Here is a 72,089-nt window from a genome sequence, read left to right on the forward strand (position 1 = left end):
ACAAAACCCACAAATTGGGAAAATATCATGGTCAACTCTCAAAAGACTTCTATCTAAAGCATATGAATAATTAAAAAAAAATCATCAGGCCCCTATTTCTCAAGTTTTCAATCTAAAACTTGGCATGTGACATGAATATACATTCCGTGGCTGGAAACAAAAACAAATAAATACATAGAAAAATGTTCAACATCATTGGCCATTTGAGAAATACAAATTAAAACAACACTGAGATTCCATCTTACTCCAGAAAGGATGGCCAGGATCAAGAAAACAATGAAAACAAATACTGGGAAGGCTGTCAGAAAAAAGGAGCACCTCTGCACCATTGGTGGGAGTGTAAGATGGTGCAACCACTGAGGAAATCAGTGTGGGGGTTCCTCAAAAAGGTAGGAATGAAATCCGATTTGACCTATCTATTCTACTTCTGTGCATATTCCCAGAACAATTGAAAACCTCATACCACAGTGATATATGTACACCCATGTTTATAGTCGCACAATTTGTGATAGCTAGATCTTGGAAACAACCCAAAAATCCATCAATGGAGGAAAGGATGAAAATGATGTCATAATTTTTACAATGGAGTACTGCTCACCTATAAAGAAGGAAAACACTGATGCTTTTATATGTCATTGGGTGACTTTAGATCACTCTCATAAGTGAAATAAATCAAATTTACATGCATAAATACTGTACTGTGCCCTTGTGAGAGAAACTGAAAGAGTGAACAAGATCCAAAATCTTCAAATAATACATTGAAAGTATAAGAAACTGTCAAAAAGGAAACAAATAGGAAAAAGGAAAAAAAGAAAATGAAAAAATATATAAATTTGAAAATATACACTTAAGATAATTATAGTACTAATTATGTTAGTACTTGAAGCAAAATAATTAACACTTATATTATTAGATCAGGCCCCATCTATGACTGACTGAGGCTTTGAGAGGAAATCAAGACACTAACCACGGAATGTTTTCCATCATTTAATTTTTATTCTATGAATATTTTTGAGATATTACTGTAAATCATGACTTCCTTTAGGAGACTAGTTATGGTCATGTGGTGAAGAGGGACTTAGAGAGAAATCTCCCTCAAAGTTGGTTGTCATCCCCTGTAGCTATAAATTGTTTTTCTGACAGAGGCAAGCTATGTACTGTTCAGAGATTATGTCATCTTTTTCTTAAAGGATTCATAAAGTTCTGTCTTCTTTCAAGGTTGTCATAAATAGCTGTCTTCTTTCCATGCCATTGATTGCTCCCATCACATTCAACCAAATGTGTAAAACTGTGCCTTTCCTTTGTTCTGGTACTCAGTCATTTTGGACATCATAAGATCAAGCTGAGCTGGTGTGCATCTAAAACCCAAAAATTACTTCTTTTTCCAATTGGATCTCTCTCTTTGAATTCTACAGCAGTGGGATTCTGGCAATGAGAAAAACAGAGCAGTATAGTTTATGTTTGGTATATGTAGTTCAAAAATGGCAGTGAAGCAAATTACAACATTGCAATGTAAACATGAAAACTTTTATGTCAAAAAATAACATGTTGGGGCTGGGGATTTAGCTCAGTGGCATAAGCGCCTGCCTTGCAAGCAGGCAGTCGTGAGTTCGATCCCCAGAACTGATAAAAAGGAAAAAGACCAAAAAAAAAAAAATGTTATAGAAACGACAGTATTCCAAAAAGATTTGCAACATATGTACATGACACAATGTACAGAGCTGTTGGTATACAAGCGAGTATTGATCGTTTCATATGAAAGCCAAAATTCACTAATCCCCAAGTTGTGTGAAAACAATTCAACTCTGTATAAAATTCATGTTCACATGTCCTTGAAAATATGTATCAATATGAAGTATAGCATCAAATTAAACATACCTTTTGTTATACAGAATTAGAAAACACACACAAAAAGAAAAATAATGCAAAATTCTAATAGCACAAAATGACAAGATAAGATTATTAGTGATGTATGCCTCTTGAAATTTAAGATAAAAGAAAAGCAGCACAAACACTAACTGTACTTGAAAGTGAAAAAGAAATCTCAGTCAACCATGCTTAATTAAGACACGATGGACAATGCTCAGACCTCACATAAAAACATGTCATTTTATCAACTCAGATTTTTATGTTAAGCATTGCACATAAATAATGTACATAAGTCACTTAACAAAAATCCACAGAATGTACAGTTTCTGATACCTTCATCTGGAATCTTTTTCTCTGGTACATTTTTGAAGAAACATTGACATAAAACACTGTAAACTTCACTACATGAAACATCTTCACAGGGTTTTCAAAATAAGCTTACATACACTCTTTCTTCCAAGTGAATCTTCTAGATTTGACATAAAATACATATAATCACGTATTTGACAACATGTGTATACTGAAATCTCTTCCATATTGCTTAAGACATAGAGCTTCTCCCGAAGGACTTTCTTAATGTCTATATAGTGAAGAATAAATCCAATTCTGCATTGCTTGCATTCCTTAGGTTTTTATGTTGTAGTTTATTTAATGTATTTGACAATAATTAAGTGTGCCAAAAGCTTTTCCAAATAGCTCACAGGTATAGTTTTCCTCCAGTGTGAGTCCTTTCATATCTTTGATAATGACTGTTTCTGCTGAAAGCTTAACCACATTGAATACACACATGTTTACTCTGCAGTGTGATGTTTTCCATATCTTTGTTTTTTTTCTCCTTAAAGAGAAAAAATTTTTAAAAAAGGATAGAAATATACAGAATTTCAAAACAATAAACAGCAAAAAATCACTAGTTGATGGACTACATATTGTCATCTTAAAAATATTTGTTCAAGTTACAAAATTAAAACATGCAAAGTGGATGCGCAAATAGTGAAATTGCAAACAGTTCTTTTCAACAATCCAACAAAAACTTATATGGTTACCTATCTTACACACTTAAACATACATGCAGTTATATGCTTTAGAGCACTTTCTTTTCCTCTCTTTTTTATAATAACAATTACACATTTTGGGTTTTATTACTCCCTCAGTTATTACTTATTTTAAGAGAATAAAACCAAGTGTGACAAAACAAAACAGGGTCAGTCAAAACAAAAGGATGGACATAGTACATGATGTGAAAACAAAATACAATGTGATCAATAATGGTTGTTAGCATAATGCCTCTTGCTATCTTCAAAAGAATTGCCCATATCATCAGGTATCATGAAATGGAACAAAACAGTACAGAACAAAACCAATAAAGATGAAACACTGGAGACATTACAGGACTTCAATAGAAGTTAATAGCTAAAGCAGAATGGATAACATAGTGAACCTTATTGTCTTCAAAGTAGTTGCCTATATCCTCAGACTTGATACTAGCAAACAAAACAGAATAGAGTAAAATCAGTCAAAACAAGACAGTGAAAGCAATACAGGCCTTCCACATCAAGTTAATAGGAAATAAAAAATGGCTACTATAATATATCCTGCTATCTTTGGAATAGCTTCCATACCATCAAATCTAATTCAAGAAGACAGATTGGGACAGAATAAAACCAAACTAAACAAAACAATGAAAACAATATGGGTTTGAAATCATAATAAAATGATTTAATAATAAAACAATGGTCACTGCCTTCCCTTTTTAGACAATTGCTCCCCTTTCACTTTTTAAAAAAAATTAAAAAAAAATAATTTTATTTAAAGAAAGACTAACTAAAAGAGAAAATAGGTAGAAATAATAGATACGTTCAAAGCATAAATACGCAGTAATAAATCACTAGTTGATGTTTACATATTGTAATCTTACAAGTAATTGTTCAAGATAAAAAAAAGTGGAGCATATAAGTGGGAATTCAAACAGTGGGACTGCAAATAGTTTCTGTTCACCTACCCAATATAAACTTAGTAACACATGGTTGTCAATCCTATACATTTAAACATACATAAAGTTATCTATATCTTCATTTATGTTGAGATTAAACAAACTAAAGCCAGCTAAAATCACTCTGAACAAAGAATACTAGTACTGCTGGATTTCACACATCATGACACTCTAGGGTCATCACTGGGTACTGTACTGTCTCTTTTTCTTCAATGTATTTGCTCATTTCATCATGTGTCATAAGATCAGTTCTTGTAAACTGTTTATAGGTTCTATGCATACATGAGACTTAACATGTATTTCTATCCTTTCTGTATTAGAGAAACAAAAGAAAGCAGGGCAGAACAAAACATATTCCTATAGACACATAAAATGAAAGACATAAAACTGCTGTAAGAGTTCTAACATGATTACTGAGTTGTCTCTTGTTATCTTCAATAGAATTGGCTATATCATCAGGTATAATATAATCAAATATATCAGTACATAACAGTATTAATAGGAACACAACTTTTTAGATAATGTAAAACTACGAAAACAGGTAGTAGTCCAACCAAAATGGGTATCATAGTGAATCTTATCATTTTCAGTGTAGTTGTCTATACTCTGACTTGATACTACCAATCATAGCAGTTTTCAATAAAATCTGTCAATACCAAACAGCAATCCAACAAACCAGATTTAACTAAGATCAGTCATGATAGGAAGTTCAAGATGATTACTGTGCTTAGCCTGATATTTCTGGGAAAGCTGCCTGTGCCATCAGATCTACTACTTGTAGACAAACTGGGACCTAATAAGTTCTATCTAAGCAGAGCCATGCGAGTAATATGGGCATAATGCCTGATACACTATTACCATCTTTTTAAAGACTATTCCTCAGCTTTCACTTCCTCAGGGTGTATTGTGCATTTTTGGGTCTCACCTAGACCCTTGGTTTTAAATTGGAGGTGTAACCTGCTATTTATCTAAGTGGTTCTGAACCTTCTCCCTCCTGAACTTGATCTCTGGTTGTATTGCTTTACTTATTAAAGCCTTTTTTTCAACCTAACCACAAATACTGGTCTAATTGCCCCTATTACTCTCTGGTTCCCGGTCATAGAGCACTGTTTACTCATATTTGATTTTCTATCCATATACCCTTTATAGGTTAAATATATTTCCTATTAACAGCATCTTGGTGGACCCTACCTCCTGATCTACGCTGTCTGTGATAGTCTTTTTTTAAATTTAGTGTATCAAGGCTATCTACATTAGATTATAGCCAACCTTCTCTGCCTCATTTCTGTAGTGCTCTTTTTCTATCATTAGTTGCCTGTTTGTCTTCTTCACTTCACTTTCTGCTGCATTCATTGAGGCCTCTCCTGGAATTGAGGCCACTGTTCCTGGAATTCTGGTACTTTTCTTTGTCTTTAGGATGTCCTGCAGTATTCTCTGTAGAGTTGGATTGGTGGTTGTGAATTTCCCCCAGTTTCTCTTTGTCTTGGATGCATTTTGTTTCTTCATTAATTACTAGAGACAATTTTGCAGGGTACATCAGTCTGGGCTGAAGGTTATTTTCTCTCAGGGCTTGAAATACTTTGCTCCAAGCTCTTCTTGGTTTGATGCTGTGTTGAGAAGTCTGCAATGATTTCTACGGGCTTTCCCTTAACGTTTCATTTCTCTAGCAGTTTTATTCTCTTCTTATATTGGATTTCTGGAATCTTATTATATGCCTGGGTGTAGCTTTGTGTTGGTTGTAGGGGGCTAGATCTCTGTATCCCTCATACATCTGAATACTTCCTTTTCCAATGCTTGGGAAGTTTTCCTTAATTACTTCTGTGAATAGCCTTTGTAGTTCCTTTGTTTGTACCCCTGCTTCTTCATTCACATTCTTTATTCTCAAGTTATAGATCCTTTTGTCATCTTCTAGCCTTTGTATTGTTACTAATTATTTTCTTGATATTTTAAAGAAATTTTGTCTTTCATGATCCCACAAGGCAAACCTGTCCCCCATTTGGAAAATCTCCCTTAGTTTCTTTCAAGCAATTTTGCCAGCTTTCAATGGAGTTTTCAATTTCCTGGTAATCTCTTTGAACCTGCTTCATGTATTGTGTTTTCTTTGTATTTTTCATCAAAAGTTCTCCCCTTTTTAAATGTTCCTCCATGTTTCCATCTGTGTGTTCTTGAGGTGCTTAGCATTTCTTTTATTAATTTATATCTTGCTTTACTTGGTTAAATATTTCACTTTTGAGTTCATCTATGAGGTCCCAAAGATGTCTCTTTATGCCCGCTGGTGCTGTGTCTCATATTGCATGTCTCCTGTCCTCAATCTCCTTTGTATTTAACTTTCCTAGATCAATGTTCTCAAGATTGGGGGCTGGGGAATTTTTCTTGTTACTTCCTCTTCTATTTTTCATTTCTTCTATACAAGTATGTACAGGCTTCAGTTTCTTTCTTTGATGGTTACAGTTCTTCTAAAGCACCTATGCTGGTCCCTCTCCTCCAGGTCAGTCAACCTGCTGAGACCTTCAGTGCATTAGTGTGTATCACCTCCCCTCCGGCTCAGTCAACCTGCTGAGGCCTTCACTGTGTTAGTGTGTGCAATTTGTTTTGCATAGCTTATTTGATCTCAGCTAGAGGTATGACCCAAGTCAAGCACATGCCACCAACCTTGTCTGGGCATTGAGCAGCTGAATTAAGTCACCACTGCTCCTTGTTCTTGCCAGTCTGCCCGGCCCCAGAATGTCATTCATTTGAGCCCCTTTTTTTGTGGTTTGGTTTTATTCTTGGCAATCAACACAGGTAGATGCAGGTTCCCCACCAGCTCAGCTCTCTGAACCCTGACCTCAGGGTGACTGCATTTCCTGAGTTGAAGCAGTGGGAATTTGGACAGCTCAGTAAGTCATGGCCATGTGAGTTTGGCCACTGCAGCAGAAGGGCACAATCTTCAACTGTTCCAATAGTAGAACCAGGATTGTATGTTTGATTGGTTCCTGTCACCTTAATTTATTCCTGGGTTGAGATGATCCATCTCCCTCTGTTCCGGACTCCTCGTGCTATATTATTTTGGAATCTAAGTTGACTATCTCAGGGAGCCTCTGTAGGCTGCTATTATCTATAAGCCATCTTTACTGGAACTTTTTTCCCATGTCTTTGACACTGATGATCTCATCTAAAACTTGGCCACACGGCTTACATGTATAAGGTTTCTTGCCCGTGTGAATGCTTTCCTGTGTTTTATACCTGCTGGATCTGCTGAAACCTTTCTCACATTGTTTACATACATAGTGTTTGTCTCCTGTGTGAGTTCTTTGATATACATGACAATTACTGTTTCTGATGAAAGAGTATATGCATAGTGTGGATTTCTCCTCCAAGTGAATTCTTTCTGGTCTTCAACAAGTACTGTGTGCACTCAGTTTTACCACACTGCTTACATATATAAGGTTTCTAACCAGTGTGAGTTCTATTTATCTGATAAAGACTTTCTGGTGAAACCTTTTCCACATTGCTTACATACATATGCTTTTTCCCCAGTGTGAAGATGTTTATGTTCACGAATATCATTACTTCTCCTGAAAGATTTCCCTCATGGCATACTTACATATGGTTTTTCACCTGTGTGAATTCTTTGATGTCCTTGATAGTTACTGTTTCTGCTGAAACTTCTTCCACATTGCTTACATACATATGGTTTCTCATCAGTATGAATTCTTTCATGTATTTGACAATCACAGTTTCTGGTGAAATCTCTTCCACATGGCTTACATACACATGGTATTTCCCCAGTGTGAAGATACTTATGTTTTTGAATACCATCACTTGTCCTGAAAAGTTTCCCACATTGCATACACACATGCTTTCTCATCAGGGTGAATACCTTCAAGTATTTTACAATGACTCTGTGAGCTGAAACCTTTCTCACATTGCTTAGATACATATGGTTTCTCATTAGTTTGAATTCTTTCATGTCTTTGATAGTGACTGTTTATGCTGAAAACTTTCCCACATTGCTTACATAGGGTTTCTCTCCAGTGTGAGTCCTTTCATGTATTCTACAATAACCCTTGGAGCTGAAACCTTTCCCACATTCCTTACAGACATAGGGTTTTTCTCCAGTGTGGATTCTTTCATGTATTTTACAACAATTCTTTGATCTGAAACCTTTCCCACATTGCTCACATACATATGGTTTCTCACCTGTGTGAATTCTTTCATGTCTTTGATAGTGACTGTTCCTGCTGAAACCTTTCCCACATTGCTTACATATATAGGGTTTCTCTGCACTGTGTATCTTTTCATGTATTTTACAGTAACTCTTTGAGCTGAAACCTTTCCCACATTGCTTACATATATAAGGTTTCTCTCCATTGTGAATCCTTTCATGAATTTTACAACAACTCTGCGTGCTAAAAGCTTTCCCACATTGCTTACATGCATAAGGTTTCTCACCAGTGTGAATTCTTTCATGTATTTGAAAATCACTTTTTCGGGTGAAACCTTTCCCACATTGATTACATAAATATGGTTTGTTCCCAGTGTGGAGATGCTGATGTTCATGAATACCATAACTTGTCCTGAAAGCTTTACCACAATGCATACATAAATATGGTTTCTCACTAGTATGAATTCTTTTATGACTTTGATAGTGACTACTTCTGCTGAAACCTTTCCCACATTGCTTACATACATAGGGTTTCTCTCCAGTATGAATCTTTTCATGAATTTTACAACAACTCTTTGATCTGAAACCTTTCCCACACTGCTTACATAGATAGGGTTTCTCTCCAGTATGAATCCTTTCATGTATTTTACAAAGACTCTGAGAACTGAAACCTTTCCCACATTGCTTACATACATATGGTTTCTCACCAGTGTGAATTCTTTCATGTCTTTGATAGTGACTCTTTATGCTGAAAGCTTTTCCACATTGCTTACATACATAAGGTTTCTCTCCACTGTGAATCCTTTCATGTATTGTACAATAACTCTTTGATCTGAAACCTTTCCCACATTGCTTACATACATAGGGTTTCTCTCCATTGTGAATACTTTCATGTATTTTACAATGACTCTGAGAGTTGAAACTTTTCCCACATTGCTGACATACATACGGTTTCTCTCCACTGTGGATCCTTTCATGTTTTTTACAATAACTCTTTGAGCTGAAACCTTTCCCACATTGCGTACACAGATAGGCTTTCTCCCCAGTGTGAATCCTTTCATGTATTTTACAATTATTCCGTGAGCTGAAACCTTTCCCACATTGCTTACATACATATGGTTTTTCTCCAGTGTGAAGATACTGATGTTCATGAATACCATAACTTGTCCTGAAAGCTTTCCCACATTGCATACATACATATGGTTTCTCATCAGTGTGAATTCTTTCATGTCTTTGATAGTGACTGTTTTTGCTGAAACCTTTCCCACATTGCTTACATACATAGGGTTTCTCTCCAGTGTGAAGATTTTCATGATTTGTACAATCAGAACGATTCCTGAAAGCTTTGCCACACTGCTTACATACATAAGGTTTCTCTGCAGTGTGATTTCTTTCATGTCTTTTACAATACTTCTGTGTTGTAAAAGCTTTCCCACATAGCTTACATACATAAAGTTTCTCACCAGTGTGAATTCTTTTATGTATTTGACAATCACTCTTTCTGCTAAAACCTTTACCACATTGCTGACATACATATTCTTTCTCCTTCATCTGAATACTTTCTTGTCTTTGAAAAATACTATGTGTGCTGAAAGCATTCCCACATTGCTTGTGTTCAGAGGGTATACCCCGATTTTGATTTGTCTGGTAGATCTGAAAATCACTGTGTTTGCTAGAGGCATTCAAATTTTTCTGACATACAAAGGTCTTGTCTCTAAGATGAGTTCTTTCAGTAAGACCAGAGCAGGATTTCTCACACTGATCATATTCACAAGGCTTCTTGCCAGCCTCTGTACTTTCATGATTATCAATGAATTGGAAATTATCAAAGTTTCCAAAATTTTCATTACATTTTAAGAGCTTCTCTTTAGGTTCCAAGTACTTATCTGGCTTCAGTGCAGTGTGAGTGCTGATGGGCACATTTAGTGAAAAATGCCCAATCAGGGGTCTTCTACTAGCAAGACTTTCAGTTGGTTTTAAACCAGATATTTTCATATGGACATTAGCATCTTCAGTCCATAGGAAGCTTTCTCTATGCTGATTGCAACTTTTATATCGATGGCATTTCTCAACACATCCATTTCTATAAAAGAAAAACAAATCAAAATAAAATGACTCCCCATATTAATAAGCCCACAGAACACATTCTTTTGTGATGCCTGCTAAGAAATTTGATGATTAATTAAATCAATGAATAGGAGGATTCGTTAGAGACAGCTTTTCCCTAAAGAGTATTATACATTTGAGAGTTTCAAATCAGTAGATATTATACTGTTTTATTGCCCCATCTCTAACATATCACTTTTCTTTATCTATCACCTCTCATATACATCTATACACAATACCTAAATGCAATGTTATCCATATTCCTGATGTTGATGATAAAAGAACATTTTTTTATATTATATATCAGCAAGTGTCATTCGAGTGATATCTGGGCTAATTCAGTTTCCAATGTTTGAATAACTTTGTGTTTAGTTTTCAGAGTACACATACACAAGCTGCATATAGTTTTAGAGAGTATTTGTGAAATTAAATAAATTTGAAGATGGTGTCAGTTTTTGATTTTCATGTTTCCCCTTATGTGGTATCTTTAGGAGTATATCTTTTTCTTGAAAGTGCAAATTACCTTAGATTTCTGCAATAGTTATTATATTCTTCTTCCACTTTCTGGTTAACCAAGAGTCTTCCTGAATTATAGACAAAAAAGTATAAAGAGTCATTCCATTAGTACATAAAACATTAACAGGTGTCAATTAGATTCATGATATAATATAAGCAGGACAGAGATTGATGTCATAGTCTGTTTAATGAAACTGCACTGGAAAGAAACAATCAATATCCTCAGAGTGTATAAATAAGAAAGAGATGTCATCCTTACCTGTAGTCACCATGTGCCTAAAGGTTTCCCCCATCACATCTCTGTAGAGCTTCTTTTGGGATGGACTTAGCAAAGTCCATTCCTCAGAGGTGAAGTTCACAGCCACATCCTCAAAGGTCACTGACTCCTAAAGGATCATACACATATATCTTGAAGCAAAATGAAACTAATAGCCTGAACTCTATGAACTCCTCTAATAAAAAAGTGTATCTGAGAGTGAAGTGTGGTGGTACAAGTCTGTAATCCCACCACTCAGCAGTTGGTGGCAAGAGGATCATTATGAGTTCCAGACCACTGTGTGCTATACAGTGAGTTTGAGGTCCCATGATCTATCTAGTGAGACTTGATTGAAAAAAGGAAAACACAATTTAAAAAAAGATGTTTCATGTTGATTTCTGACAAAAAGGTGTGGACATATGTACAGCATGAAAAATTATCATAGTCTTACATTCATCACTCCAATAAAATTTAAATAAAACACAACTAATCTCAAATTCAGATATTTATCTATAGGAAGAAACCACCAATACAGGTTTCAAAATGGACCCTGCACATTGCCAATAGTAAAATGTGTAACATTTTTGACAAAAAAAAAAAATATATATATATATATATATATATATTATGCTGCATTTAATTGAGGACTATTATCATGGTACACTGAGATTCACAGCTGTGATTACATCATTCTGGGAGACTGTGACAGAAGTACAAGACCTTTGAGCTAAATAAGATCTATATACTGAGAATAAGTGTCAAAATTCCAAATAAGGACAACTGGAAATGTAAAAGGTGAGATTTTTCCCCAGAAGAAGGTCCTCAGGTGAATTCCCACCAAAAAATGTATCTTTTAATTTTTCCTATTCATGTGAAAAACAATCTCTGTTACAGAGAGATAATGCCCAATCAATTTTAAGCTAAAAACAAATAAAATTTAGAGTTCCCCTTAAAAATCATTAGGGAATATAATGGTAGGAAAAGTATTTTTCTACAATGACTTAAATTTCTATTTTCATTTCAGCCTGTATTTCTCAATCATCATCAAATTTAGCCAGAATAGAGCTCATAGTTCAGTTTCATACTAGGCAGTTATCAGAGGGAAATTTCTTGTTCAGGAGCTGATTTTGCCACCCACCAACATCCACTGCTTTCCCATATTGTATGCACTCCCTTGTGCTCCTCCTTAAACAAAATTCTATTTTACACCTGATTACTGAAATGTCTGCAGACTTACACTTGGCACTTTTCACTGCTGTAATACAGCTTGTACTCATTCTCCTACCTCATTCAGTATGTCAGCTTTTTGTTTTTGAGACATCTTCCCTTTAGGTAAGAATGGCCTTGAAGTTACTATGTAGCCCATGGTGAAACTGAACACCTAAGAATCCTCCTGCATCAGCCTCCTGAGTGTTAGGATTACAGTGATGTGATAACACAGCTAGCCATCATTTCATTTTTTAAAACATTGCCTGCAAACTACCCATAAACTGTGGCAGTTATGTGAGACAAGATGCTTTACTATCTTTCCATGCATACACAAAGCATATGTAGATGCCCTACTTCAAGGAGACTCAGTTTGTGTTTAACATTCAGTACTTTATGAAAGTTGTCCTTTACATATTCTTTTCATCCTTCTTATTTTCATTGATAAATTTGTTTCCATTATTTGTCACAATAAACCCCAATAACCTTATTATTTATTGCCTTGCTCTGGAGATAACAGGTGAAGCAAATGTGAATATGTCCCTAGTGAGCCTCATCACAGGCTTCTAATTTTTCTTCTAATTTTTATGCAACAAAATCCCCTAGAGTAACTTTCAAATTCTGTACAAGAGCTTGGATATTGTGGCATTGATTATCATCACCAGAAGGTACAGATTGCGTGGTACAACTTAGTGTTTGGGAAGCTGTGGGAGATCACAAGCATGCACTCCAAGAATTGAATCTCTGTGCTCTATCATCACAAGACTCTTACTTCAACATTATTTAGTGAGATATGCAAAATGGGTGATATAGAAGTGATATTCCCTTAATTGGTACAAAGACTGTGATCAAGTCCAATGGACTTGCCAATGTGTCTCAGGACAGCAAAGTAGCAGCACACATGTGGAATAGACAACATGCTGATGACTGCAATGGAGAGTCGTGCAAAATCCTGTGAGATTCAAGGGTGAAGACATGACATAACATCTCAGCTGATGATATGATACTCCAAAAGATTTATACTTTTGTGATGGTAAAAGTCCCAGCTTTTCCAACATCATTTATCTGTTGCAGCACTAACTGGGGAGCTGTATGCTTGGTACAAGACTTCCTTGTTCCTCTACTACAAGCCATGTCTATAAGGTTTCTCATTTATGCACTCTTCCAAAACCCATGCCTACTCCCCCAATTATTACTGATATAAGTCTTGGGCACTCTGACTCATGATCTTTTTCCAGTGGGGGCCACTGGTCATAACAGAGCCCTGGGAACTGCAGATCTTTCTATCACTGTTTCATCTTTGTGCTACATGCTGGGTGGGAGACAGAACATATTTCAAGGGTTTCATGAGGACCCTATATCTACATTTTTAACAAATTAAGCATACTAAAATAAAGTGCCATTGTTCCTATCCTTTTACTGAGACAAAATATCACATACTCTCAGAGGAATCTATACTGGGCTACAAGTAAAGAACCTTGTCTATTGGATCCAAGGATCAAGCAGGATAGCAAAAAAATTTCCATTCTGAAGGAAAAATTACTTAAGTCATGGTAGCATGGACATAGAGAAAGATGGTAGGATCTGCAAACAAGATCGTACTTTCCCAAGTTCTATCCTTAGTGATATGTGTCCAAAATGTCCCCACCACCTAACATCATAATCCAGAACTAAAATCATCAGAGAATGAAACCATTGAGGACAATAGGACCCATTCAAATTAATCAACATTCAAGCTCATGTGATATTTAGAAGATATTTTAGGTACAAAATACAATATCTGGTCGGCTTCTGGAAAAAAATCAGGGCACACAACACAGCAGTTTTACCTAAAGTGAATCTGCACGCACATGTCATGAGTCTTCTATCAATGCTTTAACTCACTTCATGGTGAGGAATGGGACTTTACATGTATATCCTGTGTTTATTATGCATCATTTGCTTGCACTGTCTGTCCCTTGTGAAAATATCACATGCATTTACTGTGTGTTTGAGACCCAACTAATCTTTTTTGCTCTGCAGAAACAAAGGGTAAGAGACTGATTGCCTAGAGCACACCAATCAGCAAGACTTAGTTTTATAAACTACATTACCTGAATGATTTTATCCCAAACCAATTTGGTAATCAGCCAAAGAACCTCTATCTTGGAAAGACAGCATTCTTCTTGCATTTGTCATACAATAAATAAATTTTGACTCTCATTATTTTAATCCTAATTTTCTGATTTTCTACAGATACACTGGTTTTTAGATAAAGGCAGTGGTTTTGCATCATTTCTTCATTTTGTCACAGTAGAGAGAACAAAGGACCCATAGAAAGGCACGTCATTTTGAGGAACATTACTGCCCTCAGAATACTCTATCACATGCAACATGTGGGTGGGTGCTCATAGAGAACTAAAGGAAAGGCCACTGAAGAGTTCCAGGAATGGTCAGTATATGCGGCCTAAACGGTAATGAGCAGAGATGGAACAAACTGCTTCCATACCCACCTTCCTGTGCCATAGCATGTCCAAAATTATTTCACATGGTGAAATGTCCATGGCTGGACCTTTTATCAGGCACTAGAGAATACTTTGCCCTTGTTGTGGGATAAGGAGTGCCAGTGCTGTCCATAAGAGAGGCATTGTAGGCTTTCACTAGTGTGCTCAGCATTGGCATGTGCACTTCTGGACTGAAACATCTGGTTTCTACAATTATTGCCTTGCTCACAAGTAATGGATACATCTGTTACGTTATACCTGGATACGTTAGGACCATGGACATTAGGAAGGAAGAAGAAATCAGGAATTCTGACTGTGAGAGTCGACCCCCCTGCTACAACCCCCTCCCCAGAGCGGAGAATGAAAGGGTTAACTCCCTAACTCCCCAGAGCGGGGAATGAAAGGGTTAACTCCCTAACTCCCCAGAGCGGGGAATGAAAGGGTTAACTCCCTAACTCCCCAGAGCAGGGAATGAAAGGGTTGACTCCCTAACTCCCCGGAGCTCTCAGAACAGAGCAGTAAAGAGTGCTTCACTCCCTAAACCTTTCCCAGGAGATAGTCAGAGCAGGGCCAAAAAGAATGTACTGTATAAACAGGACCAGGGAGCACCTGGCACTCTAAGGTCAACCCAAGACCCTCGGTCTCCATGGTTACTCAGCCCCAGACCCTCAAATCAGCATTAGCCAGGTCCTGCGCCGCTCAGAATTAACCAATGCGATTTGCTTCTGTAAACTTGCTTGCCTCCTGCGTGTATCTTTAAAAACCCTGCACAAATTCCCCTCGGGGCCCCTCTGCACTTGTTTGCCTGAGGGACCCCATGCGCATGGAAATAAACTTTTTTTCCTCACCAAGAGTTGAGTCCTTGGGGTCTCTTTCCCTGCGGCGTCGGCCCTAACATCTTGGAGGCCCCACCGAGATAGCACGTCTCACGGAAGGTGACCTCAACGGCTCTGCGGTGGGTGAGTACGACCGGTCGCTTCTTATTTTTACTCTGAGGATCAATCTACCGGTATTTTACGCCCCGAGCCAAACGGCTCCGGTCTAGGGGCAATTTTTGTTACCTGTTTTTGTTATCTGTTCTCTGTTCTTGGGTGATCGGGGGACGCCCCACACGGTTTTCCGTGACTCACCGTCTGCGATAGGATTTTCCTATCGGTTTGGGGCCCAATCTGTGGTCCGTCAGGGCCAATTCGGAGACACCCTCCGAGGTGACTCGTTTGGGGAATTTCATTCCCAATCTGTGGTCCGTCTGGGCCAATCTGGGGAATTTCATTCCCAATCTGTGGTCCGTCCGGGCCAATCTGGAGGCACCCCCTAAGGTGACTCGTTTGATGTGAAACTAATGCGTGAGAGTGAGGTGGCCGGCCTGTTTGTCCTGTGTGTTGTGACTGTTGTGATCGGTTATTTGTTGTGTCGCGCGTACGCTAACCACTCTTTGTCTTCAGAACACCATGGGACAAATGACATCGTCCCCATTGTCCCTCACCCTCGACCATTGGTCGGAGGTTCGAGAGAGGGCTCACAATCTCTCCTTTCAGGTTAAAAAAGTAAATGGCAGACTTTCTGCTCGTCTGAGTGGCCCACATTCTCCGTGGATTGGCCACCAGAGGGGACTTTCCACCTTCCCCTCATCTTAGCAGTTAAGAACATCATCTTCCGCCCTGGACGAGAGAGCCACCCCGACTGGGTCACCTACATCTTGGTATGGCAAGACCTCAGGGAGAAGCCCCCACCGTGGGTAAAACCCTTCCTTCCTCCGCCCTCTCCTTGGTTGCCTGTTTAAACTTGTTACTAACTTAGGGGCTTGTTGCCCATTTCTGTTGCAGGATCCATATGGCTTATTAGATTCAAGGTTCATGATAAGAAAAATTATTTCCTTTAGCTGACCAAACTATGCAAGAAGCTCCCTTTGTTTGTGTCTTTAATGTTGTGGCACCTTGTTTAATATGTAAGACTTCAATTGATTGCTTGCAACCTCGGCATGCCTTTTAAAAGGAGTATTTTTTCTCTCTGGTGAAAATGTAAACATGTACACATATATATGTATATCTATGGTTGTTAAGAGTCATGTCAACTTTGCCAAGTAAAAACCAGGCGGTACTATATTTGAGCCAGTTAAAAGGTTACAGTTTTGTTTTTAAAATACAACATTTTTATGTGGTAAAAAGACGTAAAATAAGTATGTTTTGGGCTACTAGAAGGTGACTTCAAGGGTTTTGTTGAGAGTTTTGATGTTGTCTGAGAAATGAGAAAAAAAGGTAATTGACTGGTAATAGTAAAAAGAGGGACAAAGAGAGTGGTCTTCAAGTAAAGGTGTCTGGCTATGCCAGAATGTAGAAAAAGATTAAAGCTTAGTTTGAGAGGTATTATTGTAAGTTGTAGAAGGCTCAAGAGGATGTGAATTTTATTTGTCTTGGTTTATAGTACTACAAATAACAGGTTTGACAAAAAGTAAATGTGTTCAGAATTTGACAGTATTAGATCAGTTTTGGTAAAAGTATACATAAGATTGTACTTTGCTGCAAAATGTTTTCATTAAAATGAGATTATAGGTGATATTAAAAATAAGATACAAGTTCTTACATGCGCTGTAAACATCTGGGAGATTATACAGCACAATTTTGTTACCTATGAAAAAGCCCTTTTTGTTAAAAATATAATTTTAATAAAATAATGGCCTGTCACGTGACACCCTTGGACAAAAAAACAGTGTGCCATCCAGATGAAGCCGGCTCTCTGATCCGGAATGCCAAAACCATGTTCTCCTTTTGTGCCACCCTGACTGGACATCCAGAGGTAAGGAGGTTTCCCAATATTGCCAGTTGTTCTCTTTGTAACTCAGTCGGCCCCACATGTTAGACAAAAATTACAAAGGTTTGAGAGGTTTAAGAAAATGCCCCTCAGCCAGTTAATAGAGATAGCACAAAAAGGTCTTTGAGAACTGAAAAATTTACAAAAAGATAGCCAAGATGTTAAAATTGCTCTATGAGAAAAACTTTTAAAAAACAGACGAGACTTTCTGGGGGCAGTTGGATACTGTAGGCTAAATTTTACTGAAAAGCTTGCCTCTATATGACTCCCATAAGGGAGAAACTCAAAATTCACTGAACTGGACTGATAAATGTAAACAGGCCTTCCAACAGCTCAAGCGGGCCTTGACAGAGGACCCAGCCCTGGGACTCCCTGACGTTACCAAGCCTTTCATCTTGTTCATAGATAAACTCAGGGACATTGCCAAAAGAGTCCTAACTCAGGACATTGGCCCTTAAAAGAGGCCTATAGCCTACCTCTCCAAAAGACTTGATCCAGTGACAGGAGTATGGCCCCCTGCCTTAGAATACTAGCTACTGTGACAATGTTACTCAAGGAGACAAAAAAAAACTCGCTTTGGGCAAGTGATTTCTGTGGTAACCTCTCACAGTTTAGAGACTCTTATCAAAACCCCCCCTAAAAAAAAAAAAAAAAAAAAAAAGGGCTCTCAAATGCCAGAATTCTACTGTCAAGCCCTGCTTCTAGACCCAGAGTTAATGATATTCAAGACTTCTTCAGCTTTAAACCCAGCCACCCTTATGCCTGATGATGATCCGGAGGAACAAAGGACACCTCTCCATGAGTGTGCTGACATCCTCGAACTGCAGCAGAACCTACAGGCTGATCTTACTGACCAGCTTTTGGGAAATGCCAACAACTGTTCGATGAAAACAGCTTCATCCAAAACGACAAACGAGTGGCCGGGGCAGCAGTGACCACCGAAAAGGAGGTACTCTGGGTTAAGCGGGTAGAGCCTGGCACTTCTGCCCAAAAGGCAGAGCTTGTTGCTTTGACTGAGAGGCTAAAACTAGCCACGGAAAAGAGGGTAAACATTTTTTTACTGAAGACATCCCTTTGCTACTGTACATATACGGGGAAGCCATCTAAAAATGCTCCACAGATTCTAGATTTGCTGGCAGCTGTCTGGCGGCCTCAATGGGTTGCTATTCCTTACAAGGCTCACCCAACCAGAGATAAAAAATAACAACCACATCAGAGGGGTCAACCAAGAAAGTAACTGCTCTGATACTAGTCCTCTGACCTTGTCAGAACTAGTCTACACAAAAAAAAAAAGACCTACAGTTGACATCTCAACTTGGAATAAAGTCTCCCACCCCAAGGGGCTAATACCAGTTACCTGATAAACAAGTACTGTTACTGGAGGCACTAAGATGGGAGCTGTTTCACCTTACAGAATTGTTCAGAACTCAGTATTTTATTCCAAAACTCTACAAACTGACCACCTCTTCGAGCTCCAGATGCCCACAGTGTTTGTTAGTCAACTCAGCCAAGAGCTCTGCGTTGGAGACCACCCGACATCAAAAAATTGTTCCAGGAGAACATTAGAAAATAAACTTCATGGACATGGTAAAACTTAATTTACAGGGACACTGCTATCTCTTGGTATTAATAAACATTTTTACTGGCTAGGTAGAGGCTTTCCCTACTAAGTCTGAGTCAGCCTTAGTGGTAGTTAAAAGGCTATTACATGAGATCATACCTTGATTTGGCCTCCCACTATCAATGGGGTCCGATAATGGCCTGGCTTTCATAGCCCGAGTCACCCAAAAGTTAGCCCAGACATTAAAGATTAATTAAAACTCCACTGTGCCTATCAGCCACATAGCTCAAGGCAAATAAAACGTATGAACCAAAGTCTCAAGGACATTTTAGCTAAGCTGTCTTCAAAAACTGGCAATAATTGGATGAGCCTTCTTCCCTTTGCACTGTTAAGAGCTAGATATACCCCATATGTTTCTAAAATTTCCCCCTTTAAAGCCATGTTTGGGAGGCCCCCGCCATTGGTTCCAAGATTGTCAGAAGACAAATTAGCTGAAATTACTAATCAAAATCTTAAGTCCCTACAGACACTCCAACCTGTGTTGGCCTGGATCCACCAGCTGTTTAGACAAAAACACTTGGACCTGCCTTCAGAGACCAAGGCCTCAAGGACTCCAGTCTTGGTTCGATGTCACCACCGTGACTCCCTTAAACCCCGCTGAGAAAGACCTTTCACCGTGGTGCTCAATACCCCCACTGCCATCAAGGTAGCAGGAAAAACTGCGCGGATTCACTACACTCATGTAAAGCCACTGGAAACAGCAGACAACGAGGGACATACTCAGTGGACTACACAACAGACTGGTAACCCTTAAAGTTAAAAATTGACTAACTGTTTTAGCTTGCTTGTTTTGATTTTAATAACATTAATGCCGACCTTACATGGCGGCTTTGGTCCCCCTGTAAGCAAAAAAAAAACCAATTGTTAAAGATCTTTTGTTTTAAAAAAAAAAAAAAAAGGGGGGGTCTCTGCGCCGCACTTAAAAAAAAAATGTTGTTTTTACACTGATCATACTGGGATTGTAAAAGATACAATAAAAAAGTTGAGAGAGAAAATCAGATCTCAAGAGCCCCCTTCAAATAAAGCCAAAGTGTTCTCTTTCCGAGAATCAATTCTGCCCTATATCCTCCCTTTATTGAGACCCCTGGCCGGATTCATTATAGTCATGGCTATAGCCCCTTGCCTCATTAACCGAGTAACCCGGTTTGTAAGGGCTCAGATCTCTCAGGTAAAAGTTATGGTGCTACGTCAACAATATGACCCCTTACCTATACAGGACTTTTAGGATTAAAAGTCATTGGAGAAATAAAAGGGGGGAATGTGAGAGTCGACCCCCCTGCTACAACCCCCTCCCCAGAGCGGAGAATGAAAGGGTTAACTCCCTAACTCCCCAGAGCGGGGAATGAAAGGGTTAACTCCCTAACTCCCCAGAGCGGGGAATGAAAGGGTTAACTCCCTAACTCCCCAGAGCAGGGAATGAAAGGGTTGACTCCCTAACTCCCCGGAGCTCTCAGAACAGAGCAGTAAAGAGTGCTTCACTCCCTAAACCTTTCCCAGGAGATAGTCAGAGCAGGGCCAAAAAGAATGTACTGTATAAACAGGACCAGGGAGCACCTGGCACTCTAAGGTCAACCCAAGACCCTCGGTCTCCATGGTTACTCAGCCCCAGACCCTCAAATCAGCATTAGCCAGGTCCTGCGCCGCTCAGAATTAACCAATGCGATTTGCTTCTGTAAACTTGCTTGCCTCCTGCGTGTATCTTTAAAAACCCTGCACAAATTCCCCTCGGGGCCCCTCTGCACTTGTTTGCCTGAGGGACCCCATGCGCATGGAAATAAACTTTTTTTCCTCACCAAGAGTTGAGTCCTTGGGGTCTCTTTCCCTGCGGCGTCGGCCCTAACATGACATATCTCTGGACAATATCTGTCCAGAAACATTCTTTTTTGATCCTTGAGACAGGGTCCTACTATATAGTTCTGGCTAGTGTTGGATATATTTTGTACCTCAGGCTGCCCTCAAACTCACAGTAATCCCAAGTCTCCTCCGGTATCTATGGCAAACTCTTTACTGTAACCCCCTGTATAAATGAAACAAGGTCAACATTTCTGAAATTCAAAGGTACAAGATAAACATTACTATTCCAAAAGTTACAAACAGCGGAATATAAAGCATCAGAAACAAAGCAAGTCCAACATCCTGCAGGACAAACATTAAGTCCTAAAGTTTCTTGCTCAGCATCTGAAGGAATCTGGTTGCAAGCTCCAAAAGGCTTGGATGATTTCATCCCACGGCACTTCCAGGGATATCACCTCCTACAGCTTTTATCTTAAACCCTCTCTGCTAACTTCTTGAAGATTTCCTAGAATGATGCACGTTCCTGGCTTTTCCAAAATTCTGGGGTCTCCACAGCACCTTTTCCTTCATCTTTACATCTTTACAGATTGGCCCTTTGGGGCACACTGCTGGGTCTCTGGCAATCATTGTAGAAGCCACCATCTTACTCTCAGAATTTTTGCATTTTCCTTGCACCTAAAAATCAGCACCATGTGGATGCCACCAAGATTTGCTGCCAGCTGGAGAAGTAGCCAGGCTTTTCTCTCTCTTGACTGTAGGGATCAATTTTCTGGATCATAGGGCTCTGTGAACCTGATTGTGAAGAAAAGCTTCTCTATGTTGCCTCAATTCTGGAACCTCATGTCACCTCCATCACTATTCTGGAACATGGTGCCTTGCAGGATTATCCTCTGAGCAAATTATTTCACTGTTGCAGTTTTGAGGCTGCAAAGGGTGGATACCTAATGCTTCCTGGGATGCCTTAGGGCTATCTTTCTTATCTTTCTGTTTCCCCTCAGCAATCAAAGTCTCAACCCTGTCTTTACAATCCACAGCTTTCCTGGAATTCTCCATCTTGCCAATTTCACAGAGTTGTAAATCATCCTGTTGTACTCTTTGCTCTTGATTTGCAGCACAAAGCTGGCTAAAAGCCCTTAACAGTACCCATGCCACAGCCTCAACATTCCACTGTTTTGAAATTTCCTTTTTCAGATTAACCAGTCCATTGTCTTTTATCTCAGGTGTCAGGGTAAGTCTCTGGGCATGAGCAAAATGCAGACAAATTTTCTGCCAAGCCATAACACACATCATGGAGAGTCCAAAAACCAATGCGTTCCTTCTTTTCAGAAGAAACCTCTGATGCCTGGTCTTTACCATGAGGCTTTTTATCAGCACTCTGGTCTCCTGAGCTCTGACCAATATCTCCTCTACAGAACAGCCTAAGTTGCTCCACCTCTATGCATCCATGTGACATGTCCAAACCTTTCCAAACTCTGCCCACAAGACATTTCCAAAGACTCTCAAAAAACATGGTCAAGTACAGTCACAGCAAATGACCACATTCCTCAGTACCAAATTCTGTCTCAGTTATTTTTAGTCATCACTGAGACAAAATATCTGATGCCCAAAGTTGAGAAAGGAAAGGTTTATTTCTTACAGTTTCAGAAGGTTTCAGTCCATGCTCAGTTGGCTCCAAGGCAGGGTGGCATTGCAGGGCCACAGTTCATGGCAGCTTAAAATAGCAAGTCAGAAACTGGCAAAAGAGAGATACACGCCTTCTTCCTGCCATTACATTATATCCTGGCTCCAGCCCTAGGCCAGTGTAGACTCACATCACCAATCCAAGCACTAGACAATGAACCAATCACAAGTGCACAATGCAAGTGCTTGAGGCATGGGGGCCATGGACATAAACTATGATACCTCCTAAAGAGAAAGCCCACCAGGAATGCGTTTCTTATCAGCAATGGTGTGAGTAGATTTTTCAGATTCATATGCAAAACTTCTGTCACTCAGGGGCCCCTCTATGGGCCACAATTCAGAATCTATGCTCATCCTACAGACTATTTCCAATGGTAGAGCTTCTAGGGTGATGAAGTCTCAGTTCAGTGGATAGGAAACACATATTAGTCTGGATCCTTAATTTCTATTTATCAATTACAACTCCAGAAAACTTTATTAATTTGTCTGGGGGGATTATTTATTAACTTCTGAGTTTGGCATTATCACTAGCTTCTGTCCTTATTTATTCCAATTATACTCACTCTAACCACTAACACTTTTAGGGGAGCCTCAGGACATCATATAAAATACTTCTCTGAACCTATAGACTGTTCTTGGGGCTAAGTCATTTTAGTCAATCATTTCTTAGATTGCTTAAAAGTCCGCTGTACTTTTGGGGAGACAATTCTTGTCCAAGACCCTGAAGAACTCTTGTACCCACCAGGACAGTCTGTCTAATGTTTTCCTTGCTAGGATTACAAGTGGACCCATCTGTGTGGACCGATAGTGAGAAGAGGACTGTCATTTCCATCTGGATCGTTCCTACTTCTTATGCTGATCATCAAGAGGATCAGGATGGACTACAAAATGTTGTTCAGGGATCTCTAATTCTGAAGCCTCTTAGAAAATGTCAGCTTCAATACCAGTCCTATTGTTGGGGTAAGAAAAGTTCCATACAAATGCAGATTGGTACAGGACTTTCATCTCATTAAGGAGATAGTAGTATCACTCCAAATCTTATACATTATTGATGCAAATACAAGCTTCATGCAAATGGCACACTGTCAGAGACTTTAAAGATGTCTTCTTTTGTATCCCAGTGGAACTCAGAACACAAAATTCATTTGTCTTTGAAAATTTCCTTATTGACTTTGGGAAACATATTTCAATAGTCCTTCTCCTATAGTCTCTTAAGAGCTCACACCAGTTTGGGTTGAGTTACAAGTAAATATCAAATATCCAGAGTGATTTTAATCTTGGTATAAAGTAAATTTTATGCTAGGAGAATATTTGCTTCTCTTCTGCAGGTGAACCTTCAGATCATACCCACAATAAAGACACAGGAAAACAAAAGGACATATAAATAGTGAGGAAATCTGATACACAGCATGGATCATTTCTTTTCATTACAATTAACTTTAATTTTAAAATGTGGCAGAGAGCCAATTTTGAGTTGCATTTAGATTCACATAAGTCCTGATGAACAACTACTAGTGTCATCAAGATGCTATAACTGAAACAAAGTGTCTTCAGCTACTTTCTCAGCATTGGATGATAATTCACAATGCCCATGGTTTAAAAAGGATTAATGTACTTTGCTTCACATTTGGTACAATTTTCACTCCATAGTTCGCAAGATCCAAGGTATGGTGGCTTGGCAGAAGGATATGAAAAGCAATACACTTGTGAATGGCATGGTACAAAGAAGCAACAATTCATCAAAGAAGGAGAGATATACCTACACTCATATAAATCACACCAAAGTGACTCACCTCTTTGACTGGGTTTCACCACGCAATGTCTTATACAGCTATGGAGTAAGTGAATATCATGTATCCATGACATCCATAATGCAGTCACCTCCCCAAATCACCATCTGGGAGTGCATGATACTTTGGTAGAACAACTATATACCAGTATAAAGCCACAATAGAGTCATTATTGCAAAGGCTAGGGCACAGATTTTACCACAGGAATGAAATGATAAACACAATGGGCTGAATCCATAGTCATGGACATGGTTTGATGTATCAAAAGGTGGAGAACATGCAATTAGTTTATGCTACACATGTGGCATATTAGTAGGGACACATCAGGTTAAAAGCATTCTAGTTAGACACTGGACATAATAGTGGAGCTCCAGAAACTATATATTAGGTATATAATCATGTAGCATACATTTACCCCACACAGTAGCCTCATTATCAGATTCCTGAGCAGTGTGAAGATGAACATCAGCAAGTATAGCACAAGGAACACTGCCTGGAGCTGCCACAAGAAACCAAATGCCAAAGAAAATTGATTGGGGTCAGATACAATATTTGTAAAATACTTTGGCTGTGGTTGTTGCTTTAATCCAAAATGGAATGAAGATGCACAGGAGAGAAGTAAGCCTGTGAGGCAGCTCAAATGGCAACCTAGCTGTATGTAACTGTACAAGGTGCTACACTTTAAATGTCTTTTAAAACATCTATTTAGAAATAAAATTTTTGACAATTCCCATGGAGATGGAGGATATTAAAAGCTCAACTTAATATTTAGCAACTGCTTGCATTTTATTATTAGAGACTATAGGAAACTAGAGTTTTGGAATCTTTGCTAATAGAAATGGATGAAGAAGGATGATATATATACCAGCACACATATTCTAAGAATGGCATTTGCATAATTTATTGTATTTTTTTTTTTTCTTTTTCCTTTTAATCAGTACCGGGGATTGAACTCACAACTGCTTGCTTGCAAGGCAGGCGCTAATGCTGCTGAGCTAAATCAGCCCCTAATCTTATTCTTTTGTATTTTTTTTTTGTCTTTTTCCTTTTTATCAGTACTAGGGATTGAATTCATGACTGCTTGCTTGCAAGGCATGCGGCATAATTTATTAAATGTATTACATAAGAGTCTGTCTTCTCGGGGTAATTGATAATGCATTGATTTACATTTTTAATATCAGTTTTTGTTATTGACTCAAGAGGTCAAGCATGCTATTGTGTAGGAAATGGGAGGATTTAGGAAGTTGTTACAAATCTAAAAATTAATTTAAAAAATCAACAAAGAAAAATCTCATCTCATTATTTGAATCAGTATAAATATTATTTTCTCAAATTCAACTATTATTCATTATTCCTTAATGGTTTCTAAAGAAGAAAAGCATATACAAATTTCTGCCACCAAAAAACCACAGGGACCACAAAAAAGCACATAAGCTCATAAATGAAGACCCTGTCTAGTTAAACTTTTAAAATCTGAAAGGTATGTATTCACTACTTCTACATTTGAGTCATGTTAGATCAAAAGGAACATAAGATGTTGCAAAGAAATAAATGGAAATATATGGCATGAGCATTGAGGTGAAAAGAGACAAAATCACCTATCCCTAAGCAATGAAAAAGAGGAAGGTTCAGATTTTGACATTTACAATGCAAGATACATCAAATGTACACTCATGAGAAATAAAACCAGAGATCTTGAAAATAAATAATGAATTAAGCAAAATAGCATTCAAATAGGTAGTATATAACTACATAAAGAGAAATGTAGTGAAGATAACCACAGAGAAAGATGTTCAAGACAAAGTATTTCTACATAATATCTGTAAGATTTAGATATAAAAAGATAGTACAGAAGCTATCCAAGTGTAGAGAAAAATACAAAAATCAATCTTTTGGCACAGATTCTGTTGTGTGACCAGGAAACTATGTTCAAAATGATTCTTCCTATGACTGAATTGCAACATGGGAGACTTAAACTGCATAAAATAGACAGCGCTTGTGACTTTGCTAAGGTACAAAACTATATCTGAAACAATAGAACATCTGATATTGGCTTGAGATTAATGGTAAATAGATACAGCTAACACTGTTATGAAAGAGTCACTGCACTAAGCATATCATTACTTTAAAATTTTCTACATACTAACCAATGCTGTAAGGATCATGTGAGATGTGCACCCATGTCTTTCCACACCTACTCAAATGACATTTAAGTGTGTCCATTCACACTTACTTGAAAGACTGTCAGTTACTGCGTAAGATGCACTAATTTTGGCAAGCTGTCATTTGCTAGATTACTTCATTTTTTTCTTCCTAAAATAATACTTTCACTTTCAAATTTATTGGCATTCTAAACATCCTAATGGAAACTTTCCTTCACTTTTCCTCCTTTCAGCATCAATGATTTCACACTGAAATTTACAAGCTTAGAAACTGCTCAAAAGCTGAGACTTACTGACACTGATATGGTTTTTTTTCCAAGTTTCCTTAGATATTATCAACATCACAAAGTGATATTAAAGTGTAAAAAGGGACCCCTAAGGATATGACTGTGGGAGAGGTGCACACAAGAGATTCACTGAGCTGTGTAGTCCAAAAGTAACCACTTTGCTACCCATGGTTGCCCAGGGATTGAACAACAGTTAGTAGTCTACACTGAGATGTTATGCGTATGTAAGATACAGTACACCAAGGTTTTACAAGTTCAGTGAGAAAACTGTAAAATGGCTCATTGGGAGTTGCGGATTGAGATTCCCAGGAAGATAGCAGAGTGTTAAGGTGCAGAGAAAGAGCAGCTCTGGGAATGGCTGTACACACTGGAATGTAGCAATTCAAGGAAGACAAGAAGTGGGAAAGATTTGAGGTGACAATGGGAGCCCACAGAGTGAAGAAAGAAACTTCAACAAAGGAAGTAGCCAGAAGAACCCACTCCCTGAGTTGGGAATCAGCACATGAGAGTAGTTCAGGCCTGAGGATACATGGGGACTGCTGGCAATGCCACAAGCCTCCATGGAGAGATTCAACAGTAGAGGTGAGCAGCGAATATGGTGAACTGCAGTGTGTTGGAGAAGCGCTGAGGCTTCATTCATCCTGCAAGAGAGGGAAACTGGCCAGCAGACATCTTGCAGAGAGCCCAAGTGACTTCCAAACTCAGAACAACTGCTTGGTGCATCTATCTCGTGGCTGCTAGCTTAGCTCCAGCCCAGAAAGGGGTCATTGACTTCTCGAGAGTGAAGAGGTCTGTTCTTGGCTCCTACAGCCAGAATACAGCTTCAACTCAAGAGGAAATAAACATGCTGGCATGCTGAGATTATCAAGTACTCAGCTGTAAAGTTACTGCTGGGTTGTTGGGATAAATCAACACAGATATGGACTCTGTCTCCACAACTTATCTACAAGTGACAGCACAGACACACTTGCAAATGTATTTTTACTAGTTCTCCTCCATTGTTTAATTTATTTTTATGTAGTGTGAAAACCATTTTTAGTCTTTCTGTAGTTGTTGTTTTGATCTTCATTTCATTCTTTTCTTCTGTTCCCTTGTACTTCTGCGACAGTTTCTCAAAGCTACCATGATATCCCATAGTCCCCTAGGCTTACTTGTAATCTCTTCTTCATATTCTACTTCTCTGTTTCTCTAATTCCTTTTAAATTGCAATCCATAAGAGTAAAATTCACATATTGAAACTTGTGCACTGCATATCTTTTCCGGATTCTTTTACATTTTGTTGTATAACAACAAATCTGATTCATGGCATTTAAGGTAGCAGAATGGTGATTACTTCAGTTTGTCAATTTCTAAGATGTTTTTGATGGTAACGTTGTTGCTGGTGGCTCACCTTTAGTTAGGGGTTGCATAGTTGTTTTAATTGGCTGTTTCAATTCCTGGTGTTCCAAGACTGAGACTGACTAGGGTTCTTGGAATGCACTGTGGGACCATGGGAAAGAAACAAGGTACAGGGCAACCATGTAGCAATTGCTCATTCTTTCAGAATTCAAGAGGTAGAAACTTGCAATGGATTCAAAATCTGAAAACCAGCTACACATGAAAGACATCTTGGGCCCACTTTCATTTCATAATAGGTTTAAATTCTAGCAATAAATTAACTCACTATAGGCAACTTCCCAGGATCAACTCAGGAAATAACCTTTACAAAACTGAAAAGAAATTGAGAAGGCATTTAAATTAGATGAAACCTCAGACACTGAGCTTACCAAATGTAAACCCAGGGGCCAAAGACCTGGGACAATCTGAAAACCACCTTCCTTGCCTCTTTGAAGTGTGAAAAATAAAGCAATTCAATGAGGCTAAAAAAATCAGAAAAAATTTGGCATATATCTGAAGAAATAGTATCCACAATGAAAATTATATTTAGTGATTCTGGAGCAGAGAAATAAAAAATAAAAATAAAGTAACTTAGGAAATTGAGGCAACTTATGAATGCCCAAGATAGGGAAGAAATGGAACTCATGAGAAAAAAAAGGCAGAGATGTCCACTGTCTCCACTCTTAATTCAACAGAGTTCTGGAAACTTTAGCTAGAGCAACTAGATAAGAGAAACAAATAAAAGGAGTAATAATAACAAATGAAAAAGTCAAATTATCATTATTTATGGAACACATGATATTTTATATAGAAGACACAAAACGGCCACTAAAAGACTACTGAATTTAATCAGTAAATTTGGCACTGTAGCGGGATATAAAATCAACAGTTGAAAGTCAATAGCCTTTCTGTATATGAATACAGAAAACACTGAGATAAATTAGGAAACTTACACAGTTAACTAGATTAGTTAAAGTAAATCAATCATCTAGAAATCAATCAAATGATATTATAAGGAAATAAAAGAGCTCTACATTGAAAACTATTGTACTTTGAAAAAAAGGGTGTTAAAAAGGATATCAGAAAATAGAAGGGTGTCCCTTGACCTTCAGGAGGAAGAACCAATATAGTGTAAGCAGCCATATATTCAAAACTTTTAAACAGATTTAATGCAATATTGATCAAAATTCCAACAATATTCCTCAAAGACTTAGAGAAAACAATGCTTAAATTTACTTGAAGCCAGAAGAGTAGAAAAGCAAGCACAATTCTGTATAGCAAAGGCAAAGCAGAGGTTATCACAACTGAAATTATACTATAAAAGTACTATGATTAGGAACAACATCAAACTGGCAAAAAAGAGACCTGATGATCAATGAAACAAATTACAAGATGCAGAAAGAACTGCCAGTGTACTCAGTCACATAATTTTTGACAAAGGTGCCAAACATATTCACTGGGAAGAAAGCCTCTTTACTAAGTGACAATGGAAAACCAGTCATTGTACATGTCAGTGACTAAAAGTGCCCCCATATCTCCCATCACACAATAAAGAAATTTGAGAAGGAATAGATATCTAAATATTAAAAGAGAAACATTGAATCTTCTGCAATATACAATTGATAAAATACTTGAATAAAATGGTGTAGGCAAGACTTGAAGAATAAAACCAATTGCTCTAGAACTTCACAAAGAATCAGCAACTGGGATTTTATTTTTTTAAACAGTGTTTTCACAGCAAAAAAAAAAAAAAAAAAACCAATCAATCTAGGCTCTCAAAAGAAAACCAGCTGATCCACAGGCAGAGGATTAATAGTGAGAATATGCATGGAACTCAAAAGTCAGATCTCTCAAATTTATTAATTCAATCCATAAGTTGGCATGTGTAATGAATACATACTTCACAGAAGAAGAAATACAAAGAGCAAACAATTACAAGTGGCAAACAATCTCTGGCCATTTTAAAGATACGAAATAATAAAGCAAAATGAATGTTTCATCTCAGCCCCCAAAATTTATTATTATAAAGAAGTCAGTAAACTGTAAATGCTGGAGGGGCTTTGGGGGGGAAATGAAACCTTTTTCTTTGTTGTTAGAAATGTAGACTAGTACAACCATTGTGGAAATCAGAGTGGAGATTATACAAAAAGTAATGTTAATTGTCCTATCTGACCCAGTTTATTCCTCTTCTGGGAATTTTCCCAGAAGAATTAGTAACATCATTCCATACTGAAATGTGTTCACCCATGCTTGCAGCAGCACAACTTGCAATAGAATTTTTGAGACATGCCAAAACCCATCAACTAAACAATGGATAAAGAAGGTTGTTTTTTAACAGGGCAATATTATTAAGCCATAAAACATAGTATACTGCAAACTTTTATAAATAAATGGATGCACTTCTTAAGTGAAATAACAGTTTCTCATATCCCTTTCACTGATATTTCCTCAATGTTCTTTTTTGTTGATGGCAATCTTTTTGAAGATGTGCTTTGAATTCTTGTTTCATTGTTAGAGATGCAGAGATCCACCCATGACATATTTCTTGGTAAGCCATGAGCACAAAGTGAAAAAGACACATCGTATAAGTTCAAAGTGGTGGTCTTCATGGTGTGAAATGTACCTTTCAGGAGCATGGGTACCTTGTAGACTGTCTCAAGAAAAAAATTTAGTATGAGTTGTGGGAAATTGGGACCATTTTAAGGAAAAAAATTTAACAGTCAGAAATGGAGGATTGTTCTTTGCTGCTCTCAGTGTGGTATGTATGAACTAAAAGGTGGATACACATGGGATCTTAATGGCACTATGACTTTGATGCAGCTTTCCAGCTTGATCTACTCTGTAAGATGAAAGCAGAGTGGACAGAAACACCATATGTCCAGGTTTTGTATCTCTATGTCAATACACAGAATTACATGGATCCTGTATAATAAGCTGTGCCCATGTACCAGTGATGTCAGATAATACAACCAGACTCAAATGGATTCATGGATGAATTTCAGGCTTTGGTTATAACATGTGTCCTGGCTTAAACAGATCTTCATGTATTATTTTCTAATTGTTGCAGGCCTAAAGAGATGGCCCACATATGATGCATGGCCCAGATCATGACCACCAAAGGGCATGTGTGAAATAATGTAAGAGATATAGGTAAAGTTGCAGTACCTGACAGAAATCTGGATTCACAATGTCAGACGTAAGATGAGGGTGAGACAAAACTCAAGGAAATAATTATCCATTTAATTGATGAAAGCAGAATGCATATGAGTGAGTCAGTCAATTTTGAAAAGATTAGAGAAATTTCCCAGAACAAGGAAGAAAATCATTCTTTATTTCTGGGGTGCTTAACTGACACCTTCCACACATGTAGCAATGTTAAGCCAAACTCACTGCCTAAAGATGCTTTATTAGGAATAGATTTTGTTGGCCAGTATGCCTCAGGCATTCATAGATAATTTCAAGGGTTTGTCACCTCTCAGGGGTCCTCAATCAGCAATACCCAATAATTTAAGGCCACTGTCAAGACACCACATCTGTCAACATGGGGGGCTCTGCTTCATTGAAGAGGACAGCAAGGACTTTCCTATGCCATAGCCATTGGAAATGTCTCTTCAGCTAAAACCACCAAGGAGGCAGCTAATGTCTCCTACCATACTGCAAAAGGCCAACACTTTGCTCTTCCTTGCTTCACTTTACTCACCCTCTGATCATCAATAATGCCAAAACAAGCCCACACAGAACAGGTGGTTTCTAGCTCAAGGAAGATCCCTCCTCCCAGCCTCACAGGTCTGTTGTACTCTAACCAAAGAGCGCCATGATCCTGTTCTGTACTCTCTGTTGCCCTAGTTACTTGCCCTAATTACCATGTAACTCCCTTTGCAAAACAAATGTTTCCCAAAACCGATCACCCTGGAGCAAATGACCACCATGTTGCGATTTAACCAACATGCTGTCATACTGTTCTGTATGCGCCATCACCCTTGTAAACTGTTTGCTGTGTTAATCTTTGTTCCTCATTGTCAGCAATGCTTGTTCCCAAAAGTAGACAGCTGCAAGCAACCCACATTGTCTTAATCCTTGCCTCCATAACAAAAAGTAGATGTTAGTGAAATTAGCTGATCACAAGCTGCAAATTCCTATAAATGAGGAACTTGCGGACCACCAACTGTGAAACTTCCCATGAAAACTCTGTCCACAAGCAAAAAGGGAACAAAGGTCTTCCTTGAACTTGTACTAGTCCTACCCCTTGGTTTGCAGTTTTTTCCTTTATAAGCCTGACAAAAATCTAACCTAGCTACACAGCTTTGCAAACTCCATTGCACTGTGGCACGGGGTACCACATTAAACAAAGTACTTCTCTCCTTTAAAGACATCTTGCCCCAATTTTTGTACATCTCAGGGTCTCATTTTTTGGGAGACAAGAAAAAGATAATTTTCTTTATCACAAAAATAGGTTATAAACCTAGAGTCTGTACACTTGAGCCATTTATTTCCTTCCCTTCCTGGAAGAGTCCCTTTATATCTATTACAGCTCAATGGTTTGTCTGCCAGATAACCATGACTCACGAGTTCCCTGACGCGCTGCTCTCCTTTTCTCACACACCAGCAAAAGGTTTTTCACTAACCCATGAATGGCAGATTCACTTCATCTACCTGTCTCACTGCAAAAGTTGAGATAACTTTTGCTCTGCTTTGACATATTCACTGGGTGTGTAGAGGAGTTCATATGAGTTCAAAAAGAGTTTCAGCACTCACTGATTATCTGCTAACTGATATATTCACCTGACTTGGTCTCCCCACCTTTATTCAATCAGATACTGTCCTTGCTTGCATTAATCATACTACTCAGGAAGCATTCAGGTCACTTGTTATACAAAGGAAACTTCACACTCTGTATCTGCCCTAATAAGAAAAGTTAGAAATTTTCCTAATAAGGAAAGTTAGAAAAAACTAACTGCCTTCTTAAGGCTTCACAAGGACTGGTCCCTCTCCCTAATAGCCTTCTTTGGAATTCAAGTCACACCTACAAGACCTCCTGAGTACAAACCATTTGAGTTTATGTACTCTGCAACTTTCATTGGGCCAGATGTGAGCCCAGAAGCCTATGCTATTGGAGATTATCTTCCAGGTTTACAATTGGTCCAAAAAGAAATGCTATGTGATGCTAACCTTCTTCTGCCTTCTGACGCTTGCCTTACCATGAAAATGTGGGTTATAAAATGACTTTTATTAAACTCCTGATCACTGTAGGCAAACTGGAAGGGCTGTTTCAGAGTCCTCTATAGCACTCCAATGGTGAACCATGTGAAATACTCCTTGTAGTGGATTCACCATTCCAGAATACAACTGTCTGGCCGAAAATTCACCAGACCTCTCCCCTTCATGGAAGATGCATGCATCTCCTCAACACCCTTCAGGCTGACCAAAATTCCAGAAAGCATTTCATTGCCCTGTCCCTGAACATCAAGCCACTCTATCTATTTTTATTTTATCAATTTATGCTGATTTGACCTTGTTTTCCCATCAGTCTCATACTTTTCAGTCTTTTGACACCTAGATAGATGATCACCTTTTCCAGGTTACAATATGTACTTTCTCCTCACAAGAAGCAACATTATTTTTCACCCTTATTGTTCTCCTGTTTGATATTCTATGTTAAGGCCCATGAGAAATAATGCAGAACCCAGACACCCTCCATTCTTATTAGGCCGCTTCTTGTGGGTTCTCTGTTCCATTCTGTTAGTACAGTAACTCAGTTGCTTCTTGCCTTCAGGATGGAATCACTTCCAATGTACACAATCACATTCATCAGCATAATTCCTGCATTCCTCCACAGACACTCACAGACCAGTCTCCAACTGTCACCAATGTCCAACTGTTTCTATAGAACCGAACAGCTTACCCACTGCTCACTTAACTGGTCTAATCATATTCTGACTAAAGATTGCTAGCTCTGGGTCTCCACATCAGCTGTCTCTTGTGGGACCACATTTATTTTGCCCCAGGTCTGAGCTAGCAGAAATCTCACCTTCACCACATATAACTGTGATCTCTATTTACATAAACTAGTCTTTGAGAGACATGTCCCTCCTTTTTTCCTTGTACCTTCTCCTCACTGATTCTATTCTATTCTGTGCACCAGCCTTATCAGTTAGGCTTTTATAAGCTTATTAGACTTGATTGACCAAGTTAATCACTAAACAACTTAAAAAAATCTCAGTCAACTCTTTTGATTCTCAGCCTCTCCACACAGTGTCATTGCTTCATGGCTTCACATACTCTCTTGTTTCTGAAATTTCTGTCATTTTCCCATGCAGATATGAATTCAGAGATGGCCTGCTCTCAGACACCTATGCACTCTCACTGCCTCCATGTGCTCACTCTCAATCATTCCTCAGAGTAGCTAGTAGACATCAAGAGGTGTTTCCTCCACTGGAAAAACCAAACCACAGCTGATCTTCAGATTCCTCGAACCAGAAGGGCCTCCTTCCCACTGGGATGCCCGCTCAACCCATGTGCCATGCAGGAATCAGTCATGAGAAACATCATCTGTCTCTCCTTTACTACTTCTTTTTTCTTTTTGTATATAATAACAAAAGAACAGAAATATAGGGCTTCATTTGAAAGTGACTCTCTCAATAGCCAACCTGCATGCCAGCATAGAGACTGTTCTTATCTCAAAACTAGTGCTCTCAACAAACACATGAAAAGATGAGGTGTAATGTAAGCAGGTGGATATCTGAAGACACCAAAGCACTCACATAGACGTCTCAAGGACGTTGATCACTGAGGAACGAAATAACCAGAGAACTTTGCCCACTGACATTCACTACATTTTTCTTACTTAATGGTCCTTACCTTCTTTGAAGCCCCATAAAAAAATCCATAAATCTTTGTTCCCTGCAGTTGGCATTTTTTACCCTCTAACTGCCTATGCCCAGGACTCAAATCATATGTTTCCTTGCTTTCACACAACCTGCTGAGTGGTCACTGCTTTGTGTTGATCCTTGCACTTTGAACATTGTCTGGTAAGAAAATGGGTTTAAGAGCCTAAGTTGCAAGTGGTCATTTTAAACACACCACATTACATGGAGAACTTGGCCATTAAAGAATGGAGCATGTACTGTCCTCTGGTTATCTGTAATCACCTCTGGTTTGAGTAGCCACATGCCCACTCACTCATGATGCTTCAAAAGAATTAGGGAACAGTATTCTTCTTTTCTCTAATAAAAACATTCTTAACATTCTCCTTTAATTTGTGATCTAAACCACATTATTGGTTAGGTCACTGTGGTTTTTACACTGTGAAAACACAGTCTCTGTTTTTATTACTGGCAGTAAAGTAGGACAGACATCATTAACAGAAATATGTTTTTGGTTGTTGAATATGGAATCCAGGAGGAGTTCACTGGATACCTGGCAAAGTCAACCAAGTCAAAATAAATCACGTGCCATGTTAAAACTTCCTTTGAATTCTCATTTTCCTTTCATAAGTTCAACAGTGTGGGAAAATATTGGAAACCCTTGGGAACTCACTATAAGTGTAAATAGTCAGAGATCTGAGATAAGTTGTGGATTGAAGACCCTGTCCTGCAGACATTTATAAATGTGAGGATGCAGACCAAGGACATAACACAACACAGATACACACCTCCTACAGACATATGAGTTAGTCAGTAACTCCACTCTCCCTAGAATAGTATGGATGAGACTGTGCCTACTGCCACACAAGACAGGATGTTGGGTTGGTAGAGATACTGCGTAGGACAGAATGTGGGAAACTCTGAACTAACCCTGCCACAGAAAAGAAAAAAGGGGGACACAAGCACCAAAAACAAGAAGCTCAGAGTCTGAACCTAGCAAGTGAGACTGTACATCCCTGTCGGTAGTTCTGGTCACTTCCTATCAGACTTCATCCTAATTCCATACCACCCTCTGCGTCTGTCACACAACATAACCACTGCATGATCAGGGTCTCCCAGAGTGCTCTCCAAGAAGGCCACACTCAGCAGAAGTCAGAGAAAGCTCTCTCTGCCAATGGATGTTGACTCTCAGCAATATTTTAATAAGGACACACACTTGGGTGCAGAGATAGCAGGAAGATCTTCCTGCTTTGGCCCACCTGAGCAGAGAATTCATGCAGCCTGACTCCTGACTCTTCATTGCTGACTGATGCCTTCTTCATTGCTCTCCCTCAGAGACAAGAGTGACAAAAAAAACAAACGTGCAAGACTAAGGGTCAAATAAAAGGTTGCAAGCCTAAGACTTCTGTACCAGGTTCTCTTCCATGATTTTGACTTTGCCTCACTTGGGAAGCATTTATGGGCTTTGATCCTGGCCTTTCAGATATGCCCCATTTTTTTCTCAAAGGACTCAGTGGGCTCTTTCTGAAAAAAAAAAATGTGTTGCATATGTGTTCAAAAGATTCTAGGGTTAATGTCCTACAATACAATCAGTTTTCTAATCTTTGAAAACATGCTGAATCCACATTATGCCAGGAGAAAATAGAATAGAGGATGGGCTAACAGTTCAAAAAGTTAATATTGGAGAATAAGACAATCATCACTGTCAAGATTTGCACACTATCTCAAATTCTTTATTTTAAACCAAGAAGATGAATATGTGCCTCTTCTAAAGAAACACAATTGCTTCTTAAAGAAAAAGTTAGAGTTAAAATATAGCAGCATACTGTAAGAGAAAAAAATGGAAGAAAATCAAACATTGCTCCTCCCTAAGAAAAGTTTGCTACTTCACTCAGGGTCATAAAATGACCTAAAATATGAAGGTAAACATATAGCTAGACATGGGATCCAGAATAGATGCTACAATGGAGCCCCATGCTTGATCCACTTGGTCACTATCCAGTGATGCCACAGGGACACATACAGAATCGAGACTATAAGCTCTGCATGCCTAGCAGTTTCCTCCTCACACACTGAAATTCTCTGCTATTCCACACAAATATTTCTGAAAGAAAAATAATTTGGAGTTATGTGATACTCTCATTTACAATTGGTTGGATCAAAAAATATATAGGAGTATAGAGAGGCCACAGTGATGCCATATTTTCCCAGACACACCTGGTCAACAATGTTTTGGGAAAAAGTGCAGGCCTGGAAACTGACCCTACTCCCATGTAAAAACACAAGCTCCTGTAAGGACAAGAAGCAAACAACTTATGTAATCTAAACATGTATGATTTGAGTTTCTTTGTTCTTTATTTCAATAAACCTGCTTCCTTAGGCTGGCTGGCCAGCAGCCATTTTGCTGACCCTTCGTGTGTATGACCCTTTATTTTCCGTTTCCTTACAGAACCCCAATATCTGATGCCTGAACAGGGGACTCAACAATGGATATGTCTGCTGTGGAAGGTGACTTGCTTTTACTGTGTTCCTGGGGTGACCCAGCCCCTGATGGGTCCACTTCAATTTCCTTGGAAAATCCTCAGGTAAGTTATGGGGAATTTCCTGTCTGAAGTGCAGCAGAAACATAAGGCAGAACTAATTTTTCTCCTTAGAAGATGGCCTATGTGCTCTCTGAGCATAATTTAGTACAATTTTTGTGAAAAATTCATGACTATTGTCCTTTATATTCTGAGGGAGGAATGCTCATTATGGAGTATTGGGAAAAGATAGGCAATCTGCTGCATGTGGAGCCTGGAGTTCCCATCTCTGTCCTGCACACTGTACATTTCTGCAAGGATGCTACTCCCTCCTTTGGTGAAGGAACAAATGGAGCACCACATAGCTGACTTCCAGATCCTCTCCAGTGTGTGCTTCTGCTGCCTCTCCCTTAGTTGGTTAAGGCCCTATTTTCCTTTGCCCATTCAACAGTTAGCTTCTCTATTCAAAGCTTTACAGCATCACACAAATCCTGCTGATGTGAACTCTGACTGTCCTTCTGGCAGGTCCTTCACAGCACTGCTTATATACTCACCACAGTTTTGGTGGACTGAGCCCCAAAGACTGGCCTCTCTCCTTACATTTTTTCATTTAACTCTTTTGCCAACTGGAGCTGTTGTTGCCATCCAGAGCAGCAAGGTATGTGTTGTTGAATAGTCTCACTTACCCCACTCACCTGGTAGTACTTTATGTCCCATTATCAATGCTATTCCTTCTCTTACCTCTTGAAGACTTACTCATACTTGCACATATACTCTCCTTGGTGCTGGTCTACCTGATGCCATTTTACCACTTACCAAAACTGATTGCTCCTTTTAGCTGTGCCCTACTGTTTCTCTTTAAGTCTCTTTGGGTATGATGGTTCCATTTCTTTTTAAACACCCCAAGACCCAGGCTGATGGGGGCCAGTGCCTATGCTGACCTGGGGATGAGGTTAAGCTTCTTTTCATCACCAACATGTCCTATGTGGATTCCTGCTGATTGCATTCACTCTGCATGGAATGAGATATCTCCATCTTTTTGTCTCTCTCCAATCAAGCCTGGCTGCCTGCGAAATGACAGAGGACAACAACTGCTGAGCTAGTCAGTGACCTGGTGTAATAGTAAAGTGCTGATCCAGTCTGCACAAAACTTGCTCCAAGCATCTGAAAAGGAATCCACTACTGAAAAGCTTCTTGTTGTGATAATTACCAAATTGACCATGCACTCTTTAATGTTGCTTTGTATTTATTACTATGTGATTTGCAACCCACCATGGACACCATATAGTCCCACAACTTCCAGGAAAGATTGTAATACAATATTTGGGTGCAATAGGCAAAAATAGATAATGTCTCTCATTTCTGTCTTGCTCTAGAAAGAGAAATAATGTACATTTTGGGTCTTGTCTGTTTCTGGTAGGCAAGGACAATGCCTCTCTAACTAATTACAACATTTTCTCCACTATTCCAAACAAAATTATAACATATGCTGGCTATCCACATTTTGGCATTCTCACCCTTAAAAACCCTGATAATGCTGTTAAAATTCTCACTCCATATGTAGCAACTTCAAATGGTTGATGTGCTCATATTGAAAACTGTACAACTCAATGTCTTTGGCTTTCTAAAATTTCTTTAAATTGTTCTAATTAAGAGCACATATGGTATGGACATGGACATGTTCCTCTCCTTGCTGGTTTATGCAATGAAATTGCTCAAATATGCTGTTGTAATTTGTCTGATGAAAGAAAATTCTTCAATGGGAAACTTCATTTTTTATCAGAACTTACCAAACAGATACATATCTGTTTGATACAGATACATATATGTTGAGCCCAAAGGCTCAACACTGGATTATGGAATTTCCTTACAGGATGGTTACCAAATATCAATTGAATAACACAAATGTTTCATTATGCTGTCACTGTCCTTATCTGAATAATTAGTATTGGGAAGTCTTATACAATGCATCTCATCCCTACACAAAATATTCATACAAAAAATGCCAGCTTATAACGTGGTAAGAAATCATAAACTGAAAAAAGAAGAGGGAAGTTGTAGAGAGACTACACTGACTCCATTTTGTCCCAGACATAATTGATTGACATTTTGGAAAAAAGTACAGGCCTTGAAACTTTGAGACCATCTCAAGGTAAAAAGATGAGGTCCTGTAAGGACAAGAAGCAAACAAGTTATATAGTCTAAGCATGTGCAATTTGATTTTCTTTGTTATTTATCTCAAAATCTGCTTGTGAAGCAGCAAGCAGGACCTGGAATCCAGTCCTGGTACTTGCTTTCATGCTGGTTTAATTCCACTGCACAGGGAAGCCTTTGAACTTTGCTCTCAGGCCGCAAGACCATGCCCTGTGTCTGAAATTACCAAAGGACACATGGAGTGCCTGTGGGCTTAACCAGCCCACTACCAATGAGGGCCAAGAGGCAAGCAGTTGCCAGCAGTCTGTCCCATGAGCCAAAAGTGGGCCAGGTGATTCCCAGTGCATCCAGGAAGCTTTGAAACATTGCTCAAAACCTGGAAATAAGTGCAACTGCAGCTGGCACTGAGGAATGTGATGCCACACTGGGACCTTGGACCAGGTTTCTGTGAGCTTCCTGCATGACTCCCACCAGACCTGGGGAATAATGGGTGCTGCCCTCAGACCTTGGCCATCTCAGCTGCCCACTTCCTACACAACTCCAGTCAGTATGAGGAACACCACACTGCCCTGGGACCTTGGCCTTCACCCCACGGATTCCCCGACCCAGGACATCTGCTGGCCCCTCAGTAACACTCCCTACATGCTGGACCTAATACAGCTCTGATCTTCAGTTCCCAGCATTTCTCCCAGAATCTTGGACAACAGTAGATTAACTGTTAGCTTGAAGGGAGATTCAGTAACTGCATCACACAAACAGATCTCAGGAGACTCCAGTCAGTGTAGTGAGTATGCCCCTTAAATAGAGGGGTACAGTGGGTAAATACAGCCAGTAGTAAAGCTCCTTCCAACCAAATGTAGGACGTTGGTGAGTCTGCGTACGTTTGAAAAGTATAATCAAATAATATATGTCTACATAGGCATTTCCCCCCACAATCTCTCGCATGTGTATATCTTTCACATAATACAGATAGATACCTTTGAGGATATGAAAACAATTAAATCTATTATCTTATCAATTTCAATCCTATTTGTGATGCCATAACACTTAACATAGTTGTCAGTGTATCTCCAGATTGTCATTAGTATGTATAAGAGAAAAATCAAGTTTTCATTAATATCTCCCTATTTTCAAAATCCACACATCCACTATCATTAAATTTTCTATTTTATCAGATTTTTGTAGGTGCTAAGTATGAATCTGATCATGCAATAATTTTTCTGAACATAATATTTCAATTTATGATTTTCAGTTTCGTTCAAGCTGTAGTGAATGGCAGGCATGCTATTCATTTTTCAGACTGTACATTATTCCAGTGCATTATAAAGAATCCTATTCTTATGCACTGAAACACTTACATGGTGCTGAACACACTCTAAATGCTGAATTCTGTACATTTTGTTATAAGGGGAATTGTTGTCTCAAAGACTATCATACAGATTCTCTAAAGGATATTAACATATTGATCTGATCTTTTAGAAGGCTCCTGGAATATACTCTACAATGATACATTACATTCTTGTTTCTTTTTTGCTGTCTCTGTGTCTGTCTCTCCTTACTGGGGGAAATAAGGGTAACAAGAATTCTTCATGCAGTGCACATGTAGTATTACTTCCTTTTAGCAAGATGTCCTCTGGAACTTATCTATATTAAAATTTTCTTCCTCTGACAGCTATTTTGCATGGTAATAAAAAGCTCATTGATAGAAATGGGATTACATAAGCAGGCAAACTGGCAAGGCAGTTTACCCAAAGTTAAAACAGTTAGAAAGGTTTCCAAACCAGCATAAAGTGGAACTACAAATGCAAGTGCTCTATCTTGAGCTACATACATTGTTGGTGGTTTGTGTTCAGACTGCTCAGGCTCATGTCTGAGCATTGAAAATGTCTACCTTATCCCCTTGTCAGTGTCATGCAAGCCACACAGTGTGAACAAAGTGGAGAATCTCATAAGGATCATCATCCTAAAAACAACTCAAAGCAAAGAAAAAAAACAAAATTCATAATGTTCCTTTTTCCAAATACTGTTATTGTCCTGATTCAGTTCTTTTAGAAAACCCAATTAATACAACACTCAAACAAGATACAATAATTTAAGTATCATGTTGTATAGAGGACTTTAAGAGGACTTGAAGCTTATGAATGCAGTGATACTACTAGAGTTAGAAAGAATATCATGATCAACTAAAAGGAAGTGGAAAATGAAATGTGTTGACAGTGCACAGAATATACCTAATTCATCAAACATTACTTATACACATTAAATCCTCTGAACATGCTCAACACATTTGCTTACTCTGTGTTTAGGGACATATACATTTATGTTACATAATATAAATGTTACAATAAAATACTAAAATCTCATGTAATCCACTGAATATAGTCCACTGTAATCACCAGTTGTTCAACATCAGTGTCCTGTTGCTGAAGAACAGTGATTTATCATTGCTGTCCTCCATCATGAGTAAGTATTGTACTATACATCATTAGTGCACAAAAACAATAAAATTGAAAAGTAAAGTAAGTTTCCATTAGGTTATTTTCTGTATTTTTCAGAAAGTTTTTCCTGGGCCTAGAGAGAATTCAAAATGTTAGTATCTATTGGACATAAATCCCAGAATTCATATTTTGCATTGAAAGAAGGTCATTCTCAATTTTTCAGAACAGTTGTAACATTTGTCACAGTCCCCAAGTGGCAGAGAGTAAAGTTGTGAATTATCGTACATCACCGATGTTTAAATTACCCAATAACTGAAATCTTGGTACATCATAGTTAAAAATAATCTCCAACTTAAACTGGCTTAGTGACACATATATATTGTGCCCACATTAAAAGAGTTACAAACACTATTAAAAATTCAACCACTGAGAGCAACTTAGTAAGACATGATCTCAACAATTTTTAGAAAATTATAAACTTAGACAAAATTCCAGAGTTTAGTCCCTAAAGAAACAAACATATAAAAACCCAAGTATGCTGAGCTTGGTGCAGTATACCTGTAATCCAAGCTCTATTGAGGCTGAGGCAAAAAGATTGTCATGAATTTGAATCCACCCTACACTACAAAGGAGATCCAATCTCAAAAAAAATTAAGTAACTGATTATCAAGAATACCTTTAAGTCTTTAGTACACTGGAGATGGTCCATGCCATTCCACTATAGCTATAGTGTTTACATAAATTTTAAATCTATAACAAGGCCAGTTTCCTAATTTTCAATTTTGCCTCAAAAATGATTCCATGAACTAACCAGTGGTAGTAAAGGGCATACTTCTGTATTATAAAACTTCCTTCCTTTTTCAAGCCTGTGACCTTTGTCCACCTCACAGAACAAGCAAGCACACAAATGTGCCTTCATGTTTACCCTAAGAACAATCTGAGTTTCAGAGATCTTTTATATTATAGACACTATTATTTGCTAAACAAAAAACTCTTTATATCTAAACATTGACATGCAGAACATCTTTCATTTCAGGTTTGTACCATACTATGGCTCTTTGAAAGTCTAACTCAAGCAGCATTTTTGTATTTAAAGAAAAGTAACAGGGGCTGGGGATTTAGCTCAACAGCATAAGCGCCTGCCTTGCAAGCAGGCAGTCATGAGTTCGATCCCTGGTAGCGATAAAAATGAAAAAGACAAAAAAAAAAAAAAAAAAAAAAAAAGAAAAGTAACAATCAGGCCAAGCACGATATCCCTTAATACAGAGAAGCCACCAGGGCTCCATTCTGCTTGTACATATACGACATAAATATGCACCTGTAAATGACCCAATACAAGATTCTCTCAATGTAGGTTTAATAAGCAGCCTCTTTGGGAAGTTGTCTCTGGCAGCTATACTTTCCCCTTCCCTTGCTAAGCCTTTAACACCCACTACATTTTCCGAAGTGTTCTAACTCCATGTCAGAACTCACTTAAACAATCTAATTGTGAGTGGAAGTGTCAGTTACATAATAAAAATTTGAAATTTCTTTGGCACTACTCTATATGGAACTCAGGAGTTTATGGGGTGTTTGGCAGGTGATCCTCCACTGTGGCACATCACCACATGTTTTTTAACTCTCAGGACTTTTTTTAATACCCAACACTGGTTTAGAAACATAGGAAGATAGTGGAAATTTAGAAGATCACTACTAAGATTAAAAAGCAAAATTTGAAGAGTTGTGTGTATGAGACCCTGCATCACAGATATTTACAACCCTCAGACCTTTTAACTGTGCTGCAGACAAGCATTAAACCAGAGATCTAGCTCACTACCACTGCATTCACCTCCAATTTTCATCTGGGCCTGGATTTCCCCAACATCTTTCCTATTCCCAGAATGCTATAGATGCAAATATAGCCGTGGGTTCCTCAAGAGAGCACTCAGGCTGTAGGTGTCACAGTGGGCAAAAGGTCCTGAGAACTCAAAACTAGTCTTGCTCTAGCAATGTTATAGGCAGCTTAAGAAAATACAAATATTATGGGCAGTCAGAGAGGGCCAGGCCCTCAATGGAGCCAGTGGAGAAGACCAGATATCACTCCACAATGGAGGTAACAAACACTTCCCACTGTGGGCCATATCTCCAAACAAAAGACAATACAAACAGAACTTCATGCTAGTATAAACACCAGGGATTTATATTCTCAATAGGTATCCATCAACTTGAGGTAGACAGAAGCCACCATTCCATCGCCCTACAGCAAAGATCCTGCTCCCCCTTGCTACCTTCCCTATTGGATCTCAATTTCCTCAATTTTACCTTAGCAACTGACTCATAATCTTATTGATTGACTCTAATTCTGTTGCACCTCAGGCCTCTCTGCATTGCGAGATCCTATTCCCCCCGCCCCAGACTCACCTTGTGGTTTTGCTGTTCTAAAATCCCTAGAAAAGTTGAAGTTCCCAGAATCCGGACATCTAGTAAGTGCATCTACCAACAAGGGGAAAAAGGAACAGATATGGACTCAATATCCAACTCACACTACATCAGGATCTGGAGCTAACCTTGGGGGACCTCAGAAACCACAGTTATGGATTTTTTTTTCCCGGTGGCACCTGGCTTCAAACTCAGGCTTGTCGCGCTTTCTCAGTCAGGCTCTGTGCTATATCCTAGACTCTAATCGACCACAGATAGTTTGGACCAATTCTATCTGGACCTTTTACAGATTTTTCCCCACTTCAGAGTCCCCGTCCCAAAACGTTACCATTGCGCAGCTTGAGGGTCTCCTAGGGTCTTTCCTATACAGGCTGTAGCTTGTAGAAATCACAGAAAGCAGCCCAAAAAGCTAGGGTCTTTCTAGCAATGTGCTAGGGACGGCCCATAAAGCTAGGGTTCTTCCAACAATGTGCTAGGGACAAGCACTTTAGCGCCATGACACCGGAAGAGCCCTCCCCTTTTGCTGTCTCTGATTGGACAATTTATACCGTTTTCTCCATTTTCATTGATTGACGCATTCTATTGAACGCTCTCGGAACCAACCGGAAAACAGAAACAAATCTTTATCTGCAAGAGTGGAGCTTAGGTGTAAGACTGTAATGCAAAGACTTCTGGGCCAGGTTCTCCTATAAAACACTAATCTCATGTAACCTGCCTAATAACACTTGCATTTAGACTTTACCCTGAGGTCTCAGAGTTGACACTATTTTCTAAGAGGACTCAGTGGAGACTCTTTTTGAACATTTCTAAACACAAAAATGTGTCTAGAAGATTGTGATATCGTGGACTGAAATTCCGAACGAATAGAGTTTTTGGCGCGAGGAAAGAAAAAATTTTTGAAGAAATAGTAGCCTTTATTTAAAGGACGAGGAGGAGCACCGCACAGCCATAGACAGCTGGTCCTCTTCTGACAGGGACATGGGATATGGGACATATATATAACTTCTGACCAGGTTTGCACTTAGGTTGGACACTGTTGACACTCAAAGCAGCTGATAGGGACTTTTTTCGCGCTGCCGGCAGAAGGGAAAGAGGTTGTCATAGGGGAAGACGGAAGTGACTTCAGGGTAAACATCCCTTGGTCCTGCCTCGCCCCGCGGTAATATGGTATCTAGGACAAAATCCTTTCACCATCCTACTACATGTCAAGTATGAGTTCATGTTCTCTAAAATCAAAGAATACATTTTAGGAACAATGGAGGTTAATAGCGAAATATATTTAGGGAGAGAAAGAAAGCTTCTGCCTAAGAGATAGAGAAGATGTCCTGAGTGGATTGCCAAAAACTGTCTTTTTAGAGAATTTTCTTTTTTGATACTAGCAATGAAACTCACATCCTCACACTTGTCAGATAAGTGCTTATACCACTGTGCTAAATTCCCAGCATCTTCTAGGGACTTTCATAAAAGAAAATAATGAGGTTAAGTCGGTCCAAAGCAGGGGAAAATGGGAAATCACAAGGTGGGTGTAAGGCAGAACAAAACTGTGGTCAACCAATAACATTAATGGCTTAGGTAAAATTGATTAAATGAGGAAAAAATGGGGGAGTGAGTAACATAGTAAGTGGACATCCTTAACAGCAGTGGCTCTTGTTGTATCGGTTAGGGTACTGACCACTGTCTTCCTCAGAGTCATAGAGAGCTGTTTGAATTGTTGATCCTTAGGATGTGGATGTGTTTTATTAGCCTTTTATCTTGATGGCTGGCTCTCAGTGGGAGGTGATTGTCTTTTCCAAGGCTGCAAGGTATCTGAACTTCTGTTCTTTCTCCTTTGAGGGATCAACCCTGTTTGACTACCTATTATATTTCTAACTAACTCTGCTGCCTGTTACAGTTCCAGGGCAAATAGTCTAGTAAAGAAGCAATTGCCTTATGTCCAAAAACAACCTGGCAGCCCAAACTACAGGCCAGCCCAGAACACAGTAAAGGAAGAACTGGATGTTTGAGAGGTAAATATTTGCCAATGACATAGCTGGCTTTGACCTGAAGATTTTCACACTATTTCTTTCCATCCATTAATTTTTCGGCTAAGAAAATGAGCATCTGTCCTATAAAAGGAAAACAAAACATTAGTAATAAATCAAGGAACCATTCTATAAAAGAGCAAAAATGAAAAAAGCAAACATTTCAACTCTTCCATGCAAGTTTGCTGCTCGTTCAGGGTCAAACCCTACCCAACCCATGTTTGAACATAAGCATACTGCCAAGCCTGAGGGTCAGAAGTGCAGTCCCATTTCTCATCCACTGAACTATTTCCTTGTGATGAGAAGGGAAATATAAGGACTTCTCCCTGTAATTTTTCTGTCCTCACAAATTAAAATTTTGCCTCTTTGAAGACATTAATCTTCCTAGAAAGAACATATTGGCTCGTGCCACGTAATATATTTGTTAAGTTAGTGAGCTTAAGAGATGCGTAAGATATTAAAAGAGCACTATTCTAGGTGTGTTTAGAGGTAATGTGAGTTTCCTATGACCCAATAAATCTGGTCCCTGGATCGTTTCTCTTTGGCTCCTTCTATAGTTTTGTACCTGAATGTTGTAAAATAGTTACCAGTGTTTTTACTTCTATTTGTTAAGATGTTTCTCCATTGGAAATAACCGAAAGCAAACTACAACCTGAAACAATGAGACAAAGTGAGCCCACTTTTCTTAAATTCTGTGTGTCAGGAAGTTCATCCCTGTAGCTAAGTAACTAAGTACATAAATAAATACATAAAAAGCTAATAAAAATCAGATCAGTTAGGTGTCTCTCCTAAATAATCTTCCAAACACATCAATTACTTTGATCAAATATTTGAGTGACTGATGCCTTCTAATGTATCATATATAAGAAGGATATCACTGAGGCTGTGCTCTACCAAAGTGGGTACCATTCATAATGCTGTGCTTGTTACTGCTTCCTGGTTGTGATGATTTGACCAGGTTTCTTCTAGCACACCTTTCTATACTTCCAGTTTTAGGTAAACCAACTTTATTTAAGTTTAAATACTTGTAATTATTTTAGTCTTTCTTTTTCATATTTCAGACATGAACACAGACACCATTAGATTTTCTTGTATTCTATATTGTAGATTCTTCTGAAAAATATTCAGGAATAGAAAAAAATTACAAGACACTCAAATATACAATAATACTTCTACATAAAATTATAGAAGATGGTCTAAATACACAATGAATTAATAACCTTTGGATGTGATGATTTATGAAATAATATCAATTATTCATATTATATCTTTATTATAGACAATGATTTTGAAAAAATAAGACATCATGGTAGCCACTATTGATTTTCCTGTTGTGTAGTTTTGAATACCTGTAATGGTATGATTTTTTTGGTTTTGATCAGTTTTATACTATTTTGTTTTGTTTGAATTAATTTTATGTGAAGATATAGACATCTATTTCAAAAATGAGACATTATGATAGCCAATGTTGATCTCCTTTGAATTATTATGTCACATTCATTGTTTTCTTCTAATCTGCTTTTTTCTCTTTTATTATGTTTTGTGTTGCCCTCTTTAAAGTAAAAAAAAAATATATAACTTCAATATAATTGGATATCTCATATCAGTGAATGCATGGAAATTTGGACAAAAATATTTCTAAATTTCTAGTGATAAACAGAGGATAATACTGTGTTACAGAATTTTGGATAAAAGAAGTAAACAAAGGAGGCATTCCCTCTGCCTAATTCCTTGGCCCCATTAAGAATAAACTATTGAAATTGCAACCTGGAGCAACAGGCACATACATCAAACTTAAAAGACGAATTGAGAAATACTTCTGCTGTATTCAAAACCAAGGCTTGATCAGACTGCCAGCATAAATGCAAAGAAAGTGGCCATTGAGCCACTGTGAAAAAAGAACTACTTATTTTTAGGCCAAATACATCTCATTTCTAAGGAAATGTTCAGTGCAGGCAGATTCAGCACTAAATATGAAGTACATGTCTGCTAACTGTACAAAATGTATGGGAGAAACAACTTGCTAATCTATGATTGAGCAAAATTTCAAATATAAGATTGCAAATCTACAAAAGATAAAGAGATTTTAAATGTATATGTGTATACACACACATACATACGTTTATACACACCAAAAAATATAATGATGTAAATTTGGTTCAGTTGGAAAACTATCATTGAGTAAGGTTGGAATATCTAGAGCAAGCCAAAAAAATCAGTTTTATCAAAAATAAAAAACTTCAGCCCAAAATGAACAAAAGATATAAGCAAATTATTTAGGAATGTTCACACATGAAAATAATAGGCAAGATTAAGGAAGACAGGCAAATGAAAATCAGCAATGAAATTTAACTTTCTGATTATTAGAAAATGGCCAGTGTTTGAAGTCTAGAAGTAGATACTATCACACACTCTTAACAGAGGGTGGAAGGTGTGAATTAAGAATAGCATGGTGGGTGCAGTACTATGCACCTGTTATCTGAGCTGTTTAGAATGCTGGGGCATGAGGATCACATGTCACAGTACAGTCTGAGCAAAGCAGTGACACCTTGTTTTGAAAAAAGTAAACACCTATACTTACCTGGCAGGGGAGATACCATAATCACAAAGGTGGTTTAACCAGGGTGAGGCTTATGCATTGCACTCCAAATGTGCTGACCCCTGTGATTTTCCCAAAAGTCTGTAATGGTATGAACAGTTATTTTAAAGAAAACAAGACAATATAATAGCTAGTGCTGATATAATATCATCTTGTTTTGAAGTGCCTTGAAGCTTTTGTTCTTCTATCTCCATTCGTTTATCGTGTTGTATCCTATAGATTTTATTATATGTGATAGTATAAACAAAATTTGCATAGACAAGGAGATAATATTGAAACCATTGTTCGTTTTCTGTTATTTGGTTCTAAATACCCTGTAATACTTTCATTCTCTTGAATGGTTTTACACTGTCATGTTGTGTTGGATGCTATAATATATTGAGTTATACTCAAATATTTCAAGGAAAGAGACAATATGGTAGCTACTATTACATCGGGTTATCTTGAAGTGCAACACTATGTTGCTTAAATTGTTCTGTTCTGAGCTGTGTTATTATGTTGTTATGTCCTCTTTTACCTTAATCTTCTTTGTTCTTTTAATTTTTAATAGTAGAAGAAAAAAGTAAACATATATTTTTCATGTCTTCATTTGTATACAATCTCTGTAGAGATGTGAAGTAGCACAGATGCCTATAATATTTTCTCAAATCCTCTACATAACCCAAAACAAGATGTCTGCATAATTTATTAGAGTGACAGAACTGGACAAGGCTTCTTTCCCATTGCTTGTGAAAATACATGTTAGGTGTTTTGAAGGCATGTAGTGATCCTGGCAGGAGTGAGGTGTACACACAATAATGCACATACAGAGGTAAATGATACTATGTGAATTGAGATGAGCTCATAACTACTTCAATTTAGGTAGATTAAAAATTTATAATGATTTCTGAGTAAACATGTATATGGCTCCAAATACTCTATATTCAGTAGGCAACATAATAAAAATGTACATGAAGCAATAGCCTATAATCTGATAATGAGCAGGGACATTCTAACAGCACAATGAGAACTCACAGGCAACACTGTTCTTAGTGACGTGGGGCAAATATTTTCTTTGGACAGAAGTATCTCAACTGTTGTGTGATCATACATAACACCACCACCACCACAAGATACTATAGAGAACCAGGTAAAGAGTCCAAACAGATAGTATCAAGAATGTGATGAAAAATTTTTTAAAAAGATAAGTCTAATATTCCAAAAATGACAATAGCTCTGGATTCAAAGTCCTCACTGCCACAGAAATCACTTTATTTGGTGTATACAGTGATAAGTGGGGGCTCATAAAGGATGGCAATTCAACCTAAATCTCAGACTCAAGAAAGTGTAGATATTCATATACTTAGAAATATCTTGACCTTAAGTATAATCCTGAGATGACTCATGAAGGTGTAGATGATCTTATGCTCAGAAGATTCAATGTGAAGTCTCAGGTGGGCAGTACCATTAATCCCAATTCTTCTGTTTATCACATAAGGAAATATGTAAAATTCACTATTCTGAATGTGTGATCTCTAACAAGAAGCCCATAAAATTCACTCATAATCTGACATGACAGCAAAAAACATTGAAACAATTCACATGCTTTGTAAGGCTATGACTAGTCACTGAAGTCTACTGACTTAGCAGTGTTTTGGACATCTAAACTGTATGAATAGGTTTTAAAAAGGAGACAACTATGCAACTTGAGATCTGCTTATCTGGGAGATGCTTCTATATCTCTCTCTCTACAACTGAATCATAAGGTGTGAGAGACTGTCACCTTGTCTAGGACCCTCTCCTTCCTAGCTCCTCACAGTCTGGGCTGCCCTACATTAGCAAGGTAAAAGTGCTTCACTGAGTAATGCTAAGAATTGAGACAGGCTGCAAAGTGTGCAGGAATTTCTAAGAGGTTCCTTAAACTGAAGACTCATTATTTATTCCTTTTGTGCTTTTTTGTATAGGCCATTGCCATTGTTCTTTATGAAGATGCCAACAGGGAAGGATTCTCTTCAGGCTATGGTAAATTCAGGAGGTATGCAAGGAGATTCCAGATACTACAGGCTCTAAGCATTATATAACACATTGAAAAGCTTTGTGCGCAACACTTTAATGTTCTGTTTTGGATACTAGACTCCCATTGATGGGACAAAATACATGATGTGCAAAATTAAAGAAGGAAAGTTTTATGTAGCTCAGAGTTTGTGGAAATTTCAGTCCATAATCAATTGGCTCTAATGCTGTATGAAATAGTACAGGGGAAAGCACTCAACATGACAGAAGACAGAAAAAGCAAAAAGAGCAAACTGTGGATTGGGGGGGATTCCAACACGACATGCCAGCCCTTCAAATGACAAGTGCAGCATTCACACAATGTCCATGCCCGACTGTTGCACAGGATGAGGACGCTTACAAACTAAGGATCCCAGCTCCCTACTGAGTCACTTAGTTAAATTTCTAAACTTCTCAGGTTGACACAATGTATCAACAGTTACCACAGTTCTCCAGCAGAATATTGTAGGCCAGAATTTTAATACATACCCATGAGTTATCGCAGTACTGACATCTTCAGACCTCAGTCCTAGTACTGTACACTATTGCAAGTGCAGATGACTCTTCAAAGCATGGGATATTGTCTTTCATCATAAGTTAACATCCTAATGCTCTCAAGGGGTGGTGCACCAAGATACCCAATTAACAATAATAATAAATGTGCTGCCGCAACATAGCTTATGATGAGAAGGAATCCTGTTACTGAGAAAATTAAGATCATCTGATAGTCTATTCAAAACTCGAGGGGAAAGAAGTACATTTCAAAAACTGTAACCTATAAATAACTATTCTCAAATTTATAAACTCACCAAATACAGAAGAATCCAAGGGTGTCTTTCAGGCTTGCTGTCATGCATTCACAATGAACACTAATTTTCAAATTTCTTGACATGCAAAATAATAGTGAGATTGAATTTGTGCAGTCTGAGTATTGGAGTGAGTATAAAACCTTCACCATATCTTGGCTTGGTGATTCACAACTTTGGTCTCATCACTTGGACAGGCAGAGGCAAGAAGCTCTCAATTTCAGTCTCAGTCTGGACAACATAGTGAAACCCAATATTAAGGTTTAAAATAACAAAAATAAATGTCCCCGCTTCCGTCCATAGTACAAAAAATACACAGGATTTCAGAAAAAAAAATCAACACTGGCTACCATAATGTCTCTCATGTTTTTCAAAATATGTGTGCATATCTTCACACATAATAAATTCAAAAAAGCAAAATACTATAAAACTGATCAAAATAGAAAAATGAAACCATTATAGGACTTCAAAACCAGACAGTAGAAAAAAATTAACAATGGCTACTGTGATGTCTCTTGCTCTCTTCAAAATAACTGTCCATACCTTCAACTATATTAAATTCAAATAATAGAAAACAGATTAAACAAATCACAAGAAAATAAAATGATTATAGGACTTCAAAACAAGATGATAAGAAATCAGCAATGGCTACCACAAGATCTCATGTTCTTCAACAAGGTTATTCATACCATTACATACACTAAACTACGTTCTTGTAAATACTTTATGAGAAATTCTGGGCAACCATAAACTTAAACATGTACATCTGTCCCTTCTGTATTAGGCAGAAAAACAAAAAAAGTAAAAAGAAAAACATGAAGCAAAAGTATAAATAAATAACAATAACAAAAACCCAAAGCAATAACGATATAGGCTTTGCAAATAAGGTGATAGGAACTTAAAAACGTTATTTTGCACAGTGATCTTCAAAAGTTTTACTCAGATCACCAGATATAGACATAAAATTTGATCTGCTCCTATGAATAATATCTGTCTAGTTCCAAGGATTGATAGAACTTCTAGTACAATCATCTTAGCCATCTTAAGTGTATATTTTCAAATTTATATCTTATTTATTTCCCCTTCATTCATTTTGCCTTTTCCCTGATATACTTTTCCCCCTTGAGCAGTTTCTTACATTTTTGCAAAATTTACTGAGATTTTTTGTTTAGTGAGAAAAGGAAAACTGACAACATAGAAATACTGCAATTTTCACACAAACATTAAAAAATCACTGGTTGATAAATTAGGAATGGTTAACTTAGAAGTGATTGTCCAGTTTATGAAATCAAAGCATAAAAATGGACAGAATATCAAACAATGACAGTATAAGCTGTTTTTTTTTGATGAATGAACATAAACTTATTATTATGGTTATCTATCTTTTATACTGAAACATACATACAGTTATATCCTTTTGAGCACTTTCTTTCCCTTTCATTATTATAGCATCTATTATACACTTGGTATCTTATTACTCTATCAGCTTTTTATTACTCTTTTTATACGAGACAGACAATGCATTTACAAATGTGATTCTGATTTATGTCACTTATATGGGTACTCTCAAGTTGCCTCTATTTACCTATAAAAGCCTCAAGATCATCCTTTTTTTTTATTATCGGTACTGGGTATCGAACTCACAACCGCCTACTTGCAAGGCAGGTACTTATGCCACTGAGCTAAATCCCCAGCCCCAAGATCATCCTTTTTGTAGCTGAGTAATATTGCACTGTATAAAAATGCCAAATCATTTTCATTCATTCTGCAGTGATGCTCATTTGTGGAGAGGATCTTTGAATTTGAAGACTTGATGTTTTTTAATTCTTTGTGTTCTGGATAGAAATCATTTGTCTAAAGTAATGCTGACTGAAATTCTTTCCCATTCTGTGTGATTTCTTTTCATTTTGTTGGTGATTTCTTTCCAAGTGCAATGACTTTTTAATAATATGAGATCTGAGGTGGTGATTCTTTGTAGTATTTCCTGTGTGGTTTTCATTTTGTTCATGAATTCTTTGACTACTGTATGTCTCCAAGATTTTTGCCTGCCTTGTATTCCAGTAGGTTTAGTTTTTTTTGTTTGTTTTAATATTTAGATCTGTGATCCAGTTTGACTTTGGTTTAGTGCATAGTGATAAACATGGTTGCACTTTCTCTCTTCAGCATGTGGAAAACCAATATTTCCAACACCATTTATTAAAGAGGCTATCCTCCTTCTAGCAAGCATGTTTAGACCCTTTCTCAAATAAAAGATGGCTGAGTGTCTTTGTAGTTGTGTTTGCACCTTCTAATCTGTTCCATTGATCTTCAGGTCTTCTTTGCGAGTACTTGCAAATTTTATCACTGTAGCTTTGCAGTATACTTCCAAGTCAGGAAATAGGATGCTGCCTGACTTGCCTTTGTTCCCCAAAATTGCCTTGACTATTTCTACATTTCCAAATGAATTTTAGGAATGTTTACTTTATATATCTAAGGCATGTTTTAGTTGGGATTGCATGAAGGTTCTTTAAAAGTATTATGAACATACCTCTTTTCACAATGTCAGTTCTTCCTAACCAAGAACAAGCAATATTTTTCCATGTTCTAATATCTTCTTCAATATCCAAAACCCATCCAGCCTCAGTGTCCCCACTGCACATCCCAGCACCAATGCTATGGATGTCAAGGAAGAATTCTGGCCTTCCAGACTTTTCCTCAATGACACAGGCAGAACCCCTGCTGCAGTCTCTGCATTTAGGGTACAGACATCATGACTGGAACAGCCACTGCCACCCTTGGTCCCACAATCTGTAATGCCACTGTTGTCACCATAAAAAGGCATTTCTTGGGCTGATATTAATGTTCTCATGCTCAAACTGTATCTTCTAAAGTTCACTGGGACTCATCAATTATTCTTGATTCCACAGGACTCATGCCACCTGACCAAGACTATGCTGCAAAATTTCTCCCACTGTCTGGATGACTGCACCAGCCACCTTTCCCATCCAAGGTCAAGACTATGTCACCCGCAGCCCACATGGAGCCTCTGGCTGCTATTCCATACTTCACAACTCCAATCACTAAAAATACTGCAATACCTACTAAATCTCAAACTGATTCTTTATCAGACACTTTAAACATAGACAAAAGCACTGAGATCCCCATTGAACATTACCTCAACCCTTCCACTAGCTCAAACCTTCACTCCCTCTCCAACTGCCAATTTGTGTCTACTCTGCAGCCAATGGAGGTGCACTCAACCAATCCCTCCCTTTGATTTCTCTACAGCTATTATGTTGAATGGGCTTTAAGAATTGGAAACACAATGGTACATCCTTACTGGACTTGACTGACTTCCTTACATCCATCTTCCAGAGCTACCTGTCAAAACAGAATGACTGTCAGCAACTTCTTTTGAGATTCTGCTTAATACTGAACATCTCCATATTTCAGACATGATCCAAGCCATACTGAAATCAAAACACTCCCCCAACAAACATCCCCACCACTATTCTTGATCATGATACTTGAGTGAGTATCATCTTACCCTGAACATGTCTGCATGGGGAACGCAAGATAACACTAGGTCATGAGGCACTGGAGCAAAACTGTACTGATCTTCAGGTCAGGCTTGATGAGCAGTGAAAAAAAAATATAATAAATATCTCAAAACTTATAGAAGTTATTTAAGAGCCCAACAAAGCTTTGCAAAATTTAGGAGAGACTGTGTTGGCTACAAGGGTCTACATAATTTTGATTCAGAGGCACCCCAAAATCAGCAAATGGTCAATGCTACCTTCATTGCCCTGTCTTCCTCTGGTATTGGGGGAAGAATCCAGAAGTTTGATGACATTGCTGGGATGAGCACTACTTAGTTATTTCAGAATGCTCAAAAGATCTTCATGAACTGAGGGAGAGAAAAAAGTGGTACAGTGGTATGAGTCAGATTGCAGAACCCAGCAGAATGCTATTTTCCTGGCTGTAATGTTAGGAAAGCCTGTTCCTGAAATACCTCACCACAGCAATCTCAACACAGCAACCAATATGAAAGAGCACATTTGTAAATGAGGCTCATAGCCTCAAACTGGTGGCAGATGTTATATAACCTGGTGCCCAACAGTGTGTTTACTTCAGACAAACTGGACACTGGAAACATAAATGCCTTTTCCATCTGTGGAACACAAAATGTTCTTATTTTCTGGAGTCTCCCCAGTCCATGTCTCTGCTGTCTTTCTTTGATGATAGTGACTAGGACAAAACATGTCATTAGTTTGGGTTCTCCTCAGCCCCTGGTCATTGCCAGAATTAGGTGAAAACCTATGAGTTTCATGGTGAACTGTTTGGCTGAACATTTAGATGTAACTCAGCCTGTTGCTCTTTGTCCACTTTGTGAGTTCAAGTTATCATTGCCAATGACAGAAATTCCCTGAGAAAGATTCTGCAAGAGCAGGTGATGTGAGATTGGGGGACACTTTATCAAACAGGAATTCCTGAGCATGCCTGAGTGCCTTATTCCAGTTCTGGGACAGCACCTCCTATCCAAACTAGGAGTGACCACTTCTTTTGTTCTAAATTCATCAGCTTCCCTCATATTCAAACCCACTGGTACAAATGATGTTGACCCTGACTGTATCATGAGAGAAAGAGTGGTGTTTGTGTCAGGCTGAAATGTCTGCTAATCATGACCCAGAAGGTTTTAGACTTCTTTAAAGAGGTATGGCTTAAGGAGTAACTTCCAGAGATTGCAATCAATCATGACCCTTCGATTGACCTCTGTTCCACGGCAATCCCTGTTGTTGTTAAACTGTATCTTATGTCAAGAGAAGCTCAACTTGGCATTCAGTACAACTCCCCTCACCTGAAGCAGTTTACAAAACTTAGTGGACTGCCAGTTCGCTATGGACACTCCACTACTCCTGTTGGAAAAGCCAAAGGAGAAATAGGATCAGTACCCCAACTCTACATTATCATTGCAGGCATGACAAATCTTCACCCAACACTCCCAAAACCTTATACACTCCTGGGCCTTCTTTCCCCTGATGTTGTCAAATTTACCTGTCAAGGCTTAAGAACACTTTCTTCTGTTTATGAGCTGCACCTGTGTGTCAGCCCATATTTGCCTTTGAATAGTAGGACCCAAAGATGGAATGAAAATGCCAACTTTTCTGGTCTTCTTTACAAGAATTTAAGAACCTAATGCATAATTTTTGGGCAAACACTGGCTCTGTTTCAACATGGGCAAGAATTGGCTCAGTTTCAACATGGGACCTCAACTATACCCTTATACAGTACATCCCAGTCTGTAATTGAAGCAAGACAGACTTCTGGAAGGAAACCCAAGCCATTGTCCATTATCTATTGACTACTGCCTATAAAATCTCATGAAAATGGTACAAATTTGAGGGGAAAATGTATATTATTTGGAGTTTGAGTTAGGTAAGTGGCTCAGGCACTGGGGCTTCAGGAGAAATCATCTGCTCCATTCAAGGGTCTGACAATGAAAGACTGCTTACAGAATTCCTGAGTGCCACAGGCTTCTGTCCAATTTGGACACCAGGGTTTTCAAAAAATTATAAGCCTCTATATGATATGATGACAGGAAAAAATGAAAGATAACTTTTAAACTTCTGTATAAAACAGAATGAGTCCTTCTTGACCATTAAGAGGACACTCTTGGATGCCCTGGCATTGGGTGTCTTGGATGTGACAAGAGCATTCAATTATTGCTGAAAGGAACCATGTTGCTTTAGGTATCCAAACTGTTTGCAGTCTCACTGTTTGAATGCCCACTTTGTATGCTTTAATTTTGTAACTTGAACAAGGATTTCTAAGATGACAATATGTCATCTATTAACTAGTGATTTCTTATTGTTTATTTTTTTGAAATTCTGTATTACTTGTACCCTTTTTCTGTTTTTTTTTTCTTTTCCTCTTGAATAAAAATTTTTTAAAAAGTCTATGGCCTGTGACAAAAGTTTGGCCCTCTTGTCCAAAAGCATTGGCAGTTACAATGCTTCTGGCTGGAGAAACCAATAAACTCACTCTGAGACAAAACTTAACTTTCCATTCACATGTGCTGTTAAAGCTGCTAAATAGGCAGGGGCACTGCTGGCTTCAAAAAGCTACTTTACCCAACACAAGGGGTTGTTTGCTGAAAATCCTCAAGATACTTTTTATTTGGTCAAGCTCCTAAATCCAACCACTTTCCAACCATTTGAGCTTAGTTCTCCAGACCATGACTGTCTCACTTTAACAAAAGAGCTGTTTATTAGTCACACAGATCTGCAGATGTAAACCTTTTCTGATACTCAGGGCACCACATTCACAGGAGGAAGTAGCTCCATTAAAGATGGAAAATGTCATCCTGGATATGCTTTCCATACAATGGAGGATGTGCTCTTAAGCAGGCTTACCCACAAACACTGGTGTGTTCTGTAGGCTGAACTGTGGGCCCTAGTACAACATCTCAGTGGGAAAAGGAAAAAATGTAGACATATACACTGACTCAAAGTATTCTGTTGCCACCATGCATGTCCATGGGCTATTTTACAAGAAGTGTGAACTCACAGAGAAAGGAAGTAAACTAAAAACAAAGGTCAGATTACTCAACAGCTGATGGAAATTTGGAAACAAGAAGGTCATCATTATCCATTGTAAAGAGTTCCAAAACTAAGGGACATGGTCACTCTTGGAATTCACAAATCACAAGAGGATGCCAAATTAGCAATAAAAGGCTTCACTTGGGTAATGAAACACTTAGTACATAATCAGGATTATAAACAGGAAATACCCATAAACTCTAAGTCTCTGCAGTGTGCCCTTTAGATATTTAAAAGAAAACTTTAAATGGGCACAAGAGGAAGGAGTCTATGTAGACCTAATGTTCCTTGGACTTTACTGGATGATCAGATGATACTTCCACAGAACATGAGCAATGCCTAGGTAAAGCACCATCATGACACAACACATGGAGTAAAAACAGATATGAATCAGCTTCAAAGCTGCAACATTTTATTCCAAAATTAGCCTCAACATGTGCCTCTGTTTGTCAGAGATGTCAAATACGAATGAGAACTAACCCTGATTTGGGCCTAGACCTCCAGCTGGTATCCAACAATCGGGATTTTCACCTTTTGAAGCATTACAAAGTTATTTTACAAATTGAAGCCATGTAGGGTTTACAAATACATCATGGTACTTGCCTGTGCTTAATCTGGGGTGCCAGAGGCCATTTTCTCTACAAGAGAAACAGACAGTGAAGCATGTAGAGTATTACTAAGAGGGATTATCTCCAGATATGGGCTGCCCTTAATCATAGGATGTGACAATGGGCCTGTATTTGTGGAAGAGACCACCTAGAAGCTGAATAAAGTATTAAAAATCATATGGAATTTACAAACAGCATGCAGGCCACAAAGTTCTGGAAAAGTGGAAAGGATTAATAGGACTGTAAAATCAATGGTTATTGAGTACTCTGAATTGCCTTTCCTAAGGTATGAATGACTTCCACTTTTATCCTGTGACTGTTCTTGCTCAGGCTGCTTGGCACTCATGTTTGTCAAGCAGACTGAGGCCACTGAGAGTTCCAAACCCAACTTAAAGGCACTAATGCCATAATAGTTCTCAACCAGACCAGATGGAGCCCCTCTCCATTTGAAGTGTATCCTTATTTTGATTCAGAAAAATTCAAGCCCAAACCAAGTCAGGATACTCATGACTATTATACAGAATGTGGATATTTAAAATAGGAAAGCGAGTATTGAGACAATAACAAATATGTCTATCCTGACTGGTGCCAAGAAAAGAACTACGGCAAGACCATAAGTGGTGTTACATTCTGCCCTACAGGAGACTGCACCATAGATTATCCGGTGTGTGAGCCTCTGAACACCTTCTGACTCATCTCTTGTCTGATCCATATTGCTCACGTGGAGCCTGTAATCGCATAAAACATACCAATTCTGTACCTTACTCATCACAAATTCACATCTCATGGCCAGATGAGTGCCTGGGTGGATGGTGAAAGACTGGATCTATATACTGTTTTGAAACTCACAAAACTCTGATTTTCCCTACCTTGCATCCAAATTTCCATCCTGAATCTGCCATTTCTCTCACTGGACCCTGCACCTGCAACTAATGCCACAGGCGCCCCAACACCTGGCCTTTGTCATCTGGTCAATGGTAATCATCAAGTCTTCGAGGATCCAAAGTTAGGATGTAATTTATGATCCTGGTTACCCCTCACAGGCCTCTCTTCCCTTGGGTTAGACCTGACCCTGAGTGGCACCAATTTGAATCCAACATCTATCCTTGGACCTTACTCCAGACCCACCTAATGGAGGTCAATGGGAATGCCACATGCATCCTTGGTTCTTCTGTGAAACCAAACATCTCAGCTGACTGATCATCAATTACACAAATATTATTTATACTTCTATATCTGGACACATAATCCAGATCTACCCAATGCAGATATATGGAAATTACACATACTTCTTGGGTTCTTCTGTAAAATGAAACATCTCAGCTGACTGACCTTATGCTGCACGAATATTAACTATACTGCTATACCTGAACCATTCCTCTAGACCTAACCAATGGGGATATATGGGAATGTCACATGCCTCCTGGGTCCCTCTGTAAAAGGAAACATCACAACTGACTGTATAGATGTTCTGATTTGTACATTAGGTACCCCTCATGGAAGTTTATTTGCCTCTTGGGGGTCATTGGGTGTTTTGAAGTGCAAAAAAGAGTCTCTCCCTTCACAGCTGATTTTCTATCTACTCAGGTCATCATATTTCCACATATGCTCACCAGCCCAGAAAAAAGTGTGACCTGGTGTGATTGTGGCAAAATTATAATGTAAAAAACATTTGTCATATAGTAAATTTATAGATATTTCATGATCATTTAGTAGTCTCTCACCCACTTTCTGTTTTGCTGTTTCTTCAGAATCCAATTGATCTTCCAACGTCTTGAGCCCAACTGCATACCTCTGATGAGCACTAAGTCAGAATAATTGTCTGTACCTGAAGACACCCCAAGCTAGTCAAGAATTCCTTACTAGGCTAACACTGTAAGGGATCCCTCCCTGAAAGATTTGATATTATGGTGATTCCTTTAACTATGCTCACTTTGTAAAGGACACTTCCCCTTGTTCCTGGAATATTTCTACATCTTGATAAACATTTCCTTTCCCAGAATCAATAACTGGGACCACTTCTTATTAAAAAGTTTCTGCATGTCAAAAGAAATCTCCAGCATAGTGAAAAGAAAACCCACAAACTGGGAAAAGATTTTAGTGAACTCTCTCTCAGACAAGGGCCTCTTGTCTAAAACATACAAAGAATTAAAGAAACTCAGACCTCCGAAATTCAAAGATCCAATCCAAAAATGAGCATCTGAGATGAATATGCAATTCTCAGATGAAGAAATGCAAATGGCAAATAAATACATGAAAAAATGCTCATCATCATTGGTCATTAGAGAAATGCAAATTAAAACCACACTGAGATACCATCTCACTCCTGAAAGAATGGCCAGGATCAAGAAAACCGACAACAAATGCTGGAGAGGCTGTGGGGAAAAAGGAACTCTCCTGCACTGCTGGTGGGAGTGTAGACTGGTACAGCCTTTGTGGAGATCTGTCTGGAGATTTCTCAAAAAGTTGGGACTGGAAATCCCATTTATTCCAGCTATTCCACTTCTAGGCATATTCCCAGAAGAACTGAAAGCATCATACCACAGTGATATATGTGCACCTATGTTTATAGCAGCACAATTTGTAATCGCCAGATCTTGGAAACAACCCAAGTGCCCATCAACTGAGGAATGGATAAAAAAGTTGTGGTATTTCTATACAATGGAGTATTATTCAGCTATAAAGAAGGATCACATTGAGATATTTATCAATAAATGGGCACAGCTTGAGACCATACTCATAAGTGAAATAAATCAATCTCACATGTGTGAATACCGAATAGTTTCCCTAATGTAAGTAATGATTCAAATATATAAAAATATGTGGTAATCATGATTCCCCATTAGGTGGCCTTGAAGCCTTATAAAGTTTTCACTCATTAATTAGAAAGGCTTTATTCTGGGCTTCTTGATATGAAAATATTTGAAGCTAGAGTATATGAAGTTTTACCCAAATATTTCAAGGAAAAAGACACTATGGTAACTACTATTAAGTCAGGTTATAAGGTGGTGAAGTACTAGGTTATTGAAACAGTCATGCTGTGACCTCTATTGTTATATTGTTATGTCCTGTTTTATCTCAATCTCCCCCTTATTGTTTCAAAAAAAATTATTTAGTCATTTCTTATGTTTGTCTTAATTAAAGAAAAAATTCAAAAAAATTAGGATATATAAATAGTAACTCTTTTCGATTTCCTATTAACTTGTTTTGAAGTCCTGTAGTACTCCCACGATCTTGTTTTGACTGATTAGACTCTGTTCCATTCTATATGATAGTATCAAGTTTGAAGACATAGGCAACTACTTTGAAGACAATAAGATTCACTAAGATACCCATTCTGGTTTGACTATTGTCTTCTTTGGAAGTCCTGTAATGTTTACAATGCCTAAGTTTTATTGGTCTTGTTCTCTACTGTTTTGTCCAACTTTATAATATCTAATAAGATAGACAATTCTTTTTAAGGAAACAAGGGACAACGTTGATAACCATTGTTGATAAACTTGTACTCTGTTCTACACCATGTGCTATGTCTATCCTTGGTATTGACTGACAGCTTTGTTTTGCCATATTTGACTGTATTCTTCCCCCCCCCAAAGAAAGTAATAAGCACTAAGGAGTAATAAAATCCAAGATGTGTAAATTTTGTTGTAAAAAAGAGAGGGGAAAAAAAAAAAAGAAAAAGAGCTCTAACGGATATAACAGCAAGTGTGTTTGGGGGTGTTAAATAGCTGACTTTATCAATGTTTTTGGAACATTGAACACAGCTGTTTGCAGTCTCCCTGTTTGAATGTCCACCTTGTGTTCTTTGATACTGTGATTTGAGGAACTATTTTCAAGAAAATAGTGTGTAATCTACTAGCAGGTAATTTCTTACTGTTATGGTTTTTTGTTTTGTTTTGTTTTGTTTTGTTTTGTTTTGTAGTTCTGTATTGCGTGTACCCTTACGCCGCTTTGGTTTGTTTTGTGTTTTTCTCTTTTTCCTCTTAAATAAAAAAAAAACAAACAAACATTTCCTTTGTTTCAACAAATGTGTTCAAGTGCAGCCTGCCTGTAAGAATGACTAAATGCATGTCACAAATTATGAAACTTCTTGTTATTTGCTTTGCAATTCTATACAAATGAACCCATCTATAAACTTAGTGCTGTTTTCTTTGAGAAATTATCCACAACAGTCTATTGTTAGGAAGATTCAAAAGTCTGCTGTTGAAAAGGTTAAATTCTGCCTTCTTATCTCCTCAAAAAAGACTCTTACTTTTAATTTGGTTTGGTTTGGCTTGAGACTTTTCCCACAACAGTGGTATTGACAATCTTGACTGGGAAAACAAGAGTAGAGAGTCTAATCCTTAGTGCCACTGCCTTGGGCTTGGATCAACAACAGTCTTTGAAACTGAGCACATAAATTGTGCTTCATTTTATGGAAGTGAAAGTCGTACTTGACACACTCCAAGACCAAACTGACTCTGTGTATGCAGTGGTCCTTAAACGTGACAGAGTTTAGCTCTCACTGATCAGCAAGAAGATATTTACTTGTTCTTAGAGGAAGAATTGTGATATTATATCTGGCATTCTTACAGAAATTTCCCTCCAGTTGCAAGAACCAATAAATCAATAGGCTCCAGGCAAGAAGACAAACTTCTACTGGTGGAGTTCCCTGGTAAATTGGGAGCCATACTGTGAGCCACATAGGGAGCTGAGGCTCTAATAGGACCAATTACAGGCCACCTCCTCATACTCTTAATAAGACTTTACTTGTAAAATTGGCTCACCTCTTTTGTTACACAATAAATAGATAATCTTAGTCTCCAAGTGACCATGAGGCCTGGTATGTCTTATACAGCCTTACAAGCCAATATCTAGGAACTTATATTTCTGATTAACCAAAAGTGGAGGAAATGAAAGATAATTAAAATTTCAAATAAAAGTGAATGAAGAGAACTTGCCAAAATCCAGTGGACACCTTTGGGCAACACAGATAACAGAAGATTCCTTTCTTTGTGTAAATTATATTTTTATTACATTTGTGAGACTGATGGCCTTATAATGAGACTTCATGTGCCCTTACTGTCTTTAGCTGATAAACCTAAGATGTAGCTTCAGCTCTTTAGATTCCTTCAGTAACCCATAATAGACACCCAACCCTCCAATCATACATATAAAGTCTGCCTATGAATGTCTCTTCTTGCTTCACATTTAAAAGCTCCAAAACAGAGACTCATGTGTGTAATACACTGCTTTCTAAAAGTACTTGTTTCTGTTTCTTCCCATATTTGATCTGTTTTGCATAACATTTTTGTTGTTTCTGATTGCCATAGCAGATTCACTAGAACAACTTTGTCCAAAAAGGACTGTATGACACATATTGTGGCCATAACTATTCTCAGTGGGCCTTAAATGATACTGATCTCTTTCTCCAAAACAAAGAAGCAACGATAAATATCCTGGGAGTTTTGTCCTTGTCAATATGAATCTGAGTACAAGTTCCCAACAGTACACACGCAATTGCCTCAACATTAGACTTTCTTGAAATTTCTTCTGCCCAATTAATTACTCACTGCCTGTAGTTTCAGTTTCTGGAAAGTGTCTGAACATGAGCAACACACACACACACACACACACACACACACACACACACACAAATATTCAGACAACCTAGAACATACTTTGTCTGGTATTGAACAGTCTTCAGTAACCAATGAAGTCTTTCTTCCCAGTAGAAAGCTCTCAGGGCTGGTCTTTATCAGCAGGGATTTCTATCAGCATTATGGTATGCTAAGGTTTGAACAGATTCTCCCATACTAAATAATCAAAGACCTCTATCTTTACTTTATCATTTGGCAACTGTGAACCTATCCAAACTCTCTACCCACAAATCATTCTCAAAGACTGCTAAACAATATTTTTAGCTATAGTCATAACAACTACTTCACATCTTTGGAACCAAAATCTATCTTAGTTACATTTCTGTAATTGCTGAGAAAAACACTCAACAATCAATGTTAAAGGGGTAAATGTTGGGGCTAGTGAGTTAGCTTAGTGGCACCAACACCTGCCTGGCATGTGTGAGGATTTAAGTGTGATCCTCAGTACTGAAAAATAGATAAGGAATGAGAAATCAAGGTCATTGCAAGTTGCTTAGTAACACCTTATCTCAAAAAGACAAAAATAAAGACATAAACAAAAATAAATAAATGGGTGAATTTTTATTTAATTCATACATTGTATAACTTTCATTCCATAATTTACTGGCTCTAAGGAAAAGTAGCTTGGAAGAGGGCAAACTGTATGGTGGCAGAAAATACCAAAAACTAAAAGAAAAGAGGGGGAAACCAGTTTTATTCTGCACCTTTTAACTTATCCAGACCATAGGGATTATATATAATGCCAATCCAATCAAGGAACTGATTGAGCAATTACATACATTTAACCCCTGAACAATTAATCTCATCATTGAACCTTAATCAATAACAAAATTCTGAAAATTCCCAATATTAAATTGCATGAGGCTTTGATAGGATATTGCAACACAAACCATAACACCAAGTAAAAACTAGATTTCATAAATGATTCCATTTTCAGCATTTTCTACATTTGTCTTGTCATTAAATTAAACTCAGCAAGTCCCTGGAAGGGTTATATATAGTAAGCGGGCCTAAGCAGCTCTCCTGTGAGCCTGCAAGAGCCATGTGGGACTGCACATGGAGTGAAGCACTCATGGGAAGCCACTGAACCAGCAAGGCCACAGAAGGGGCCACATGATGGGCAGCTGAGAGAAGTATAGTGGAAAAGTCTGAAGCAAAATTGAGAACATGAGTCAGCAGTTAATTGGACGAATCAGCATTGAACTTTGGCTCAGACATGAGAAATACAATGGCAAGGATAGGATGTCATTTTTGAAAACAAAGGTCTTGGCGAGAACTCTAGCAACAGAAAAGCACTGCCAAGACCTACAGCCAGAGGCCAAGATCAGCCTGCATACCCAGCACAAATCCTACTTCAAACTTTTTTAGGAGTAAACCACATATTTCTAGGATCTGACTTGGACCTGCCACAGAATTGTGGATGCCAAACGAGTGCTACTAGATTTATTTTTCTCCATTGGATTGATTTTCCTTTGTCATTCTGATTAGAGTATTTTTGTGTTTTATTTTGTCTGGCTTTGGTTCTTTAATTTAATTTTAAAGAGAATAAAACAGAACAATAAAGCAAACTGAAACAGTGATAAGACAGTAGGAAATCTACTATAGTTCCTAAATTGCTTATTGTTTTCCTCTAAATAGTTGTACAGATTACCACATTTAGAATTCCAAAGACAACCAAACAATACACTTCTCCTGAGTGCCTGGTTTGCTCATATAACAGGGAGGGATATTCTCCAAGCCTGCATGCTGGCTGGCTAACAAGTAGTGGCTTGCCTTCTTTGCTGCTTCTGTGTAGTTTTTGCTCTGGCTGGCTTAAAAGCAGAAACTTAGGTCCCTTTATTCTTCCCCCTGGGCTAAGCTCCACCTGGCTCATAGGTGGAGGCTTACCTTTCTTAGAGTTCTCAATATTCTTTTCTCTGTCTGTCTCAGAGTTGGGGACTTAGTATCTTTCCTGATCCTGCCCAATCTGCATTCAAAGTGGCTCAACTAGCTTTGGTTATTGAGGTTACTTTTTTCAGTTTAGGTGTTGTTTGACTTTGTTTTTCATGACTTAGATTTCTTACATTTTTGTTTCTTACTAGTCATCAACTTTCTCTCAATCCAAAAAAGTCTAACTTGATTTTTTATACTTTCATGTTAGTAATCATTTTCTTTTCTCTTTCTGGCTTACTTCAAAGTTCCTCTGCTTTTGCTTTCATTCTCTCTTTCTGGTGTACTCTGTCCAGTTTCTCAAAACTTGAATGATGATGTTTGACCCTCCTGCCTTGCTCCTACTGTATTTGGCATTATTCATCTTTCTATCTTGTCCCCTATACCTTTTAAACTGTCCACAACAAGTCAAATTAATCCACTAAGGGAATTTCATTGTATACCATTTCTGTGTATATGTTGTATTTTATGACAAAGTACAGAATTTTCTCCTATGCTTAGTGGTGTCAAGTTAATAGTTAGTAGACTTTGTCAGGAACCAGACATTATCCAGCACATCATCATCATACATGTTATAGTGAGTTTTTTCTTTTGGATGACAATATTGTGATTTTATAGAGTTATTACTATCACTGTAGTCCAACACCTAAGAGCTGGATGCTCAGCTAAATTAAAAGCAACATATCATTTTCAGATGTTAAGAATGTGGGTTCTTGAAATAAACCAAAGACCAAGTATCACCTAAGCTGGAAGATATCTCTGAGGAACAAGAGTTTCTTAGAGAATCTTTGATACTAGATATAAGGCTATCTACCATAAGAAACCTACAATTGAGCAGTGTCTCCTGAGATCCACTCCATGTTGGAACTTAGGATGCTGGGAAGCCAAGCAAGCACCTCCCCTCCCTGGTAAGTGGAGATGGTGTGGCAGACTGCAGCCCTTCCAGGGGGAGAACCACCATCAGGTCCTGAGATCCACTCCATTTTGGAACTTAGGATGCTGGGAAGCCAAGCAGGCACCTCACCTCCTTGGTAAGTGGTGGTGGTGTGGCAGACTGCAGCCCTTCCAGGGGGAGAACCACCAGTGTCTCCTGAGATGCATGCCAGGTTGGAACTTAGGATGCTGGGAAACCAAGCAAGCAGCTTCCCTGCCTGGTAAGTGGCTGCAGTGTGGCAGACTAAGGCCCCTTCCAGGGGAGAACCACCAGTGTTTTTTGAGATCCACACCATGTTGGAACCTACGAAGCTGGGAAACCAAGCAACCAGCCTGCCTCCCTGCTAAGCAATAGTGAACATACAGGTGCATGGCCTAGAGTCAAACATCCCACTGCCCCTACCCTTCTTTTCCTGTGCCCCCATTGGCAAATGGGAACCAGAAATCTGAGCATCTCTGGGGAGGTAGACCATAGCAAATAAGGGGATTTCATTCTACCATCTCTTTGAAGGCAAATATTTTTATTACTGTTTTGCTCTATTGTGATTAATGGTACTGCTCTATTCAATATTCTGTTTTGTTAAGTTCTATAATGTTCTGTATTTCATTTTATTTTGATATATGTGATTGAAAGGACAACTATTATAAAGATAACAAAATATACTGTGATACCTATTACTGTTATCCTGGTAACCTGCTGTGAAGTTCTTTACCAATTTCACTGTATGATCAAAATGCAACCTCATCCTTCCAGCCCATCCCAGGAAAGCTTAGGAGCTATGTACCTAGAATCAAATATATGCCATACACATGACATGCCTGAAATAATAGCAACTGAAATAAAGAAGCAACTCTAGGAATCTTTAAAGGATTTCAAACTAGAAATAATCTCCAAGGTAAAAGAAGAAACGATAAAAGTAATGAAAGAGATGCTGAACACATCTAAAGAAGACAGAGTTAAAAAATTAGAGGAACAAAACAAAAAGGTAGAATCCCTGGATGAACAATAAAGAAATAAACAGAAGACATGAAACAGATTCAAAGAGATATACAGGAAATCAAAAATTCCTTTGAAAGTTGTCAAGGAAAAGCCCCCAACCCTGAGAACATTGATCCAGGAGAGGTAAATACAAAACAGATTGAGGACAACAAACATGCAATATCATGGCATCAGTGGACATAAAGAGATAGCTTTGGGACCTCATGGATGAGTTCAAAAGTGAAATATTTAAACAAGTAAAGCAAGATATAAATAGATTAATAAAAGAAATGCTAAGCACCTCTCAAGAAGACATGGATAGAAGAATGAAGGAATACAAACAAAGGAGAGGACTGTTTGATGAAGAATATAAAGAAAATATAGAATAAATGAAGCAGATTCAAAAAGATTACCAGGAAATTAAAAACTTCATTGAAAGCTGGTAGAGCCACTTGGAAGAAATTAAAGATAGATTATCCAAACTGGACGACAGGTTTGCAATATTGGATTATGAAAGGAAAAACTTTTTAAAAATATCAAGAAAACAAGCAGTAAAAATAAAAGGCTAAAAGATGACAAGAGGATCTATAACTTGAGAATAAAGAATGTGAATGAAGAAGCAGGGGTACAAACAAAGGAACTACAAAGGCTAGTCACAAAAATAATTAAAGAAAACTTCCCAAGCATAGGAAAAGGAAATGATATTCAGATGTAGAGGCATAAAGAGCTCCAGCCACCTACAACCAAAACAGAGCTATACCCAGGCATATAATAATCAACATTCCAGAAATTCAATATGAAAACAGAATATTAAAAGCTGTTAGAGACAAGAAACAGATCACCTATAAAAGAAGGCCCACCAGAATCATGGTAGACTTCTCGACACAAACCATCAAGTCAAGAAGAGCTTGGAGCAAAATATTCCAAGCCCTGAAAGAAAATAACCTCCAGCCCAGATTGATATAACCTGCAAAACTGTCTCTAGAAATTAATGGAGAAACAAGATGCTCCAAAGACAAAGAGGAACTGGAGAAATTCGCAAGCACCAATTCAACTCTACAGAGAATGCTTCAGGGCATTCTAGAGAAAGAGAGAGAAAAGTACTAGGATTCCAGGCACAGTGGCAGAGAGGCCTCAATGAATGGAGCAGAAAGCAGAATGAAGAAGACAAGCAGACAACTGCTGGCAAAAAAAAAAAAAAAAAGCGCACAACAGAAATGAGGCAGAGAAGGTTGGTTATATTCTGTAATACAGATGGCCTTGATACACTAACTTTAAAAAAAGAGAATCACAGGCAGAGTAGATCAGGAGGCAGGGTGCTCTTTATAGGACATATAATTAACCTGAAAAAGGGCACATGGATTGAAAATCAAATATGAGAAAACAATATTCTATGTGACAGGGAACCAGAGAATAATAGGGGCAACTAGACCACTATTTACAGATAGGTTGGAAAGACAGGCTTAAAGATGTAAAAGAATACAATTAGAGATTTAGGTCCAGGAGGGAGAAGATTTGAAATCACTTAGATAAATAGCAGGTTACCCCTATCCCCCAATTTAAAACTGAGGGTCTTGGTGAGACCCAAAAGTGCACAGTGCACCCTGGGGAAGTGAAAGGAGAGGGATAGTCTTAAAAAAGATGGCAAAAGATATTGTTAATAGTGTATCAAGAATGAAAATACATATTACTCACAAAACTCTGCTTAAATAGATTTTATTCTTTTTTTATTTTGAAAGTATACAACACAAGTCAGAATAAAGCCAACTAAGATCATACAGTGACATTGGTACAGAACTTCACAGCAGGTTACCAGGATAACAGTAATAGATATCATAGTATATTTTGTTATCTTTATAATAGTTGTTCTTTCAATCACGTATATCAAAATGGGATGAAATATAGAACACTATAGAACTTAACAAAACAGAATATTGAATAGAGCAGTACCATTAATCAGAAAAGAGCAAAACAGTAATAAAAATATTTGCCTTCAAAGAAATGGGAGAAGGAAGTCCCCCTTATTTGCTATGATCAACCTCCCAGGAGATACTCAGATTACTGGTTTCCATTTGCTAATGGGCGGGGTGGGGGGAGAGAAGGAGGAGGATAGGGGAAGTGGGATATTTGACTCTAGGCCATGTAGCAGTAGGTTCACTATTGCTAAGTAGGGAGGCAGGATGGTCATTTGCTTTCACAGCGTCCTCAGTTCCAACATGGCGTGGATCTCAGGAGACACTGCTGGTTCTTCCCCTGGAAGGGCTTCAGTCTGCCACCCTGCCTCTGCCACCCGGAGGTGCTTGCTTGGCTTCCCAGAGTCCTAAGTTCCAACATGGCATGGATCTCAGGAGACACTCCTGGTTCTCCCCCTGGAAGGGCTTCAGTGGGCCACACTTCCATCACTTTCCAGGGAGGGGATGTGCTTGCTTGGCTTCCCAGGTCCTCAATAGATTTTATCATGTCCCAAATTGTCTACTTGCATTAGATTTGAGGGCACAGATAGGTATCCCAAAACATCAGGATATAGCACAGTAATCATCTTTAATTTCCCGTTAACTTAATCTGGAGCCTTGTATGACTTATAGTGTTTTATCTTGACTGATCTTAGTTAAATCTGGTTTGTTTGATTGCTCTTTGGTATTGAAAGATTTTATTCAAAACTTATGTGATTGATAGTATCAACTCTGAGAGTATAGGTAATTACACGGAAGATGACAAGGCTCACTGCGAAACCCATTCTGGTTTGATTAATGCTTATTTTTAAAGTTTCATAGTATATATAAAGTTGTGTTTTTATTAATACTGTTATGTACTGATATATTCAATTATACTACATCTGATGATATAGCCAATTCTATTAAAGTTAACAAGAGACAACACAGTAACCATGATAGAACCCCTTGTACAATGGTCTTATATATTTTTTCATTTCATGTGTTTATAGTAATATGTTTTGCTTTGTCTTGCTTTGTTTTGCTTCTCCCTCCAGTATAGAAAGGATGGAAATACATGTTAAGACTCATGCATGTGTAGAACCTATAAACAGTTTAGGGGAACTGATTTTATGACACATAATGAAATGAAGAAATACTTTGAAGAAAAAGAGACACTACTGTACAGAGTGCTGTTCTCAGAGTGTCATGATGTGAAACCCTGCAATAGTATTATTCTTTGTTTGAGTGATTTTTAGCCTGCTTGGCTTTGCTCAATCTCAACATAAATGAAGATATGGATAACTTCATGTGTGTTTAAGTGTATGGTATTGATAACTGTATTACTAAGTTTTTGTTGGACAGTAGAACAAACTGGTTATAGTCTCGCTCTTTGAATCCCCACTTTATATGCTCCACTTTTGCATCTTTTTTTAAAAAGGACTGAAGAGCGCCCGCGGGTCTTGAACCACCGGACTAATCAGTCCAGGCGGTTGGGAAGCCACACTCAAAGGAACCGCTGGGCTAAAGCCAGCCCCCACTTTTGTA

The 72,089-nt window shown here is 38.2% G+C and overlaps 1 protein-coding gene and 1 long non-coding RNA gene across 5 annotated transcripts; one reads left to right on the forward strand and one right to left on the reverse strand.

Annotated features, from left to right (window-relative positions):
* Window positions 1-974: 974 nt before the first annotated feature.
* LOC100725344 (zinc finger protein 260-like) lies at window positions 975-44,999 on the reverse strand. 4 transcript variants are annotated; one of them, XR_010042265.1, is made up of 6 exons: window positions 44,816-44,993; window positions 44,470-44,541; window positions 10,888-11,014; window positions 10,636-10,696; window positions 2,203-10,089; window positions 975-1,425 (listed from the first exon to the last, which is right to left on the reverse strand). XR_010042265.1 is itself a non-coding variant. In XM_063233832.1 (5 exons), the coding sequence occupies exons 3-5, from the start codon at window positions 10,919-10,921 to the stop codon at window positions 7,830-7,832; spliced, it is 2,355 nt and encodes a 784-aa protein (XP_063089902.1). In that variant the 5' UTR covers window positions 10,922-11,014; window positions 38,419-38,544; window positions 44,816-44,993; the 3' UTR covers window positions 975-7,829. The 4 variants fall into 4 exon arrangements, 3 of the variants coding, with proteins under 3 accessions (XP_063089902.1, XP_063089900.1, XP_023417165.2); XM_063233832.1 differs by lacking the exon at window positions 44,470-44,541 and adding an exon at window positions 38,419-38,544 and having other exon boundaries at window positions 975-10,089; XM_063233830.1 differs by having other exon boundaries at window positions 975-10,089.
* Window positions 14,774-20,530, forward strand: LOC134472443 (uncharacterized). The gene is made up of 2 exons (XR_010042266.1): window positions 14,774-16,275; window positions 19,463-20,530. It is a non-coding gene; the product is annotated as an uncharacterized LOC134472443 (long non-coding RNA).
* Window positions 45,000-72,089: the final 27,090 nt, after the last annotated feature.

This window comes from Cavia porcellus, unplaced genomic scaffold, assembly GCF_034190915.1.
Source record: "Cavia porcellus strain 051 isolate PalLab524CR breed Dunkin Hartley unplaced genomic scaffold, mCavPor4.1 scaffold_23, whole genome shotgun sequence".
In the NCBI taxonomy this organism is placed as follows: domain Eukaryota; kingdom Metazoa; phylum Chordata; class Mammalia; order Rodentia; family Caviidae; genus Cavia; species Cavia porcellus.

Coding starts and splice junctions, on each gene's coding strand:
- LOC100725344 (XM_063233830.1), bottom strand. Junction 11,015..44,469: donor TAGAACAGCAAAACCACAAG/GTGAGTCTGGGG, acceptor ATGATCCTTTAG/GAGTCAGTGACCTTTGAGGA. Junction 10,697..10,887: donor TAGGCACATGGTGACTACAG/GTAAGGATGACA, acceptor TCTATAATTCAG/GAAGACTCTTGGTTAACCAG.